At 38.0% G+C, this 72,089-nt stretch overlaps 1 protein-coding gene across 2 annotated transcripts; it reads left to right on the top strand.

The window, feature by feature from the left end:
- The first annotated feature begins 15,052 nt into the window (after window positions 1–15,052).
- On the top strand, window positions 15,053–47,311 carry LOC101823642 (E3 ubiquitin-protein ligase RING2). 2 transcript variants are annotated; one of them, XM_040743860.1, is made up of 5 exons: window positions 15,053–15,204; window positions 39,386–39,446; window positions 41,375–42,241; window positions 46,552–46,616; window positions 47,198–47,311. In XM_040743860.1, exons 3-4 carry the CDS (start codon window positions 41,431–41,433, stop codon window positions 46,575–46,577), a joined length of 837 nt encoding a protein of 278 aa, XP_040599794.1. In that variant the 5' UTR covers window positions 15,053–15,204; window positions 39,386–39,446; window positions 41,375–41,430; the 3' UTR covers window positions 46,578–46,616; window positions 47,198–47,311. The 2 variants fall into 2 exon arrangements, with proteins under 2 accessions (XP_040599794.1, XP_021084280.1); XM_021228621.2 differs by having other exon boundaries at window positions 39,386–39,514.
- The last annotated feature ends 24,778 nt before the right edge of the window (window positions 47,312–72,089 follow it).

Below are 72,089 nucleotides of genomic sequence, written 5' to 3'. Positions count from 1 at the left end.
TATCAAGCAAATGAAATTAACAGAAGTGTGTGTAAGTGTGTATGTATACAACATACACACATGGCATACATATGTGTATATATATACATAATGAGACTTTGGGGTAGAGAAAGGCTTCTATCCCAAATAAATTTGGAAATATTCATCAAATTTAGATCAAAACTGTATCCACACAATCCTATTACAATAAAAACATTGCCTCTTATTTTGGTATGCTCGAAATAAATGAGGCACATGTGACAAACAGGATTCCTAGATACTCCCAAAAAGTAAAATGTTACATAATGCTATAGAGTAGTAACTAATGCCAACTTCTTTCTAGGTGTAACCTATTGCATTGTAAAATTAATGGCTTATTTATTTTCAAGTTTATCACCATTTTCAAAAACTCATTTGTCTTTAATCTCTATAGCTGAAAGGATAACTGAACATTTCTTTTTTTCAATAATTTCCTTACACATTAATAATGAAGTATATGTATATACAAGTTTCCTAAAACTATTGGCAGATATTTCAAAATCCTTCTATATAACAAGAAAAGGTTATATTAAAAAGTTAAATATCAATTGGGGGTTTATATTGACTTTACATAAATGTTGGTATATCCAAAGGTATATGGCCCATAAAATGAATCTGAAATTTCAAAAAAATGTATTGCTGTTTATAAAAACCAAAGACTCCACTTACTGTGGGAGTGTGTGTGTGTGTGTGTGTGTGTGTGTGTGTGTGTGTGTGAGTATGTGTGTGTGTGTTGGATATATGAATCTTTTCCATGAAAACGATTAATTGAATTATCTAGTAGGTTCAGGTCTTTTCTAAAGTACTTCCATAGTTCTTTCCTTGCAGTCTTCATATATACACATTAAATATTTACATGGCTATATCTTTACGTTTGTATTTGTATATTAATATAATGTAATTTATTTTTTAGCATTTTATAGTCATCTGTCTAGCTCTATTCTATCACCAACATTTTATAAGCCATCTTTGTCTTTTGGGCTTTTAATTACTATTTATTATTTAGCCAAAACAAATTCTTAATATTCTATTATTAATTGATTAGATTTCGTATTATCTGAATCATAGCTACTGCTCAAATTTTGGAAAAATTCCTCTAAACATACTTACATATGGGTTTCCAGGATAATTCATATTGAATTTCAATGAGCTTTGTGATATGATAAAAAAAATGTAAGCAGATGTTGACTATGCTCATGTGATATTACTTCATGCTAGATGTTAAATATAACCTATTCCAAATATATATGGAAACTGCACAAATGTATGTAAATATTAATACTTAAAATGCTTACATATAGAAAAAATTTGAATGATAATTTAAATTGTATGCTTATATAGTAAAAATAATGGGAATAATGATATTGCTATAACTATAACAATATTAGTATCATTAGGATAGAGGTAAAAATGTAAATATTGATCAAGTATACATTATAATTACCAGAACAAAAAATTAGAATATGAAGACTAGATAAGTGCATCTGGAACATGTATTAAAATTAAGAATGAACGAGCTCTTGGACCCCAGACTGACAGCGGGGAGGCTAACATGGCACTGATCTGGACACCCCCAAATGTGAGTGTCAGTGAGAAGGCCTGGGCAACCTATGGGGCCTTGAGCAGTGGATCAGTGTCTATCCCTGGAATACAAACAGTCATTGTGTGCCCATAGCACAAAGAGGGATACTCTCTCAGCCTGGACTCTTGGGGGAATGCCTGGACCCTACCCGGAGTGAAATGACAGACTCTATATATCCCCTATGTGGAAGGAATTGGCAATAGGGTGGGAGGCTGGGGGGGGAAGGGGAGTGCGGGAGGAGGGGGAGGGAGAGGGAACTGGGATTGACATGTAAAACAAGCTATTTAAAATTAAAATAAAAAATTATATTAAAAAATTAAGAATGAAAACAAATATTCTGTCTATTAGGAGTAAGTTCTGAGACAGATTTGATATGATTTTTTTCATTTTCTAACAAAGGGTTTCTATAACAATTTTGAATTTTGAAATAGTAGGTTCTCATCTTGAAAAAACTAACTAGACAAGTATTCTGAGTATTTGCAGAGTTCTAAGTACAGAAATATAAAAGTGCTACATACCAAGACATAGATTTAAAAAATAAATAGAAAAAAGGACAAACATTATTGGATGAAATACATACAGAATAAATCATCAAAATAATAGCATTTAATACATCTTAATAAACATTAAAAAGATAAGTAGAAATATATCATAGAAATTAGACTATTCAAACCAAAAAGGCAGACAAGTAAAAGAGAAATTCCCCAACTGATGATATAAATGAAGCAACATCATGTAATATACCATAATAATGAGAAATAAAGAAAGCATGTCACATATTCTAATAAGACAGTCAAAGCTTGTATTTGGCTCTTAGATGGAGCTTCACCATCCTGGATGAGAAAGGTTCATTTAAAACTATATATGTATCTTTATAAACAAAGTTATGTAATGGTTTTTTGACTAGTTAATAGTCTGATTCCTTGTGGCTTTTTCACATGTTCTTATTGCTACCTTACCTATCACCTTCTTCTGAATTTATCTCTTTTTGCCTTCCATAAAGGAGCTTTGCCTTTTCCAATTTCCACCAACAAAATCCCCAAAACCAGTCACAAGAATCCCCCTTTGAGTTGTTGAGAGGTAGTGTTCAAGAGACTCCTAAACATGCAATTTATTCATGTTTCCCATGCTTAGCCCACAGAGGTAGAAGGTTAAGTCACTATTGCTGTAGATACCAGGCACTTCAGTGACAAAGTTCAGAGGCTTCTGAGCTAAAACTGACCTGAAAGACCCCTCCCTGTGTACTAGGTTTCATGGTAACAAAAGGTGCATTGCAAAATTCCAAAGAAGAAAGGCAACCAATAGTTTGCTACCTATGAACAACATCAAAAAAATACCATGGAACAATAACCCTAAAAGTACAATAGTGGCACATATACCTCGGAGGTAACCAACAGCTCTATAATTGAACTTAAGAGTCACTTAACACCAGGGATACCATTCCTGATAATGGAAACCTAGACCACTACTCATTGATAATGAAGTCTTGTTTATTAGAGGCGCATCTATGTCTTCCAGTTTACTAACCCATTATAATTCCTCACTTTATAAACATTTGTAGTTATATTGCCAGATAAGCATAGTCTTCACCCATTATCAAGGAAACTTCTCTTTGTAACAGGGTACATTACATAACAGCACAAATAATTAGAGAGTTACACAGCCGAGTCCGAATAGATACATCTATAAAACACTCCTTAATGTAAGGCTCAGGGACGATTGCTAAGAGGGATTAGACAATTTTTTTAAGAGACAGAAGGTCAGAGAGTTTCCTGTGAGAAAGAATATACAGCTAATATCAGCAGTTACACTCATCAAATGTTACCAACATGAATTCCTAAAGTGAGACAAAAAAGGACAGCAATATTGGCCATGCCAACATAGATGGAGGAATTCTACAAGGCCTCAACCCTACATAAAAATCTATTGGCAACTGAGGAAAGCTGGGAATAAGAGAGTAGGCTTTCCCCAGGAAAGAGCACATCAATTGGTTTTCCAGTACCAAAGAATCATCTCTGAAAATGTACATACATATAGCATTATACAGACTAATAGGTTACATTTAGGAATATATATATATGCAAATACATATATACATGTAATAGCTATTAATGAAAAGAAGAGAGGCCATGAATTTCAAGGACAGTGGGAAGGAGTGTAAGAAAGGGTAGAAAAGGAAGGAAAGAGAAGGGAGAGATGGTATAACCTCAGAAAAAGGAATAGTCAATGTTCAAGGGAAATTGAGAAATACAAAGAATAATCTGGAAAAATGCAAATTATATTACCTGTTAAACAATGAAACATGTGCCTGACATTAAGTGTTATATATATGAATGCTGACAGGAAAACCCAAAATCATGAGGAATTTGATTATATAGTCAGAAACCTGCAAAATATGATATATACAGTATGTTTATCTTTTATTAAAATTGAAGCTATACCTGACTTATAAAATTGTAAGCAAAAGAACATGAAAGGTATGGTAGTAAATATCATGTTATATAATAAAAACTAATAATTTCAATGTTTTCTATATAGAATTATTAAATACATATGAAATATGTATAAAAATAAACCATTAGATACTAGACCATTAGAAACCAACACAATGATTTTCATAACTGAAAATATGGCAAATATAAAATATGAATACAACCAAGTCAATGTATAAACATAATCTAAGACCAAAGAAAACGTTTCTCCCATAAAATTTAAAAATAAAGGAAAAATTAAAGATCCATAATCTTAGTTGGCATTGAAATTCTCATCATAAGAAGGTATCTAATAAAAATTGGAAATTTAAGAGATTCTTAATTATAAAAGAAAATCAAGATGGACAAAGTTACCAGTGCCAGTATGTGCTTTGAGAAGACTATAAGCCTTAACATGAACAGAAAAAAAAGTTCAAATCTGGTTATGAAATATATTATGATGAAATTATAAGGAAAAAATAATTCAGAAAGAGCAAGACTACATGCATTGACAAGTAGACATGAAAGACTTGAAGTTTATTATATATTATATATATTAGAACATTTAAAGGGTAAAGGAAAGGTTACTTTTTACTAAAAATCTACTGAAGATTAATACACATCTTACCTGAAAGGGTGAACAACCAGACTGAACTAACCTTGAAGTTACTGAACATACAGGAAGGTTCCCATGACAACGGAATTGTGAGGAAGGCTTTCCTCACAATGAGTAAGCAAGCCAAAATTGGACACAGGCTTTCTCTGCCAAAATGGGCCTAGTCAAGGTTATCAAGATTTATATGAGCTGCTGGTGCAATACTAAAGAAAAAATTTACAAGGACATTCAGATATTAGCACACAAAAACTCTTGAGGAATAGTATTCCAAATAAATAATTTTTGCAATGACTTATGGTCATATATTTATTTATAATATCCAAAATAAAACAGTGGAAATGTCTGTTTTACATAAAACTTGTCATGCAGACATGATGGTTAATAATCATGTCTGAATTAAATAATTCAATAGGAGGTACAAAAATCTATAAAAAAAGAACACCAGGAAGAGTATGATCATGTATTGGAGTAATTTATTAAAATACATAAATTGCATTTATTTTGAACTCAACAGATACTAAGTATGCACTCTTCATAAGCCCACAATAAAATATATGAAATGCTACATCCACTAAATACATACAAAAGGAATTCCCAACCTACATAACTGACTTGTCCTCTTATGAGAGATAGTTTCCAGTAGAAATACAATCATAAAAATGGCTTGAGGAAAGAATAGATGATAAAACAAATGAAAACTTTTCATTGTTAAAATTAGCTCACCAGATAAAAGGAAAATAACAACGATCATGATATTTTATTGAACATCAAAGGAAAAATCCCTATCTATCAAAATGTGCAACTTAAGTGGCATAGTAGTACTTACATATAGATAGAGATAACAAAACTCTTAAAACATGAAATAGATACAGAGATTTCATAACAGTGTTTCATTCTCATTGGGGCAAAATATTAGAGTTAGAAAGTTTTAATTTAATTTTATTTATATTATTCAAAGGCAAGTTAAAGGAAAGATTTACTATATTTTTAAATGACTGATTTTTTCTTCCTTTTTTTATTTAAGTTAGAACCAAGTTTGTTTCACAAGTCAATCCCAGCTCCCTCTCCTTCACCTCCTCTCCCGCCCCCACCAGGACCCCCAGTCCCCCACCCAGTTTCCACTTCGATGCCCAGGGAGGGTGAGGCCCTCCATGTTGGATCTCCAGATTCTGTCATTTCATTCAGGGCAGGGCCTAGGCCTTTCCCCAATAGTCCAGGCTGAGAGAGTAACCCTCATTATGGGATGGGCAGCCAACGTCCATTTGTATGCCAGGGATAAATACTACCCAAGGCCCCATAGATTACCTTGGCCTCCTCACTGACACCCATATTCAGGGAGTCTGGATGAGTCCCATGCTTTCCATATAGCCATCAATCTGGGGTCCAAGAACTCCTACTTGTTCAGGTCAGCTGTTTCTGTGGGTTAAACCAGCCTAGTTTTCACTCCTTTGCTCATCAGTTCTCCCTTTCTGTCACTGGGTTCCAGGAGTTCAGCTCAGTGTTTAGCTGTGGGTATCTGCCTCTGCTTCCATCAGTAGCTGGATGAAGATTCTGTTTCCCCGACTTTCTGGCAGTGGGAATGCTATTTTTTCTCAATAAATGATTTTATTTAAATTAGAAACGTGAATGTTTCACATGTCAGTCCCAGCTCCCTGTCCTACCCCTCCTCCCTTTTCCCTCCACCAGCCCCCCAGCCCCCACTCAATCCCCACATCATTCCCCAGGGAGGGTGAGACCCTCCTTGGGGGGGGATCTCTAAAGTCTGTCATTTCATCCTGGCCAGTACTTAGGATCTTCCCCATGTGTCCAGGCTGAGAGAGCATCCCTCTATTTGGAATAGGCTCCCAAAGCTCATTCATGATCCATGGTGCACACTGATCTACTACCCAAGGCCCCAAAGATTTCTGTGGCCTCCTCCCTGGCACTACATTCATGGAGTCTGGATCAGTCTCCTGTTGGCCTCTCAGCCATCAGTCTGGATTCAAGAGCTCCCCCTTATCCGGTCAGCTGTCTTTGTGGGTTTCATCATCATGGTCTTGACCCCTTTGCTCATCACTCCTACATCTCTGTCACTAAGTTCCAGGAGTTCAGATTAGGGTTTAGCTGTGGGTATCTGCCTCTGCTTCCATCAATCCCTAGATGAAGGTTCTACGATGGCATAGGATAGTCATCAACCCTATCATCAAGGAGGGCCTATTAGTATAGTCTCTCCACTATTGTTTAGTTTGACAGGTGGTGTTATCATGGTAGATCTTTGAAGATCTCTCTAGAGTCAGCTCATTCCTCAGGCCTATAATGACTCGATCTCTTATGGTATCTCTCATCCTGCTTTCCTCTCTTCTTTCCTTGACTCAACCTTCCTGCTCCCCCATGCTTTCCTCTCCCCTCCTCTAATCCCACTCTGTTTTTCTTGGTTCCCTCTCCCCTCCCCCAATGTTCCCAATGTGCTCAGGAGATCTTGCCTCATTCCACTTCTCTGGAGTATCATGCATCTCTCTTGGGAACCTCCTTGCTTCCCAGACTCACTGGCACTGGGATTGTAGGCTGACACTCCCCTGATCCATATCAAAAATCGATATATGAGTGAGTACATACCATGTTTGTCTTTTTGTGTCTGGTTGTGTCTGGTCACTCAGGATGGTTTCCTCTAGTGCCATCCATTTGCCTGCAAATTTCAAGATTCCACTGTTTTTCTCTGCTGAGTAGTACTTCATTGTGTAAATGTACCACATTTTCTCTACCCATTTTGCATCTAGGTTGTTTCCAGGATCTGGCTATTACATATAACGCTGCTATGAACATAATGGAACAGACATGCTTGTTGTGTGGATGGGAATCTTTTGGGTATATGCCTAAGAGTGGAATTGCTGGGTCTTGTGGTAGACTCAGACCCATTTTCATGAGGAATCTCCACACTGATTTCCATAGTGGCTGTACGAGTTGGTACTCCCACCAGCAGTGGAGGAGTGTTCCCCTTTCTCCACATCCTTTCCAGCACAAACTGTCATTGGTGTTTTTGATTTTAGACATTCTGACAGGAGTAAGATGATATCTCAGAGTAGTTTTGATTTACATTTCCCTAGTGGCTAGTGATGTTGAGCCCTTTCTCAAGTGTCTCTCAGCCATTTTATACTCCTCAATTGAGAATTCTCTATTTAGTTAAGTCCGCCACATTTTAGTTGGATCCTTTGGTGTTTTGGAGACTTGCTCAGCCATGGTCATTGCTGTTCCCTTCAGGATAGTTAGGAATGGGAAACAAATTGAATGTATTTACCTTATGAATTGATAATTAAAATGTGGTACACATGTAAAATGGAATACTATTCAGCCGTAAAGAAAAAATTAAAATCATGAACTTTGCAGTAAATGAATGATGAGTTCCTTTAACCCACACTCACATAAAGTCTCCTTAATGCCCAGACCTAGCCAAAGTAGCACATTTGTGCACCAGCTCCTCCTAGTGAGTCACTGGAACCTGGCATACCTGTCAACCCTTAGATAGTATCAGTATACACTAATCTCACCTCATAAATTCCAAGGATGCCAGTTCACCTGCATCATTCTTTCTGTTACAGACATAGCTCATGTAGCACAGATTGTATACCAGCTCAACCAAGGAGATGCAAAAGTTTTCCGATTTCTTGTGTGTGGGGAGGTGTGGGGGAGTGGGTGCGTGCACACACACACACCATTCAATACCACAGCACCAATCAAAAACCTTCCAATCCTAGAGCAATATTCTCCAATAAGAATTACCAACATGAACCCTATGACGCAGAACATAAAAGAGTACCCATAAACTTTATCAATAACTCCAAGGAGTTTAAAGAACATACCAACAAACAGTTCAATGATATTAAAAATAGGAATTAATCCCTAATCGATCTTGAAGAAAACACATAGAGCTGACTAAAATAACTAAAACTATCCAGGATTTGAAAACTGAATGCAGGGAATTTCCACTATACTTGGTTTCCGAATTACCCCCAAGTACCCACAATTAGAGTCATCTATCCCAGTATACCCACCAACTCTCCCTTCCCTGCCTGATCCCTCCTGTTGTCATCTGCACTTGCCCCCAGTCCAACCACAAAATCTATTCTATTTCCCCTTCTCAGAGACAATCATGGGCTCTCCACATTGAGCCCTTCTTTTGCCTAGCCCCACTGAGTCCCTGGATTGTAGCATTATTATCCTTTACCTAACAGCAAATGTCTACTTATAAATAGATACCCATCCACAGAACCTTGAACTTATAATATGCCCTTCCTCCTGAAGCAATGGGGGCACAGAACTTGTGGTAGTGGCCAACATGACTGGTCCAACTTAAGGCCCATGCCATCCCACCAGATGGCCAGGAAACAGAGGCAGGGCAGTCCAGAGACCCCGGGTAGAACCAACCATGATAGGCAAAAAAGAAAATAATCAATGAAATGGTTCCTAATGGTATTCTGCTATAACAATGTCTCAGTATGAGTCATCAGACGGTGTCATCTGGCAAAAAATTGGGAATAGATGCAGAGACGCACACCCAAACACTAAACACTAGGCAGAACCAGGGAAACCCACAGAAGACGGGGAGAAAGGATTGTGGGAGTCAAAGGAATTGAGGGAACTAAAAGAACTCTCCCCACAGAATGAACCAAGCAGGGCTCGTAGGGGTTCACAGAAACTGAACTGACAAACATGGGCCCTGCATGGGTCTGTGCTAGGTCCTCTACATATGATTTATGTTTGTATATCTGGGTGTTTGTTCTTGTGGAAGTCCCAACAACGGGAATAGGGGTGTACCTCAGACTCTTTTGCCTGCACTTTGGTCCTGTTCAGCTTACTGGGTTGCCATGTTTAACATGATATGTGACTTTGTGCCCGGATGTATTGTATCTTGTTAGACTGTTCAGTGTATAGCTCTTAGAAGCCTAATCGTTTGCTGTTGTTATTGTTGTTTTTAAGGTTAACAGAAGATTGTTTCTAATTTAAATGAAAAAGTGGAAAAAATCCTTGTGAGAGTAGTACTTAAGGGTCTACACCTCAGCATAATAAAAGTAAATGAAAAAGTGAAGAAACAGGCCAAAGAATGAGAAAGGATATTTGCCAGCTGTATATCTGATAAAGGATTAATACAAAGGATAAACAAAGAACTCACAAACCAAAGTTAAAAACCTAAAAATCTAATTTAAAAGCGCAAATTAAAGCTAATTTGAGATTTAATCTTACTCCAGTCAAAATGGCTAAGATCCAAAACACTAATAATGATGAGTCCAGAAATGTATGTTCGAAAGGGGAAAGTTTATCCATTGCTGTGGGAGTGAAAATTTATATAACCACTATGAAAATCAGTGTAGAGGTTGCTCAAGAAGCTCTAAATAGCTAGTCATCTTAGCACATGCCCTTAGTCCCAGAAATCAGGAAGTAGATGTATACATAGACTACTTCACAGAAGTGTAAGTCAAATATCCCTGTTGCCCTCTTAAGCTGCTGTCAGTCAGAGTTCTTTACCACAGCAACAGAAATGAAACTAGAACAGATAATATCCTGGGAGAGGTAAATATCATTAGTGAAGAGACAGGTTGACTACAAAGTGATCTAAGCACACTTGCAAAGGTAGTGGTAAAACTTCTAAATATATTGATTGCAGTGATTGTTGTGTATCTCTACATTTGTCAGAAGTCACAATAATCAAGGAAAACGGTGAATTATATTATTTGGCAATTAGGAGTTAAAAGAAAAATTCATAATATAAAATTAAAATAAAAAGAAGAATTGCTGTGGCCATGGTGTTTCTTTCACAGCAATAAAGTCCTAGGGTAGAAGTTGGTACCAAGAACTGGAGTATAAGCCTGACCGAATTTCTTTATGATGGAATACGAACTTTAGGACTTTTGGATCAGAAAAGCCATTCAATGCTTTAAACAGTGTTTAATGGACCATACTTGTAGGAGCATGGAATACAGTTGTGTTGAGAGTAATCTGAACTGAAGGGCCCTGACTCAAGATGCTTCAGAAAAGAAGAATTTTCATATGTGACCTAGAGTCTGTTCTTGGGATATTTTGGCAAAAGTGTGTGGCTGCTTTCTGTCCTCATCCAAAAAATCTGCCAGATGCTAAATTGAAGTGCTATGTATTAATGACTTTGCCACAGAAAATTTCCAGAAAACCCAGATTTTATTGAATGCATGAATGGGTTGCTTGGTTATTAGTGACCACTGTTAATCAGATCTATAAAGACAAGGAGCAAGCTGAGCAAAGAAAAATGCAGAATGTACTGTTGGAGGAGAAAGGATACACCAAGAAAAAGGGTTAAAGAAAAGTTTGATCCTACATGGAATAAAAGGGTTGGTGACCTCATGGCTAGATCCCACATCCAGCTAAGTTTCCAATTAAAAAAACCTATCTAACATTTAGTGCCTCCTGTGCCTGATTTTTATATAAACATGTTCTCATTTAATCCTAATAGTTCAATAAAGTCAAAGTGAGTACAGATGTATATTCTGGCAAAACAATATGCATACAGAACGGAGAGAAGCCTTCATTAAAATGCATACCAATTCAAATGCAAAGCATTCCCCCATTCTACACTTTAAACATTCCTTCTACTGGACATTATAGTAAAAATTGATAAAGCTACATATTTCTACAAGCTTCAGGTAGACTGATGTAATGGTGACTATAACAAACTGGGAAAGAAGTAAGTGAGCAATATATATCACAATATTCTACTAAATATTTATCATATTGGTTATAGTGAAGAATCTTATAGGTATAGTGCATTGTCTCTTGTTACTAAGGATACTCTGGCATAATAGAGTGTATAATTCTTAACAAAAGTGTGCCATAAAGACTACCTCAGAATTGATCAAAATCAAGAATAAAACTTGTCTCCTGAATAACGCATTTAGTTAAGCATTACATGTGTATATTCATGAATACACACACACACATACACACACACAAAGAGAGAGAGAGAGAGAGAGAGAGAGAGAGAGAGAGAGAGAGAGAGAGAGAGAGAGAGAGAGAGAGAGAGAGAGAGAGAAACCACATTAAAACAAAGAAGAAACTAACTCAGCTCACACCTTGAGTTTTCTTCTAGATTTCAATTCCTACATCCTGGAAAACTACCCCAGTTTTATAAGCATGTGACTCTTTAAAGGCAAGTGGGTCCCATGTCAATTTCTGAACAACAGCCTTGAACCCAGACTTGATGTTGAAGGAGCTACTCTCCGTTCTCTGAGCACACAAAGGCAAACCTAGTTTCTTGAGAACTGTATTCTTCTTCAATGACTGACAATCTTTTGGGGCTGACTGTGAGCACCCACTGCACCTCATTACTTGAAGCATCACTTCCTTTTGCATTTTGTCAAAAGAGGTCATGAGGACTATAGATCAACATTTTGGTGAGAATATAACTTCTTATAGGAAAAAATAAGTTGTTTTTGGTTATATTTCTGGAATTAAAAATTAATCTTAACCAGCCCAATACCACGTGAGAGATTTGACTTCCTTAGCTAGAAAGAGATGCAAAGTTTTAGGATTTTTTCCCATACATTTTTAACTGGATTGAGCATCTGTGTGTGTGTGTGTGTGTGTTTGTATGTGTGTGTGTGTGTGCATGTCTGTACTTGCATGTGTGCTTGTGAGTGTTTAACAAAATTAAATTCTTCTACCATGTGTGTCCTTGTTCTTCAAGGTTGGTAACCAGCACCTTTAATGAGCCCAATTTTCCAAATATTTTAAATGAAGATGTGTAAAAATTTCTAAAATTGTCTCTTGTATATCGTATGTATGAACAGAAGGTCTAGAAGCAGTGGTCTATGTTCCTACCTGTGGATATTTATTTAGAACTGAGAAGCTGCTCTGCCCTTTCAGGGTCAGGGAGCTCTCAATTTTATCATATTCCTCACAAAACACTCTCACTCACTTGTCAAAGGCCTTTCAACATTTGAGTTTGCAACTTGTGGTTCACATCAGTGCTATTCAAAGGACCATTCATCTCACTGTGTATATCTTGGACACCATGCACTTGAAAATAGGACAAAAAGTGACTTAAAATAAGTGGGGTTCATATATCAAAACATAATGCCTGTGGTATGTTTTGTGCTCTTATATTAAATGTATTATAATGTAAAATATATTCCTGTGAGGTAAAAGTTAAAATAAAATTGAAAGCCAAAACAAAGAATGAGGCCGGGCGTTGGTGGCGCACGCCTTTAATCCCAGCACTCGGGAGGCAGAGGCAGGCGGATCTCTGTGAGTTCAAGGCCAGCCTGGACTACCAAGCGAGTTCCAGGACAGCCTCCAAAACAATACAGAGAAACCCTGTCTCAAAAAACCAAAAAAAAAAAAAAAAAACCAAAACAAAGAATGATTGCAAATCCTATCTTCATAATCTTTTTGTTTGGTTGTCTATTTGTGTGAGTACATTCATGAATCACTTTTGGTGTAAAATGTCATTGCTATATATATATGATTTAATAGTTGGAAATTTAATGAGCAATGTTTCTCAAAATTCAGCTAATGTAGGTATAATCTAGTGGTCTTGGGCTAAGGATACAGACTAGTGGAACAATAGTCTCCTAGCATGCTTGGGGTTAAACTCATTTCCCAGGGCTAGGGGGTAATACTTCCTGAACATTCAGTCATTTTTTCCCAAGTCACCACACTGTCAACACTTAACATAGTAATCCAGAGACAAGTCCAGTTCTTTGTGCTTTTAACTAGCTTTCAGTCTTTGATTCTCAAACACAAGGAAAGATGGGCTTGGTAGTTAACTCCAGAGGCGAGTATGAGCCTGGGCTAAATGCAGTGAGTCCCATGGAAGATTGAGTTAGTGTCAAACTCTTTCTCAAACAATGACTAAAAAACAACACCAGTAGCAGGAATAAATAACTAAGACAAAATATTCGTTTTTCTCTTTCTCAAACAATTAAAAACCAATACCAGAAGCAGGAAAAAATAACCTAAGAAGAAGGTAAAATAAATGTTCATTTTACAGTAACTTTAGAGAGAATTCTGGAATCGAGAAAACAAATGATTGTGAAAAGTCTAAAAAATGTATACACAATAGCAAAATAAATCACAATTAACTTCTAAACAAAAATATTGACCTGGATATTTTTGTTTCAGTTGAGAAAGGATTTTATGCGTCCCAGGTCAGCCCAGAACTTACCAAGAATGACAAAAGAGCTTAAGATCTTATCTCTAATTCCCAAGTGCTAAGATAAAGGGCTTGTAACAAAGAGTTGGGTTTATGTAGAACCAGAGCCTAAATGAAAGACTGCCCAAATGCTAATCAAGCATTACAAAAGAAACAAACAAACACACCCACCCACACCCACACCCACACACACACACAAAAAAACAGGACATTTTCTCTCTACTTTATCTAGGAGTCCAGATAAAGCTCACACAACATGAAAGCCTTTATTATAAGTGTTTGCTCATAAATCTCAAAAACAAAACAAAAGAAGAGATAAAATCCATGAAGAAAAATGACTTACAGAGTAGATGAAGTTAAACTCCTTGGAGCTGCTCAACTGATTTGAAATGCTGGTATATTCTTTGATGACCTTCTTTACCTCTGGAAGAAATCCAGTCTGGATTTTCCCTACCAACCCATTGTGTTCTGTTCCAACCCTCCAACCTGACCTGCATCTACAGACCACACACACACACACACACACACACACACACACACACACACACACACACACACACTTCTCCATGGGTAATTCTCCCTTACCTTGTGACTGTCAGATCTCATCCTTAGATGCACTCAACACACTGCCAGGAAGTCACTGGCACCTTGACGTTCGTGGATGGGTGTGTTTGCAAAAAGCTGTAAGCCTGACCCACCCTGAAACTCCTGTTAGCATACAGGGTGGGTATACAAGCAGTTCGCAGTCAGAGAAATGGCTGATATGGTGTTCATTACTTTCTCTTGCAAATAGGGCAAATAGTGCTCTCTCCTCTAGAAAGAGATATTCAAGATTGCAAGATCCCCAAGAAGTGTTGGGAATTTGGTCTTAGGCTATTTAGAGGTTTTGTTCACATACTGTTTTGCCCCAGGTTGTTGTTCTGATTCCCACCATCACTCCTCTACTTGATCCGATCCTGGAACCTGTGGACTCCTGCTGTGCTCCAAAGATAAACAGTGTCCCTATTGGCTCACCAGTTTCCCACCATACACACTACAATGATTTGTTTTTTGTAGGTGAGTGGTCCGGATGCCAGCCAATCAGACACGAGCTTGGAATATTTTTCCTTACAGCCAACCAGAGCCAACCTTGGGCCATAAACTGACGCGCTGTTCAGAGCAGCCAATCAGAACAGAGCATGGGGCAGAGCTACTTCCTGGAAGAAGCTCCAGAAAGAGCCCCTGGCTTAACTGAAAGTCATAGCAAGCCAGCATGATTAACGCCTGGCATTTTGCTGCTAGCACTTTATCAAGCTCACCCCTAGCACTTTATGAAACTCACCGCCATTGACCCCTTGTTCAACCCTTGTTCGGAACTTCAAAGGTAAGTCCTGGTGGGCAGGGAAACAGGAGGAACCCGCTTGGAAATGTAGTTGGGCAGGAGCCAGTAAGGGGGTGATCCAAACTGGAAGTCAGTCTCTCAGCCAGTGAAGGCCTTGAACAGTTGTCAACTGCAGTACACTTTTGGGATTGAGCTGTTAGCTCCTATTGCCTTCAACTATGTGGACCTGGAACATCGGTTTCTCTCCAATTCATTATATTCCCGGGTAAACATGGTAAATTCCTCCTAGATCTATATAATTTAATTATTTTCCTTCTGTTAAAAATATTGTAAGGCAAAAGAAGGAAACCTAAGTACTCAACCTTTAAAATATAAAAGAAAATCTATATCAAAATGTTGTAGCGTTGGGCTTGGCAATAATATCTTGACTATGAACCAAAATCCAAGTTTCAGAGGGAACTTTTTTCTAGATGGATAACGGTAGATACAAGGTCAATGTATTTGATGGCCCAGGCACATATACCTTAAAATGGTTATAGTACTAAATTTTATGTTACTTTATTTTATTACAAAAATATTGCAATTATCCTAACATATATACTATATAGATAAGAATATATATCCGTATAACCCCTATTAGATTGTCAACAAATCATATTTACCTGATTTATTGAACATTTATTATAATCCATTCATTATTCCAAGTATTGAATTTCTATTAATAGAGTCAATATTTTAAATGACCATATGTGGTTAGTGTCTATTAACTCTCAGACTTCTCCTGAATAACAGTCTCATTCATCCAATAAATTCTATTTTGATTTTGTTTTTCATTCAAATTCATTTCCTTTCTGACAATACCCCTAAGTAAATTATAATTATTTAATGTTTAAAATTTTTCTACAATTTGATTTTTGCAGTTATTCTAAAAGTGATATTTCTTCTTCTTCAAACCTATAACTTCTAGAAGAATTCCTATCATGGTTGTATCTGCTTTTAGTTATGGTTCGTTCACTTTAGTTTTCCTTTCAGTGTATTAATTATACCATATTTTCTCTTTGTATTGTGCTGTTCATGGATGGATCGGTTATTTATTATCAAAAATAATTTACTGCTAATTGTGGTACATGTCTTTCAGAGCACACACCTGTGAGTTTCTATAGGGATATTTAATAGTATTGTCACATCTGTGTGAGATATGGATATTATCTGCTTTACATGATGATGGCAAGTATTACACATTGTCTTATACAAGGTGTGTGATCTCCTCAATTGATGCACACATCAGCAGTTTTGTAAAATTTCCATTAGCACAACAATCTGTTGATACTCACATTTTCACAATTTTTGCATTTTTATTCATTTAATGAATTGAGAACTTATCTTTATGATTTGTACTACCCATAATAATATAATCATCAACAGTTTAGGTAACTCTTATTTCTATCTGTTCACAGTCTGCCAAGAATTCACTTGGTTAACTTTTATTCAAGGGTAATTACCTTTAAGAATTTTCCTAATGTTCATAGAGAAATTTTCACAAAAAACGATAACTATATGCACTGGAAGTGGTCACCCTTATAAAAATACGTAGATTAACCATGTTTTCCAAGAAAAAATGGAAATGGTCATAGATATTTTGTGTGGGAATCAGACAAATGAAATAGCTGATCTCTTACAACAGAGAGGAATTCAGCACTCTGTGTGTAAATAACAAGCCATCAATAGCAGTATGTTTAAGTAGTGAAAAAAATTCAAGAGTGTGAGTCACTGAAAAGTCCAGATGTCAGTAGGTGTCATTGTCTTCTTAGTATGACACAGCGTTTTGAGAAACAATCAAGGATCTTAATCTGTTTTCTTGTCTTCCTTGTATGTCAGCATGGTCAGGCTGAGTGTCTTCCTCTTCATCAGCATCATTGTTTGGTTTACTGAGCATGTAGTCTGAGCCATACACTTTTCTGAGAGTGGAGTTTATTTTATTAACTCATTTCGTGCTCTAAATGACCCTATGTAGTTAACACTCTATTCCACTGCTTATCTAAAGCTATTAAGGAGTATCTCCATCATTAGCACCTAATGGTACCTCCCGAGTGGTACCTCCTGTGCATCCCTGGGTTCTTGACAAGAACCTGCACCTGGATACAATGGAAACTCTCAAGTATGATTTCCATTATTCAATGAGAAAGCCTAACTTTTTGCCAGTATCTCCCTATTGTTGTAAAAATTAAATAAAAACAGAATTTGCATATGTGGTGAGAGTTTAGAAGAAAAATATCTTTGCTTTAAGGAATTTTTTCTCAAACTATATTGTGGCCTGTTCAAAATATAACTGTAAGCCAGACACACCCAACATGTTAGAACTTTAAGAAATGTTTCTGTATGGCAGGCTTGACCACATTGTTTCCTCAGTACACTTTAGTCTTTACAATTATGCCTTCAATTAATTAAATGAGGCTCTCTAACATTACAAAACGTATACCTGTTTTAGTTAGTGCATGCATTAAAACAATTACAGCTGAAGAATACCTGTATCCCAATTCGTTTACTGTTGTTTGTGCAAATGGCTGAAGACAGTTTCCTATTCTAGTTCACACAAAACATTTCATCACACTGCTTCAAATCAATCCCTGAGGCAAAGGACATGGAACATAGGCCTTAGCTTATGGAAAGCACATAGATTACCACTGGAACTGTGGTGATGCGTTAGTAGGGTGGGAATTAGGGAAGGGGAAAACCTAACCATTTTATCCCCAGATCTAGGACTTTTCTTTAGAAGAGATAGGACAAAGTTCCATGAAAATGGTGAACATTTCTGGGACTAATTTTCTGGGGTGACTGTATTTTGTTTGTTGGAAAGGGCTTGTACAATCCTTAAATTGGCTCAAGACAGCCCAAGGGAAAGTCTTCCGTAGTTTCTGAGTCCTTGAATTAATTACGATTTGATACACATGGCCCAATCTTCTTGTTGATTTCCCCCAGAGTGACATGATTCCGGTTAGCTCTGGGAAAACAAAAGTTAAGTGTTCTTATCTTTTGGATGACTGCTTTCAACTGTGAGGGTGGTGGAATCCCTCTCTCTCTCTCTTTGAGATCATGCAACTCTCACTCAAGCTAATCGAGTAAATAGAGCAAGACTTCTGAGACTGGTTTATACATTGTTTTGAAGCAATGGAGTTTTGTGGATTCTGAGTAGTGAGAAACAAATTGTATAATGAAGTTTAATAGTCAAGGGTATCAGTGTATGGCCAAAAAGAGTAAAAAGGGCCCTGCTAAGGGAAGTACAAAGAAATCCAGTACCAATATTTGGAATATGATCAATATGATTCAGATAATTTTTGGTAAATTTGGGGGACACAACCTGTACATTTTGGTGTAGAATCTCTGTTCCATACACATTTTATTAGCAACAACAAAAGAAAAGCTAACAAACAACCCCCCCAAAAGAAAAACTTCTAAGGAAGAGGCCTTTTTCAGTTTTTTTTCTGAAATCTTCTTTTTCTTTGGGAAATATATATATATATATATATATATATACATATATATATATATTTCTGTAGCCCAGTTTCTTATCAATTGCAGACATAGTTCCTAACAACCAACCAGTTTCTATCTGCTCCTTTGTTAGTAACTGTCAAGGCTATAAATGAATCCTTCAAATCATTCCCCTTCTCAGGGGAACAAAATTCACAATTACAGTACATATGGGTATAGATGCAGCCTCCCATTACTAGACTATACACCTAAATCTATCTGATTCACAGTGAAAGACACTGGTCATAGTACAATTACATTTCAAATCCAAATAGATTCACTAGTGACAGATGTATGATGTAGAAGGTTTATTGTAAGTAAAAGGGATAAAGTCAGAGTCCAAAACATGACCAAACTGAGCTGTGCCATATGAAGAATTGAGTGAGGGAAAGGGAGAGGCCAGAGAACGGAACCAGATGCAGCCAGGATGAGAAAGGTACAAATAGAGTGGGTAAACAAAATGGCTAGATTATATAAGAAGTCACATGGGGGAAGGGAAGCCCTGCCCCCTGAGCTATACAGGATCAGAATAGGGGTGGGGTGTGCCAGCTAAGAAGGGCCTATAAAAGGCAGGCACTGAGGGATACAGCAAGAACCTGGATGCCAGTATCCAACTTTGATATGTGAAATAGTTACCTCAGCTATTTGTCCCAACAATATCATTGAAAGGTACTGTAAAGACTATTCTTGGTTTTCTACTTGACTACATATTGAATTAACCAAAACCCAAAAATGGAGTGCACACTTCTATTCCAGAAGGACCTTTTGCTCTCTGCCTGCTTGCTTTTACATTGCTAGGAAGTCCATTCGTTCACTGTCATTAGTCTACTTCTTTGGAACCCCAGAGATACTCAAGGCCAACTAGGACATCCAACATTGTGGACTGACTGAGAAACTACTGGATTCTTGTATTTTCCTTCCATAGCCAGCCATTGTTGGATTAGCTAGACTGCAACCTCTAAATCATTCTAATAAGTCCCTTTTATCTATAATAAGTTCTTTTACTCTAGAGAATCTAGAGTACTCTGGCTAATACATGTATCCTCTCACATTAAGAAATATTCTTACTAAAGTCTGCCTGATTAGAAAATCTATAGAAAAATGACCATATATCATGATTTATATTATTTACCAAAATTGCATCTAATGTATTTGAGAGTACTTGAAGTGTGTGTGTGTGTGTGTGTGTGTGTGTGTGTGTGTGTGTGTGTGTGTGTGTTGGAATAATAAAAGAATAATCCCCAAATTAAATCTGTGAAGTAGATGCATAGACACCTCATTTTTTATACAATGTTTAAAAAACATTAAAAGAAATGGTGCTTGCAGATCTCTCTAGTTCATCCTTTTCCTTCATCGCCTTTAGCATCCCTTTCAGTTTTACTTTGGAGTATGGATAAACTAAAGTCGTTGTATGTTGGGATGTGGCTTTGATTTATCTGGTGGTCACCCTTAGTCTTCACACTGCTCTGGTGCGTACCTCTTTAAATTTTCATGATGTTTGCCATCTGCCTTCTCTTAAACAAGTTGTCTGAAACTTCAACTTGTTCACGTAGCTTTCCCCAGTAAACTTTACCTTTTTCACATCCCTCTACTCCTTTTTTTCTCCTTTTCTATAGACCTGGGTGGCAGTGATAAGTAAGTAGTAGCTATGACATGTATCTGAACATGGGATTTCTTTCATTGAAAAAAAAATAGTCTATTACCCATGTATTCAGACTCACTGAAATTCCCAGTAAATGTTCCCAAGGAATCCAGAAGCTTGAACAACATAACACATGAATATCTCCTAACTCAGTCACTGATAAGAGTCCTTTTAACCCTGTGAAACCTGAGCTCATTATGCACTAATCAGCATTTCTCCAGATCCCACCAGAATGGCCTGTTAAGCTTTGCTTACTATATTCAAGGACTTTTCTTTTCCAGACTACCACAGTATTCAACATTCCTCTCTCAAGCCAGTGTCAGAGACCATAAAAAAATCACATGTTCTGCTTTATCAAAGGAACAAACACATGTCTTTGTACCAATTTTCTGTTTTAGTTACACTTCTTATTATTGTGATAAAATACCCAGACTAAAGCAAACTTAAACGAGGAAGGGCATGTTTTAGCTGATTGCATACGTTAAGTATTGACGTTCATCATGGAAAGGGAGATAGCAGGAGCTTGAAGCAGTTGGTCACTATCATGTCCACAATCAGGAAAAAGAAAAAAGTGAGGATCATCTAGCTTCCTCCATTACATGAAGTATAGAAAATAAGCCTAGGGGAGAGTGCTTCCTTCTTTTATAGTGGGTCATCCCACCTAAATTAACCTAACTGTGTTAGTTCTTTTCAGGATTTCCCAGAGGCTAACATAATCTACATACTGTCTCAAAGAGGCTTCTTCCCTACAGGATGCCATAGAACACTGACAACATAAACTTCTTTTTCAATCTTATTTCTATTTTCAAAGAAAAAATCCTTTATTTCTTTGACTCCTTATTTTTTATAATTCTTTTATTTTGTGTTCCACAATAAGCACTCAAATCTAAACCAGCCAATACTAAGATTCACATAAGAGTAACAAGATGGGACATTTTTCTTTCTGGATCTCAGTTACACCACACTATAATGTTTTCTAGCTCTTCCCATTTCAATGAAAATTTCAGTTTGCATTTCTCCTTATTGCTGAACAAAATTCCATTTTATATAGATACCACCTTTTTATAATCCAGTCATCCATTCATGAAGGTCTACACTGTTTAGATCAGGCTATAGTAAATAAAATAGGTATGAATATGAATATTGTATGTGTAGCACTTCCTGCTTATACAGCACTGGTAATTGAGAGTCCTTGTGAAATTCTGAGTGTCTGATGTGGGCTACCTCCCTATGTCCTCCTATGGTCACACAATTAATATAAATAATTTATTTACCAGTTGTTTACTCTTCAGAATTCACTGGTAAGACCCTGTTGCTGAAGATATTGCTTAGTCACAGCACCCAGAGAAGTCAATCCGGAACTGATCTAGAACCTTCCTTCATGTTCTGTAACCCCCATGTTCTGTAACAGAAGGCACCATTCATACTGAGGAAGAGCTGGCATCAGTGATGGTACTGTGTTGTGGTTATTGACCAACAATATTGACTGTCCAGATAAAACAAGCCCCCTGACTAATTAATGGAGAGTCTCTTACAAGTCTCATCAACACTTTTCTGATTGCACTTGACTGTTTACACAATGAAAAATGCTGTATATTTTGTACTAGAAATGTGTCCCAAAGTTTGTGACTGGGTAGATCACAAGCCATAGAAAGAAAGGTATTGCTAATGTTTTGCTACATAGACATGATGTACCTGTCAAGATGCCATTCCAATAACTATGTTTGTGCACATCGAAGAGTGCTACTGGCAGCTTTGGTTAGGGAAGATTGGTTATGCAGTAGTTAGTGGTGAGTGTAGAGATTTCTAACTGGCTAAAGTACAGAGAATATATGACATTTGGATGTCCATTCACAAATGAAACATACTGTATTACCAAATCCAGGGTTCTAGGAACATTATGGAAAAGATGACAGAAAGAATATTAGACCCAATAGAAAGGTGAAGAACAGTGAATTACAGGCATAACATGGCTGTTAAACCCTTGAACTCAGAGCCGCTGTGACTTCCTGCATGAATTATCTTCAATATTGGTTCAGTCAACATTCTGTCATATTATGGGTAAAGCTCATGGGGCCCTATCTCTCCCTCTCCCTGAGTATTTATACACAGATTATTGGTTAGTGTGAGAGAAGAGACATTTTCTACAGTGGTGTTTTACTAATAAGGTATACATGCTTCCATAAGGAAATGGCACCCACACTTCTCTGAACAGCTGTAATGAAATTGAGCCAAATATACAGGAAAATATAAGCTGAGGACAGGCAGAGGAAGGAATTTAACAGTAATTCCACAGGTAGAAGAAAGTGTGAGTGGATATATATATATATATATAATTGAAAAGCATCATTTCTTTTTTTCTTTTTTTATTATTTATTTTTAAATTTAAATTTAAATTAGAAACAAGGTTGCTTCACAAGTCAGTTCCAGGTCCCGCTCCATTTCCCTCACCTCCTCCCATGCCCTCCACCCAACCCCTCCTAATATCCCCTCATTTCCCCAGGGAGGGTGAGGCCCTCCATGGGGGTGTCCATAGTCTGTCATTTCATCCAGGGCAGGGCTTAGACCCTCCCCCAAGAGTTCAGGGTGAGAGTGCATCTCACATTGTTGGATGGGAGTCCAAAGTCCATTTGTATACCCAGGATAAATACTGATCTACTACCCAAGGCTCAATAGATTACCTAGGCCTCCTCACTGACACCCAAATTCAGGGGGTCTTGATCAGTCCCATGCTGGATTCCCAGGCATCAGCCTGGGATTCAACCCTTGTCAGGTCAGCTGTTTCTGGGGGTTAAACCAGTCCAGTCTTAATCCCCTTGATCATCAGTCCTCCCTCTCTGTTACTGGCTTTCTTGAGTTCAGCTCAGTGCTTAGCCTTGGGAGTCTGCCTCTTCTTTCATCAGCCACTGAATGAAGGTTCTGTTTCCCAGACTCTGGCCATGGCATTGTAGGCTGGCACTCCCCAGATCTATGTCTAAATTCCATATATGAGAGAGTCCATGCCATGTTTCTCTTTTTGTGACTAGGTTACCTCACTCAGGATGGTTTCTTCTAGTGCCATCCATTTGCCTGCAAATATCAGGATTCCATTATTTTTTACTGCTGAATAGTACTCCATTGTGTAAATGTACCACATTTTCTCTATCCACTCTTTGGTTGAGGGGCACATAGGTTGCTTCCAAGTTCTGGCTATTACAAATAATGCTCCTATGAACATAGTGGAACATACGTCCTTGTTGTATGCTGGGTCTTGTGGTAGGTTTATTCCCATTTTTCTGAGGAATCTCCATACTGATTTCCAAAGTGGCTGAACCAGTTGGCACTCCCACCAGCAATGGAGGAGTGTCCCCCTTTCACCACATCCTCTCCAGCATAAATTGTCCTTGGTGTTTTTGATTTTAGCCATTCTGGCCGGTGTAAGATGACATCTCAGAGTTGTTTTGATTTGCATTTCCCAGATGGCTGAGGATGTTGAGAACTTTCTCAAGTGCCTCTCAGCCATTTTAGACTCCTCTATTGAAAACTCTCTATTTAGTTCTGCAGCCCATTTTTTAATTGGATCCTTTGGTGTTTTGGAGACTTGCTTCTTGAGTTCTTTGTAAATTTTGGAGATCAGCCCTCTGTCAGATGAGGGGTTAGTGAATATTTTTCCCATTCTGTGGGCTGCCTTTTTGTCTTGCTGACTATGACCTTTGCCTTACAGAAGCTTCTCAGTTTCAGGAGGTCACATTTATCAATTGTTGATCTCACTGTCCGTGCTAGTGGTGTTATGTTCAGGAAGCTGTCTCCTGTACCAATTCGTTCAAGGGTACCACTTACTTTCTCTTCTAAGAGGTTCAGTGTGGCTGGATATATGTTGAGGTCTTTGATCCATTTGGACTTAAGTTTTGTGCATGGCAATAAACATGGATTGATCCACATTATTCTACATGCCAGCATCCAGTTATGCCAGCACCATTTGTTCAAGATGGAAAAGCATCATTTATATGTAGGAAAATATGATATTACAACCCATTACTATGTAAAATTAGTATATGCCAACAAAAATTTGCAGAATTAGTCATACACATTGAATTGTATGCATTAGGCAAAATAAAGACACAGCATGCAACTGGGAGGAATGGAGATGACAATTACTAAATTTAAGAGATAGTGTGTAGCAAAATCTTAGTAAAACAAAGTTGATTCTAAATTTTATGTGCAGGGTAATAATTTTTATATGTGAGGAAACTTTGAGATGAGTATTTTGGGGTCTGAAGTGGACAGATCAAATACCATTTCTAGAGCTAGTTTTTTTTCTTTTAATAGCATGTAACTACTTATCACCTCTGTGTCCAAAATGTATTATTTCTTAAATATTGTAAGAGACAGAGCACTAGATTTTCAAGGGTAACCCCCTGGTATCTGTAAATTAAGAAGATCATGGGTACGTAGCATTCTGCATACATGATCAAGCAAGAAGATTTTGACAGATACTAATGTCTGTACCCTTTCTGCTTGTATTTGGGGTGACCAAAATTTTGAAATCCTGTATCTGTAATTAATTTGTTTATGCCCAAAGATATTGAAATGAATTAGGAATGTGGAAAGGCCCATTACCTCTAAGCATAACAATGACTAATATACAGAAAAACAGGTTCCCAAGAGCAGGTAGCATTTAGATAAGGACAGTTAAGATGATCTTTTGAGTTAAAGTTTAGTTCTTTGAGATTCAGTGTGGCTAATCATAGAGAAAGCTGGGGCGGGGAGAGGATGTGAACGGTAGTGAAGCATAGATGATGCTCAATGACATGGTTGGGGGCTTGTTATCCCAGAGACTCCCTGGGAGATGATTGCAATGTTCACAGGGGGAGCAAGCCCTTAACAAAGGTTGATAGGGAGGGCACTGAGTCTGCTGGACTGGGACCTGAGAGAGACTGTGGGATTAGATTAGGAGGTTACCTTGGGATGTAAAGACAAGGTAACAAAGGCATAGAAGTCCTGCAAGATGGCAGGTTAGAACATGTCAAAGTTAGGTCAGCCGGTTTGGTTGTTGAGGGCATAGTGGGACCAGATCAAGATTTAACTTGAAGCCCCACTTGTTTGAAGTCTTCTACTAGACTAGATAAAAGAGTGCCTTTGAGACTGGTGGGACTATTGTCCATATAGTAGGTCTTAAAATGTGTTGAGGGTAAGTTTCTGCTCTGCAGGATCCTACAGAGATAGAAGCTTCACTGGAATGAAGTTCCTGAGAGTTCCTCAGGCATCTCTGAGGGAATGGTCAGGAAGAGTAAAAGATCCCAGAGGCTGAAACCAAATGGAATTGAAGTTCCAGGGTTCCATGGGCAATTAATGGAGCCCCATTTACTACTTGAGCACAAAGTGGGAGGATGACTGGTATTGACTCAAGCTTCAGAAACGCCCAAATAGCCCTCTCCACTGCTGAATGTTAGGTTAGTGGATAAGACAAAGAGACAGTTTGTCATTTCTGCCAATAAGGAGTTAAGATAAAACCCTGCACTGCTTCATGGCAAAAAGACTGACACCACCATGTGGAGTGTTACCTCTGGGTTGCATGCAGAATGCTATGTTGCTTAGATTTACTGAGCACAGCGAGTATAGTGCTCTTGGAAGGTGAAATGTTTAAGGACATTTTCCCACACCCAAAGATCAGTGTTTTGTTCATGCAGTATCAGAAAAGCTTCCTCTCATAGTAGATGGAAAGAGACAATGTGGACAGTGTGAAGTGAGTGAGAGACCTTGGAACACTCAGTCCTAAATGGGATGTGTTCATCAAATCCCTTCCCCCAGGCCTCGGGAACTTATACAGAAGAAGAAGCAGAAAGATTTTAAGAGCCAGTGCAGACAGGTGGCCCCAAGGAAACAATGTCTTCTAGACCCAATAGGATTGATGCACATAAGAGTTTTCAAAGATGGTGGCACTATGTACAAGACCTGTACAGGTTTAAGTCTGATAGATTCCTGGTGCTGAGAGAGAAAAGTGAACATGATTTCATATCTCTATCAAAGTTGTTATCTCCAATTGACTGCAAAAGAAAAAAATCAGTTTTATCCAATGTACTCTCCCTGGATATACAGTTACACTTAAGGGTAAGCCCCATGCCCAGCAGTAGATGTCCAACACAAAGCAAACTCAGTGAAGGTTTTGTTAATTTTTTTGTCTCATATTGCTTTGTGTAGGCATTCTTTTTCTTTTTCTGGTCTTTGGCTTATATATTATGGTTTCTGATTTTATGTTTTTATGGTTTTTGTTTGTGTTTCTTGTTTTTGCTGTTTTTACAATTTTTAAATTCTTATTTGTTTTAATTGCTCATTTATTTTTTTAAAGAAAGAAAGGAAGAAATACAAAAAGAGAGCAAGAAAGACAGAGAGGAGGCCTGAACATGGAAGGGTAGGAAGGAGGAGAAGATCTTGGAGGAGATGTGGGAAGGGAAGCTGTGATCAGATTATACTGTATGAATTTTAGTTAAAAATACAGAGAACAAAACAAAACAAAACCAGACAAACCCTTCAGGTCAGGAGACATGGCTTGGTAGTTAAGAGAGCACTGGTTCTTTTTCCATGACCCAGTTTCAGTTCTTGGCACCCACACGATGGTTCACAGCTGTCTGTAACTCCAGTTCCAGGGCAACTGACAATCATTTGTGGTCTTCCTTAGCACCAGGCATGCACACGGATTACAGACATAAATGCAGGTAAATCTCTCATACACACACATTCTCTCGAGCGTGACACCACACATGCAGGCATGCATGCGTGCACGCACACACACTAAAAACGATTTAACAACAACAGCAGAACCAAACAAACAAACAAAAATCAAGAACTAAACAAACATGAACAAAATAAAAACTGTGGAAAATAAAGGAAGAAAAACATATTCCTTTTTGGAGGCTCATGATAAAGTTGCGGATTTCTCTGTTAAAAATGTGTCTTCCCCGTGAAGTGGTTTCTGTACATCGGAGTTAGTAGTTGATGTTCAGGTGAGAATATTATTATTTATCCTAAAAGATTATCAGGAAGATAAATGATGAGTCATATGGAGTTCTCTAATACATAGAAGATAATCCATTTTCAGTTTGGGCCTGGGCTTTTTCTAGGGAGCTTTTGCGGAATTTTCCATTCAACACTGTGTCCACCAGAGGGCAGAAAGAGACATGTACTAGATTACTGTGACTGTAGCTGAAGAGCTACAGTCTCAGGACACTTAAAATACCAGTTCATACTCAATTGAAGATTGAAAATGACTAGATGCTTTGATTGACTTTTCTTTAGCTTGATATTCTAATTTCTATTACTTCATATTTTACTACCCTTACTCCTATTAATTCCTCTTTTTTAGCAAATAGCTTGATTTTCTGTGATAGGGAAACTTAACTCATTTTCATATTTTATTAATTTGTTACTTACCAGGTATTTTATCTTCCATTTTGTCGCTGCAATAAAATACTTATCAGAAACAACTTGGAAGAGGGACAGGTTTATTTGGCTTACAGTTTATAGTCCATCATTCAGGGAACTCAAGGGAGGAAGCTACAGGCAGGGGAAATGGAGGAATGCTGATTAGTTCGCTTCCTTAGGTATTATTATACTTTACAGACCCACTTGCCTAAGGACAGCAACATACACAGTAGACTGAGTCCTCCTTCATCATCCGGCAATGAAGAAAAATCCCCAAAGGAATCTCCATAGGCCAACTTGATGAAGGCAATTCCTAATTAACATTCCCTCTTCCCAGATGTGCCTGGGTGTGGGCATCCATAGTAACTCCGTCTTGTACCTTGATTTTGTCTTGACTTAAGGTTACAGAGTTCAAGCTTGTTTTGGCCTAAAGTGTAGTTGCTGTTTGTTTTCCTTAAATAACAGGATGGTTTGATCAGGGTGTGACTGCTGGATGCTTTGCTCCTTAAAACCTAATAACAGGATGTGTGAGCTATTAGATGTTTTGAGTGTTTTTTTTGTATCATGGAAAACAACTCTTTTACCCTCCCTTTTGACTTGGGATATGAAAGGGCTTTGAAAAATAAACTTGGGGCAGATACAATAGTCAGTGGAATACCTTCCTGACTCTATCTCTGTAATTTCTTTTGTGTCTTTAATTCTCTACCAGACGTTTCTCAATAGTCACTCCTCTTTTCAAGCATGGGCTGAAGTAGTTGGCTAGAACTGACACCTGGGTATGTGTCAAGTTGACAGTTAAAGCTAACTAAACATCAGTAGCTAACTTAAAATTAGTGAAGATTTTTGTCCGTTTTAAAAAGATCAACTGCCTTATGTCTATAACTAAGACACAAGAAATGGATATACTTCAGGAGGGAAGGTGATGGGTAGGGGGAGACTACTTCTTTTATAGTGTTCTCTTTAAGAGGAAGGACCCAGAAAGTGAGTACAATTAACGTTACTTTTGTTGGGAGAGCAGCAAGTTTTCCCAATTGTCACAGATAGTATATTAAATATATTAAAATATATTAAAAGTATTTATATATGTCAATGCTTTTTGATCAGTTCCATGTCTCTCTAAGATGATTACTGAACTAACTTGCCCTATAATTAATGTCCCACTAAATCCAGACCTAGTTAGTGGAGGGTCATGTGACTAACAGTCTGTGAAATACATCCAGAGTGGGCAAATAACATGTTTCAGATTGCATGTCTAGGTCCTTGAGGGAACAAGAAGGATGGAGCTGAGGCCTTTCAGAGTTATTCTGTCATAATCCAGATTAACTTCTGCCATGGAATAGCAGAATTGTAACCTGCTTGGGAAATTGTTCTATTATGTTACATGTATACTAAGAAAGAAAATAAAGTAAAAGGATACCCCAAAGTGGAAAAGAATCTTCCTTAGAAAAATAAGGAATGAGAAGTAATGAGGTAGTAGAGGGAGGGAAGGAAAAATAAGGAATGAAGGATAAAAGGAAGGAAGGAATTTTTTTTGGTTCACACATCAAGCTGAAGATCAGATAAGCAAATCAGCCAGCCACTAGCTCTTACCTCTACCTCAGATCAGACCAAAGGAGTGATCCTCAAACTGCTCCCAACTTCACTGCTACTCAGATTCACTCAGACTGCTGTGCTCTCCTCAACATGGCTAGAGACTAACTCTCAGACTGAATGCCTATACCTGTTATACATTTCAAATCCTGGGATTAAAGGCATGATCTCTGATTCACTCTCCGGTAACCCAGTATGGTCTTAGACTCAGAAATCTCTCTACCTCTTAGCCCCTAATTCTGGGATTAAATGTGTGTATCACCACTGCATGATCTCTATAGCTTGAGGCTGGCTTTGCTTGCTGAATCCTCAGATAAGCTTTAATAAATCATGAATAATATATTGCCACAATTTATTTGATTAAAATGCATACACAAACTACATAGATATTGATTAGAAAAATTTTATAAAGAAAATTGACATGATATAGGAATAAAGGGATATTACCTATGCTGGATCTATTCTGTACCATGAGCACATATGTATGCTATGACACTCAGAGGTATACATGCCCTATATATGTGGAACAGATAAACAAAGTACAAAAAGTACCAATGTTTTAAATTATTTTTAGTCAATACCTCATTAATGCTTTTATCGATAGCATAAAGTATAAACAATGAGTTTTTCAATATATATTTTAGCATTTTCAGTAATAATTACATAAATTTTGTTATAATATGCAGTTTAGTGATAGTTTACTAAGTAAAATTATTGATTGATTTATTTATGCTGAAATGCCATTGAATCTACACATCAAAGAAAAAAAATTGAAATAAAGATAAATTACTAATAAACTTCTTAAAAATTGCAATTTCTCTTTTTCAGAAAGAATAGATTACTATAAATTTGGAATAAAAGAAGCATGTATACATAAGGAACATTTAATCTTGAACACTGAATCAAGATTTTTCCACACTAATACCATGCAACACTGAAAGACATCTGGAAAACTTACTTCTGATGTCTCTGGTTTTGACCTTGTCTTAACACAAAGGTCTACAGATATTGATGTGGAAACAGGGCTTATTATTCAGCCAAATGCACACAGAGGAATCATTTAGATAACAGAAGAGTTTCACTCGAATTTTCCTTGACATTATTTTTTTAAGTTTAATTTTCTTCATTAAAAATGGTGGTTGAGGTTAATAAATGCATTCATTGGCTATGAAGACTTAATTCCCCATTTACCATATTGATAATCATATTTTTTAATTTATTTTTAAATTTAAATTTAAATTAGAAACAAGGTTGCTTCACAAGTCAGTTCCAGGTCCCTCTCCATTTCCCTCCTCTCCTCCTGTGCCCTTCCCCTAACCCCCCCCCCAATATCCTCTCCTTTCACCAGGGAGGGTGAGGCCCTCCATGGGGGTATCCATAGTCTGTCATTTCATCCAGGGCAGGGCCTAGATCCTCCCCCAAGAGTCCAGGGTGAGAGTTCATCTCACATTGTTGGATGGGAGTCCAAAGTCCATTTGTATACCTGGGATAAATACTGATCTACTAGTCAAGGCTCAATAGATTGCCTAGGCCTCCTCATTGACACCCACATTCAGGGGGTCTTGATCAGTCCCATGCTGGAATCCCAGCCATCAGTCTGGGATTCAAGAGCTAACCCTTGTCAGGTCAGCTGAAAATTTCTACAGTAGAAAATGGTTTCTGAACTTTCCCGCATGTCATCATCAGACAGAAATCATCCAGCCTAGGGTTTTAATTCATTATTGGAAAGAACATTTGTCTGGAATGGGTAATGTTCCAGGTTTCATTTGAAATGGAAGAAAGGAGGAAAGGGAGTGAATGAGAGAAAAATGATCAAGTAAGTAAAGAACTTTCTGAAGAAATAATTTCATCTTTTTAAATACATATATATTTATTTTAATCTACTTGTATATGTGTACCACATGTGTGGATCTGATTATGGGGACAAGAGAATGTTTTGGAGTCTCTGGAATTGTAGTTACAATTGATTGTGTATTGCCATGTGGGTCCTGGGAACTGAACCAAGGTCTTCTGTAAGAACAGTATGTTCTCTTATCCACTGAACCGTCTCTTTCCACTGTGTTTCACCATTCTAATAACGTTAATCCTGACCTGATGTCTGCTTTGCTTTATAATCCATTGCATTGCAAAGCTGGTTATGCCCAATGGTCTCCTTACAACCAGTGTCCTTATCCTGAAAACTCAACTCAGCCAAAGGGGGAATAAGTGGAGTCTCAAAAGACACAATAAAAATCCTTTCATAGATCTTTGTCTAGGAACATACAGCTTCCTCTGCCCTCTGCCGGGTTTCCTGTATTTCGTAGCCAGTTACTCTAATTTCACCTTGTCACTCAGCACACATTTTTACCTCAGTGATATCCATCAAGACCACAGTCATAATACAGACTATGTATGAAGGAAGGGAGTAGGTAGGTAGAAATCATCCATTTCATCACAGGGGGGCAGCCCTGGGTGAAGATAATGGTATGACTATAAGCTGTATGGTGAACAATAAGATGGTGCATTTGGGAAGTTTGAATAGGTTCAGTGTGGCTGGTACAGAGGTAGCTGCAGATGAAGTTATAGAAGCAAGGAAGTTTCTGTATTACCCCTTACTCTCAAAGCACAATGCACAAACCATCAGCATGGTACCACGCCAAGCTTGTTAGAAATGAAGAATGACGAGCCACTTCACATATGCTTAAGATTATTCTTGCTGCCTCCCTGATAATCTTCCATAGGAACTTTGGATTTCACAGAAACTTATTTGGACTAAGTAACAACCTACATGTAAACAGAAAGCCAGCTGGTGTTCTTGGAGAAATCGAGAAGCCTTCCTGCTGTTGAACAGAAACATTTTAGGAAAGTTTGGCTGTCAGACCACTGCAGGTTCCCTGCTGACAATCTCAGAGGAAAAGCATGCACTAAGAATGGCACCGCAGCCTATGCTAAAGTCTTAGAAAGGGTTATTCCCATGAGTTTGAGGACAACCTAAGCTACACCACAAGACCTTGTCCCCAAACCTCACCCAAAAAGTATATGTGTTAAATATGTTTGTGGGTAAAACAAATTTTACAGGCCAAATGCAACACAGCCACATCTGAAGAACTCAATTTAGAAATAAAAGTCATCTATAAAGACTTCTGCTGCTCTTCTGAGTGAATGGTGCAAAGAATCTAAGAATCCAAAGGAGTAAACTTCTAGATTCTTTCTTAGTTAGGTGTGTGTTTGATAATGTCAGCAGGCCAGTTTGCCTTCTGTTTCTGTGAGTGAAGAAATGATTTTGCTATGAGTCAATATATATGTATACATCAAACCTTGGATGTGGTGGTGAAAGATGTGAGCGGGCTGGGGACAGGTGGGGACTTTGCAGGACCTCACATCCTTCAGGTGGTCAGCCTAGAATTTAGATACCATTCATAGATACATTGGATACCATCCATGTTTTGATGACAAGAATTTGGTATGTTGCCTCTGAGATGGGGCCTTAGACCAGTAACCTTGAGTCAGTCTCACAGTGGAAGCCATTTTCCCCAAGGGGTTGCTCTGGGCCTGACCACCATAATTTCTGTGTGGCCATCACTTAACAAGGTAATGGGGGAATTCTTCATTCCTTTCCACGTGCTCTATTCTAGCAACCAGGGACAGGCTGGTGGGCTTGTCCTATGCTATTTCTCTTTTGAAAGGAACAATCAGATGGAAATGTGAATGGAAAGATAAAAGAAATTCCAGAGTCTGTGGCACTTTTCTTCTCTCATTCTTGAGCATGAAAACTGAAAACAGAGTCCTGTTTCTCTCTCCTAGCTACCCATCATCCGCAGATTTACTCAGGTTATTGACAGCTCTAACTAACTGCCTGCTTTAGAGAAAGGCTTCCAAGTTATCTCCAGATTAGTCTGGCTTCTAAGCTGTGGGCTTTTCTACAAGGTCACTTGCTTGACTAACAGAATCCTTGGATGGAAATTTCCTAGATCTGAGTTTTGCATTCCCTCCCTGCAATGTCCATATATACCTCCAAATTTTACTCAACTCAGTAAGCACAGTGCAACCTTTACACAAATGCATTCATAACAGATACTCTCTTCTGATATACATAGGCAGTCTCTTAAACTTCAAATTGTTTTTACATCTCCCCTCTTCTTGGCCATGCCATCAGCCTTGCTCGAGGTATGTTCCTGTATTATATAGTCCTTTTCTGCTCTTTAGGCTTCTGGTTTTATTCCTCTGCAGCTCTTTCCAGGGAATCCATCTGCTGTATTACAAAATGATAGTAGTGCAGGGGATGTCATTCCACCTCAAACCCTCCAGGGTTTTCTTACTGAATTTAGATGCCCTAGTCAAGTTGCTATTGCTGTGATGATACTATGACCAAAAGTATCTTATGAAAGGAAAGTGTTTAGCTCCCCTTACATCTTACAGTTTATAGTGAAGAGAAGTGAGTGCTGGAACTCAAGGCAGGGAACTGGATTCAGACACTCAAGCGGAAACCATAGAAGAATACAACTTACTGCTTCACTACCCATGGCTTGCTCCGTTTGCATTCACAATGTAGGACCATTTCCCTAGTGAGGACTTATGATTTGAAGCATGATTTCTGAGTTTACTTGCAATGATTTCATGATACTAGGTCTTATGTTGAGGTCTTTGGTCCATCTGGAGTTGAATTTTGTGCACACAGTGGAAGATGGGACCCAGTTTCAATTTTCTACATGCTGAAATCCAGTTTTCCCAGCATCATTTGTTGAAGATGCTGTCTTTGTTTCCAAAGAATATTTTTGGAATATTTGGCAAAAATAAGTAAGTAATTGCCATTGTTTGGCCTTGTATCTTTGTCCTTTGATCTACTGATCTGCAAATATCTTGTTGTGTAGTAAGTAGCATGCTGGTTTTGTTTCTGTGGCTCTGTAGTTATAATTTGAAGTCAGGTATAGTGTTACTACCCTTGGCATTTGTGCTTCCATATAACTTTTTAGTTGTTTGTTTTGATGTTTTTGAAGAATGGCCTGGGAGATTTTATTGGAATATATTGAATCTGCAGATTGCTTTAGGAACTATAGACATTTTCAAACTAATTCCTTCATAATTTTTAAAGAAGATAAATAACTATCAAAACATAACCTTTCATAGGATTATTAATATCTTGAACACAGAAAAATATTTCTGGAGCAGGGATGAGGTTTGAAAATGAGAAACCATGTCCCTTAACCAAGAGCTCAATTGTGAAGAAGTCAATGCTCTCTACGTACAAACCTAGTAGCAACCTCTGTTATAAGGACCAGGACATAATTTGAAACTATCTCCTCATAATAAAGGTGATAAAAGTGTCACAAAATACTGAACAAGTTTCTATTTTGTCTGTTTGAGTTTTTTTACTTTAATTTTTTTGTCACTTTTTTCTCTTTGTAGTCCTGGAACTTGCTCTGTAGATCAGTCTGGCCTCAAACTTAGAGATCTTTCCATCTCTTCCTCCTGAGTGCTGGGAATAACACCATGTGCTACCACTTCCTGGCATAAACAAACTTCTTTTTCTATATAAATTTTTATTTAAATTAGAAACAATCTTATTTTACATATCAATCCCAGTTCCCTCTCCCTCCCATGCTCCCATGCCCCCTACCGACTCCTGTATCCCACTCCACCCACAATTTACTTCCCATGGAGAGTGAGGCCTTCCATGAGGGATCATCAAAGTCTGTCACATCATTTAGAGCAGGACATAGGCCCTCCCCCATGTATCTAGGCTGAGAGATTATTCTTCCTAGGGAGAATGGGCTCCCAAAGTCCTTTCCTGCACTAGCGATAAATACTCGTTCCACTGCTAGAGAGACCCCATAGACTGCCCAAGCTTCCTAACTTCCTGGTTTGCTAGGGAACTTAACATGCTGTGGGAACATTGTTACCATTGAACTGTACCTCAGACAGTAAAGATTTTTATGCCTAACACAGAAAGCTAATGTTCACTTTATACTCCTGGGGACTGTGAAAGAATCTACAATGTTTCTACTTCTTCTTGAAAGTTTTTCTTCATTTTCTAACCTTAGTCTTTCATCTTACACCAATTTTAAAATCCTAATAGCCGAGTATAGGCCAGCAGAAATGGGTAGCCTATGTATTATGAGGTCATAAACCGCATCACCCTTCTGTTGTTATAGGAAACTTGTTACTTCAGTAATCACAGCCAGTCTGCTTGCTCAGTACCACCAGGTAACATGTCTTCTTAACTTCTCTTGAATTTTACAGGAGAATAACTTTCCTTTGAATTTTGAAAGTTCTAGTAAGGGTTATCTGAGTTGGTATTTTACTTTACTTTCATACAGTAATAAGCTGGTGTCCATTTAGTTGGTAGCTGGCTGCTGAAATAATCTCCTTTATAAGGTTATGGGGATTACAGAGGTCTTATGTTCAGAAGTTTTGTATCTACTTAAGAGTAGGTTATGGTTCATAGAAATTATTTCGCTATCTTATTGTTATATGAACTTCATGGTCAATTTCAGTGGCCATACTACTGTGCATCCTAGCCCCAGTAATAAGCATTGTATTGATGTCCATTTGAATTCAGAATCTCCCTCAAAATAGTGCAGATATCCTTCACGGAAACAGAGTTTTAGTGCTGTAATAGACAACTAACATGGTATTTCATCTTGTTTTGAGGGTTCACTTATTCTGTAATTTATGAAACTCCAAAAGATGTTGTGTAAATATTGATGTATTTTCTTTTTATGTCATATTTAGTTGTTAAAATATTTTAAAGATTAATCTAGATCCTAGGACCCGTGTTATTTCTTTGTTTTTCAGTGCTTTTTAATTTATTTACTTTTAAAATTTCATTTTACATTCCAACCACTATTTTCCCTTCCACTCCTCCTCCCTCCCACCTGTCCTCCTGCCCACACACGCCTCCCCCTGAGCCCACCCCCATCCAATCCTCCCAAAGGGTAAGGGCTTCCATGGGTCATAAACAAAGCCTGGTACATTAAGCTGAGGCATGGCCAAGCCCTTCCTCATGCATTAAGGCTGGGCATGTCATGCCATCATAGGGAACAGGCTCAAAAAAGCTGCCTCACGCACCAGGGATAGAACCTGGTCCTACTTCAACTGACCCCTCTGTTGTAATTTTAAAAAGCAATGTGAGAGAGAAAGACACCATATGATAGAGTCCAAGCAGGGGTTTTTATTAGGGGAAAAGAAAGGGGAAAGTGGCTGGGCGTTGGTGGCGCACCGGAGGCAGAGGCAGGTGGATCTCTGTGAGTTCGAGGCCAGCCTGGTCTACAGAGACGATTCCAGGACAGCCTCCAAAACAATACAGAGAAACCCTGTCTCGAAAAACCAAAAAAAAAGGGGTGGAGTGGACAGGGGTGGGGGAAGGAGGAGACCTGCCTCCTGGCACAGGAATAGCAGGGAAGAGGAAAGAGAGGCAATGAGAGTGAGAGAGAGACAGAAACAGAGAGAAGGGAGTTGGGCAGAGCCCTTTTTAAAAGGGAACACAGTGAATAGGCACAAGTGGTGCTCATAGTGGCAGCAGCTGAGGGTGTATCTTGTCAGAACTCCAAAGGCAGGCCAGTACAAGTGCCTAAATACTACCATTCTTCCATTTTTATTTATTATAAAAAGATGAAGCATTAGAAAGGGGTAGCAGGTGAGGCAGGGATGAGGACTCCAAGTTCTTGAAACTACTTACTGTTGACCTGGGGGTGTCATTCGTCTTTGGGGGAACTTGGGAAAACTGGCTGTTTCAGTTCACTCGCCAGGCTCTGTGGAACCATCAGGTGCCACCTGAACCTGGCATGATAGTGTTCAAGGTAGATTCAAGTCAACTCCCTAGGATTTAAAGAACCTGATCCTTTCCCGTCACCACAGCACATGGGCATGTCTGATAGCATTGTGCCTCCAGCTCTATCGCCAACAGCTGGTAGTCCTGCAACAATAGCTGATTAGGAATGGGCCGTGGGTCTCCAAAAGAACATCCCAATGGGAGCAAGGAGGTGTAGACGATGGCCCAGCTCCCATAAGTGAGGCAGCGGAGTACTACCTAGGGGTCTGCAATGCCTAGCATCCTAGGAATTCAGAGAGGGCCGGTTTTTGTGACAGGTTCAGACAACTCAGTGAGTAGTCACTCAAGGGGAGGGTGCCAAGGGCTCTGAGCGCTGGAGAGACACAGTCACTTGGTGCCAGGAATTTGAGAAAAGCCAGAGGGAAAGGAAAGGACTGTGCTCAAGAAAAGAAGCCTCACATCCACAGGAATGATCAAAAGTGGATAACTCCATCAGGGACCCAATAGTTGGTGTTGAATGGAAGGCAAAGCCATCAGCAACAAAATAGAAGATTTGTTGCAGGTGGAAGAGAGCAGACCTACTGAGGGTGAAGCAGGTGGGTAGGGCTCAGTGTGAAGTGATTACAAAGTGCTTGGAAAAAATGCCAGACAATATAGGAGGAAGACACTAGGAGTACCATTCGTTGCTATAGAGAACAAACAAAAAAATCATAATAGATGAACACTTCTACATCCTAATATAAACAAGATATGAATAAACCCCAAAGCCCATTGAGATGGCTCCTGTTTTGGTCACCATAAAGAGGAATTAGAGGTAATGGGACAGTGGTACTGCATTCTGTTTCTCTGGCAGCAGGACAATCATTCTTCTGATTAAGTTCAATAGTGTCTTGTCTCTCAAGATTTTTCAGATGGAAACAGAAGGATACACTGAGAAATCCCAGCAGTTTTTAGTCATTTCCCAGTGTTTTCCTTTGCTGTTCCTTCCTGTGCGTCTTGGGTAAAATGTCCATTAATAGGCATGACTGATAGAACATGACAGTGTGCCAGAGTTAAGACTATGGATGGAAGATAATTCTGACTGTTGTCAGTACTGAACATTGTATAGGAAAGGCTTTATTCCACCTACTGATATATTCAGTGCACAGCAAAAAAAAACAAAAAAAACATTCAGTTTAAAATAGCTGTTTCCATAATGCTTGAGCATATAGCAGTGCTCACATGTGCACCAAAAAAGAAGCAAAATAGACAAGCTGGGTGGCAGCAGAAATTAAAAATGGGTTAAAGATAGTATCATGGAAAGGGAGGCAAGAGAGACTGAAGAGGAGTTGCCTCCAGATATTACAAGGTATTAACTTGGCAAGAAAGTGGACATTGTAATGTATGTGAGAACTAAAGACATAATGATTAATGAGATTAACTCCTCTGACATGACTCCAGACTTAATTTAGCCATACATTGTCTGTGGTGCCTTTTCTGACTATATCAGTGGCAAGAGACTGCCTTGGGGCATCTGGTGATCAGTACTATATGGTATGGTCTTTTGGGAAAGCCATAGTAGCTCCATCAAACCCGGGAAAATAGTATGGATGTCTTTGATGGATTCTCTATCTTAAGTACCGGAAGTACTTATTAATAGTATAGCCCTTTAAATTGGCCTGTCATTACACTGTCCTCTCCAGTGTATGGCTCAAAGCAGACTTTCAACATGCAGAACACAGCATAGCTTTGATTCAGATTTCACCCTCTTAAGGAAAACATATTCCGCAGGTCAGGGCTCAGAAGATACAGTTTCTCTGAGTTTTTAGAGAGAACCAACAAGGAAGGAATATTTGCCTTTAGGGTCAACTAATAGCAATGTTAATGTTGTTTTTAAATAATGTGACTATGAAAGAATGTATATTACCCTTTATATTTAGCTCTATAAGTTGCTTTTACCTAGAACTTTCCATGATGGTATACAATACTTTTGTCTTAGAAGTTTATATCTTTTAAATTTTCATCTTAGGGGAATATCTATGAATTATAAATATTAAGTCATCTCAAATTGTTTTGAGAAGAATAAAGGTATACTCCTTTAATTTTTTTCTAGCTGTATCACTGTGGAACTGTCTTAGTATACAATTTGGAAGTCATGTAGAAGATCATGAGTCTTTAATTGACTGTAAACTCCCATACACACAAGCCGTGTTCTTGCACTTGTGGTTTTAAGGTTTGACAATTGTCTGATGAGAACACTGCATTTAAATTGAAAAACATTCTCATGTGGAAATAATGACAGATTCTCATTTTCATTTTCAACTTTGCAGTTCATTTCATGGCAAATCATCTGATTCCATCAAGTTGTCATCTCAGATATTCTGATGCCCTGTAAGTTAAGCTTGTTCTTTAAGAAATTTATCATTCAACATATAGCACAAACCACACTAACAAAGAAGGTAAGGTTGAATACATAGCAACCATCTGTTTGTACTAGTTTGCTCAAAATAATTTGTTATATGTTGATCAACTTTTGTAGACTGGTTCAATCATGAAATCATTTCACAATATTCAATAATCTTTTTTATAATAGGAAGGTCTTTGATACCAATAATGCACCTAGAGGCAGTCCTTTTAGAATAGGAAATATGCATTGTGTGTCACATTTTTTAAGCTAGTAAATCACTTCTGGTAACCCCTTTCCCTCCTCTCACACATACTTTTTATTTGTGAGTGATTGTTCATTAACAGATGTTTCTCAAATATTTTCATTGAATATACTCTTTTATGACTTTACATGGCCTATAATATAATGGTGTTTCTGTGTATGACACTGGGGATAAAATCCATGGACTTATGCCTGCTAGGCCAACCATGTTCCTCCAAGTCACAGCCTAGCTTATGGATGAATTTGGTATCTACTAGATGAAGGAAAACTAATGGGATAGTCTTCACAATATCCTGTTGTTTATGGTCTAAAACAACTTCAAAGATGTCTCCACTCAATTTAGATAGAGTTTGATTATTTCTCATGTACAGCTAGCAACATCATGTAGAGCTAGCCTTTTCCAGGTATTCTTGAGGCTTTCTTTTTTATTGCCCTAAATTTTGTGTACATACTGATGGGGTTCATAAAAACTTTCAAGTATATCATGTACTCTGACCATATTCACAGCTCATAAATTCGCCCTCTACACCTCCTCATCTTACTAATTTCATTCAGTCTCCCTGAGCACACTTAGGCTCTTGTCATGCCAGTGTATGAATAATTTTGTGTATGCACTATATGTATTAGACCCAGAGATGAGAGAAACAACTAGGATATTTTTACAATTAAAATACGTGATTATTTGTCCTTATAGTTGTGATGGTTTGAGTGTAATTGGCTCATAGAGAGGGATACTAGTAGGATGTGCGCTTTGTTGGAGAAGGTATGGCCTTGTTGGAGGAAGTGTGTCACTGTGGAGGTGGGCTTTGTGGTTTCATATATACTCAAGCCACACCCTGTTTCTCATACCATTTCCTGTTGCGCGTGGATGAAGATGTAAGACTCTCAGTTTCTTCTCCAGCACATGATTGCCTGAATATCACTATGTTGAACCATGATGATAATGGACTAAATCTCATGCCAATTGTTTTTTCTCTGTAAGAATTGGCTTGGTCATGGTGTTTCTTCATAAAATTATTTTATTTTAGCTTGATTAATTTTTCTTTCTTAAAATTTAAACTAAAGTATAGTTGCATCATTTTTCCCCTTCCCTTTTCCTCCAACCATTCCTATGGCACCCCACTCCCTCTCCAATTGATGGCCTCTTTTTTATTACTGTTTTACACATACACCCTATATATGTATATGTATATATCCATAAATATATTCACATACCTGTAAAATCTTTTTATGTTCTTGTTTGAATATGGCTTCAGTCCTGACTACTTCAAATTGGATAACCAATCAGGGGACTCATACCTGGGAGAGGCTAACTCTTTCTCAACATTCATTAATTGATTATAGTTCTTTGTGTAGGAATAGGATTTCACCCTTCTGACTTAGCATGTCTTAATTTCTGTGCTTTTATAGTTAGTGTTGTAAACTCTTCTTAAAATTTGTCAAGTTGCCATTTCCTTTTTATTTTTTTGTTGTTTCCTGATGAAAATGTTTCTTCAAACATATATTTGGGGGTAAATTAGTTTTTCAGTCTATTCTTTTTGATATGTATTTCCTATGATATTGCACCTATTAACTGTTGAAGTGTCAGACTATAAAACTCTGATTTTTTGCCTTATCATGCTAACATTCTCTTTCTTTTAAATCTTTGTAGGTTTTTACATGCATAAAGTCTCCCAGTACAGTTGGGTAAGCAGGTACTCAGTGTAGATGGAAGAATCCGAGATCAACACCAAATTTCTAGCCCAGCCCAATTTGAGAGGAGAGGAGCCTCAGGCTTTGTCAGAATCCATAATGTCACAGGCAGTTCAAGCCTATGAAGTACACCGAGTAAGTGAAACAGCAGATCCAACTGTACAATTACCTGCAACATCTCAGGAGGCAACATCAAGTGACATGGTGGCTTCAAGCTGTCCTGACTGGAATATCTTCATGTGTCCAATATGCTTGGATACATTGAAGAACACCAGGATCACCAAGGACTGTTTCCATCGATTCTGTAAAGATTGTATCATCACAGCCCTTAGACGTGGCAACAAAGAATGTCCTGTGTGTAGAAGAAAACTAATTTCAAAAAGGTCATTAGATCCAGACCCTCAATTTGATGAACTCATCAAGAAAATGTATTCAAGTTCTAATGAAAATGATGCTTCTGAAGAGAAATCATTAGGCAGCAATGAGTATAAAACTCAGCAAGCACCCAGTGTCATCCCTGAAAAGGAAAAGGAGATAGATGCCATAAACAGTGTCCATCCAGGAAAGAAGCAACAAGTTGAAACTGGTACTGGGTGGGAATATAATCATGACAGCTCACCCTGCAATAGTGCATCTACACACAGCAGTGGCATAGCAGGTCCCAGCAACAAACGGGCCAGAACATCTGGGCCTGACGATGATACTAAATACGTAGTAGTGACCATTGATCCTGTGGCTGATGTGGCTAGTGAATATGAATCCAATCTTCATCCTACACTTAGAGGAAAAAATGGCCCTGGAAAGACAGGGACAAAAAAGACTTCAGGTAATTACAGTATTTGTCAAGTTTCTCTGTATTTGGCTTTGGGATTAGCTTAAGAAATATATTAAAGAAATAGAGAACCATCCTGATGAATATTGATGCAGCCAGTTAAAAGTAGTATATCATTTATATGACACCAGGCAGAGCCCAGTTCACTGTTTAAGTGACTCCCTCTCTTTGAAAGTGGTCAGGGAGATACACTGGAAACTTAGTCTCATAGATCTTTATTCTGCTAACACCTAGGAACACAAATATGTTTCTAGAAGCCAATTCCAAGACTGCGTGTTTTATAACCTGTATCACTAATATTGAAGATATGTCAACATTTATTTTATGGCTAGATATTAGATATGTTAAATTTTCTTTCTGATCCAGGATTCTTTCCTACAGTATGCACCTCAGGGATTAAATTTAAGTCTTCAGGCTGAAGAGCTAGACCTCATCCCCATTGAACCATCTGCTTGGCCTCACAGTTTTGTATTCTTCAGTAAAGCTGCTGTTGACTACTTGTGTCCTTCCACTCTAAAAAGGATTTTAGGCCTAGATATTTTTTACTGTGAAATCTTGTACATTTCTAGATTTTTTTGTATATACTATAATATCTGTCTGTATTATATCTCAAATGTATTTAAAAAACAGTCCTCAAGGGATTATTTATTTTTGGGAAACTCATATAATTTCCCCTTTAAAATGAGTTTTCTTTTTAATTTTACCTGGTGGATCACACCTTCAATATACCAGGAAGTCTCATGCAAAAATGATTACACTTGTTCAAGGGCAGCCTGGGGTATAAAGAAATACCCTGTCTCAAAAAAAAGCAAAGGTAAAAAAGTAATGTGCAATTTTCATGCAATGTTATGTTTTTTCCAAGAACAATAGATATTATGGTCATAGGAAAAAGAATAAAGCAAAATATCAGTTTCTATAGACATAAGATTCTTAATGGATTTCATTGAAGAAAATTAAAATTTTAATAATGTATTTATCTCTTTGGACTACTTAAGAATTATTTTGTTTTGTGTTAGTCTTATAGTAGCTTTAAATTCCTTCCAAATTTGTGTATTATGTTTTTCAACACCAATGATACACTACTGCTGTCATAGTGTCTCCTTATTTTGGGTACATTGTACATTCATTTACATTGAATTCTAGGATCTTTAATTTCTTTATTTCTTCCTTGACCCAGGGTGATTCAGTTAGGCATTGTTCAGTTTCCATGAGCTTTTTGGCTTTCTGATATTTGTGTTGTTGTTGAATTCTTACTTTAAGCCATGATGATGTGATAAGATACAGGGGCTTTTTCCAATTTTTTTTGTATCTGTTGATACTTGTTTTGTGACTGAGTATATGGTCAGTTTTAGAGTAGGTTCCATGAGATGCTGAGAAGAAGGTATATTCTCTTTTGTTAGAGTGGAATGTTTATAGATGCCTGTTAAGTCCATTTGGGTCATAATATCTGTTAGTTCTCTCATTTCTCTGTTAATTCTCTGGCAGACCTGCGCACTAGTGACAGTGGGGTGTTGAAGTCTCCCACTATTATTATGTGGGGTTTGATATGTAATTTAAGCTTTAGTAATGTTTCTTTTACAAATATGTGCACAATTTTATTTGGGGCATAAATGTTCAGGATTGTGACTTCAACCTGATGGATTTTTCCTGTGATGAATATGAAATGTCCTTCTTTATTTCTTTTGATTACTTTTAATTTGAAATCTATTTTGGTAGATATTAGGATAGCTACGTTCATTTGTTTGGAAAGTCTTTTCCCAACCCTTTACACTGAGAAAATGTCTGTCTTTGAGGTTGAGGTGTGTTTCTTGTATGTGACAGAAGGATGGATCCTCTTTTTATGTCCATTCTGTTATACTGTGTCTTTTTGTAGGAAAGTTGGGTCTGTTGATATTAAGAGATATGAATGATCAGTGATTGCTAATTCCTGTTATTTTTAGTGGTAGAATGTGTGTTTCACTTCTTTAGGATTTGGTTGTGTGGGATTATCTATTGCCTGCACTTTCATGGGTACAGGTAATTTTCTTGGGTTTGGGTTTTCCTTCTAGTGCTTTCTGTAGGGCTGGATTTGTGGATAGGTGTTGTTTAGGTCTGTTTTTGTCATTAAATATCTTGGTTTCTCCATCTATAGTGATTGAAAGCCTTTTTGAGTATAGCAGTCTAGGTTGCCATTTGTTGTCTCCTAGTCACTGCATAACATCTGCCCAGGGCCTTCTTCCTTTCAGGGTTTCCATTGAGAAGTCAGGTGTTATTCTGATGGGTCTGCCTTTGTATGCTATTTGGGCTTTTTCATTTGTAGCTCTTAATATTCTTTCTTTATTCTGTATATTTTGTGGTTTAATTATTATTTGTCAAGGGGACTTTTTGTGGGGTCCAATCTGTTCCTTGTTCTGTAGGCCCCCATAGAACACTGTTTCCAATTTGTCTTAACTTTTCTATTGCTGTGACAAAATACCACAATCAAAAAGCAAGTTTGGTAGAAAAGAATTCATCTGACTTATACATTACCATCGCTGTTCGTCACTGAAGGAAGTCAGGAAAGGAACTCAAACAGGGCAGGATCCTGGAGGCAGGAGTAGTTTCAGAGGCCATGGAGGAGAGATGCTTACTGGCTTGTTATGTCTACCTTCATGTAGATCTTAGGACCAGCAGCCCAGGGTTGGCACCAACCACCATGAGCTAACCCTCCCCGATTGATCACTAAATATGACTGTGTCTTACATCTGAATCTCATTGAGACATTTATTCAACTGAGACTCCTTCCTCTGATAACACTACCTTGTGTCAATTTGACGCACAAAACCAGCCAGTAAAGTTAGGTACCATTGTAAAAAAGCTACAGATCCCTCTGGGGACAAACTGGGAAAAGGCTAACAGTAAAACTTTTAGCTATTTTATAAGGTTCTTCCTCGGGGAAACCTGGCCATCCCTTTTTTTAAGCACTTCTGTGTCTATAAAATCACTAAGTCTGGAAGTGCCTGTGCCCTTCTCACCATTTTGTATCTTATATGATTAGTGAATGGTATATCTTCTGGGCCTTGTCACTGTGGAGAATTTGGTTTTACACAGAATACCTACTCTAGCATTGCAATTTCCCTGAGCCTTAACATCCCTTCATCAACACTAAGCCACAGGATATCAAGCATCAACAATGACTTTTCAGTAGGCCATGTTTCAACAAATACTTTATTCCACTACTCAAACAAACTTTTTGTACCTTTTTTAACTGCAAAATTCCATATTAAATGTAGAAATCTCCACTCAATAGCCCCACATCAGGAAACTCAGCCTGATCCACCATTATCCATACCCTTAAAATCCATTCCCAAAAATATTCCCTAGATTTCTGCTTAAATGAATTAATAAATTCACTAAGCTCTTTAGTTGATTATATTTTCATCTTGTGGACTAAATTTTTAGCTCCCAGTTAGGAGCCTAGTTGTCTTTGAGTCTGATTATAGGTATAGAGGCAACAGTTGGTGGTCCCTGAAGATCATCATTATTGTCTGGCCTGGCATTTCCTTCATGAAAAGTCATTTTTAGTTTAGCAGACAATAAAGATTAATTTCCATAGTCAAAGGTATAAATGGCAATATTTTAGGGTTTACGGGTGGAGTATGCCTTCTAATGATGGTGGAGAAACTACTTCTTCAGGTGAGAAAACTCCTTGAGAATTTGAGGGATCAAAGTTCTCAGCTTCATGGAAGTTTAGGTGACCAATCTTTTTGTATTGTAATACTGAAAATATTACTGTGTGTGTCCCTGTTTTGGATTCAAAATATGACCCTAAGAATTGAATACCTGAATCACATTGTAATTCTATGTTTAATTTTTTTCCAGCAACCCCAAAGTATTTTTTCGCTAGTTATGATACCAATTCAAACATCCACAAGCAATTAATGAATAAGGCTTCTATTCGTACAAACTCAGAAACACATGTTAATGTTTATTACAGCAGTGCTGCTTGATCTTCATCAATAGTTGATGGAATAGATATAAGACTTACAGCATATTTTTCATTTTTGCATTATTCATGGATATGGAATATAGAAATATATACACCTATTTCATGCATTATGGTTAATTGTTTCTTATTCTAATATGTTTCTCTTTTTATGATTAATTTGTTCTTTATAATCAGAATGGCATTTCATTTCTTTTTTGCTTGAATTTATGTCTATTATACATGGAAGGTTTTTTCATACCCTAAAGTATGCATACCCTAGCACAAGTCCTCAGTACCCACATTGTGTGAGTTGATACTTGTGAGGATGCAGTTTCTATCACCATCTTTTGTTTTTCAGGTAAACATAAGAAACGAAGAATTTAAAGCCAGTGAAGACCATGTGTGGCAATTTACCATTCTTAGGTGAGAAAATGTAACTGCTTTCTAAAGTTTAATATTGCTTTATTTGATATGACAGACCTTGAAGATCCCCTATGGAAGGCCTCACCCTCCCTGCAGAAAGGGGTTGGGATTGGGTGTTGGTGGGGGTCAGGAGAGGAGGGGAGGGAGAGGCAACTGGAATTCGCATATAAAACAAGCTTGTTTCTAATTTAAATTAAAAATAAAGCAAAAACAACACATACACACAAAATTGCTTTATGACGATTTTCCAAGTTTGTTTTATAAAAATGAGATATATTGCCATCAATTTTATTTCAACACACAGTAGTATAACATTTCATTTTATTTCTTTTTAAGTTTTTCATGGTGATTGTAATTATCATCTACTCTCCAGCAGTCTCTCCTTTATTGCTATGTTATACTTCATTCTAAAATGGTGCTTGAAATATCACGAATTTAAACATTTTTCTCAGCTAGAAGTTGTTTTGGGAGACTGTGAAACCTTGAAAAGGTGGAGTAGGTTGGTAGATGTGGGATTTAGAGTTCCAAGGGGAAATATATATATACCTGCCTAACTTGTGGCCTCCCTCTTTCCTTCATAGGTGGCACCATGTAAGCAGAAGCCATTGCCTCTACCCATCACTGTGAACAAGTCTCTATTCATTATGTTTTCCTCTAACGATGGGGCACACAAGTTAGAAACGAAATAAATCCACTTCTGTCAGATTGTGTCTTTGTATTTTGTTAGAAAGATAAGTAGTTGTTATACTAAGTAACAATGTGTTTTATTCTAAAGTTAATGATTTTAAAATATTTTTCTCATAATATGCATAACACCATATACCTGAGTATGTTTTTCTTGCTTGGTTTGCTTTTAGAATTAAGTGTATATCAATAATCTATTTCAGTCTTCCTAGTGTAGTCTAAGATTAGCCTGGCAGTGGGAAGAGTGAACCATCGTGTTCATATTTTACAACAAGTTGTCAGAAACTCCTTTACAAACTTGAAGCCATAGATACAACTTGAGAGTTTTGTAAAAAAAAAAAATAGCCTAGTCCATGGGTTAAATATTGAGATGGTTTTAGTCTGTGGGTTACATGATGAGATCAATTGATTTGTGTCTTCTCAAAATATATCCTTTTATTTTTGCCAGAAACTTTAATCCTCTTTTTTATTGAAAGTAAATTCTTCTTCTCATATAATACATCATAACTACAGATTTTCCTCACTCCACTCCTCCTCGTTACCCACCAACACCTTCCCTCTTTCCCAGATCCACTTCCCCTCTGTCTCCCTACCAGAAAAGAGCAGATCTCCAACAGATGACAGGCAGAAAGGGCAAAATGAGACACTGTAAGAAATGGCAAAAGTCATATTGAGGCTGGGCAAAGCAGCTTAGGAGGAAAAGTCTTAAGAGCAGGAAAAAGAATCAGCGATAAACCTAGTCCCACTGATTTTTGGTTTTTTTTTTTGTTTGTTTGTTTTGGTTTTTCGAGACAGGGTTTCTCTGTGGCTTTGGAGGCTGTCCTGGAACTCGCTCTGTAGACCAGGCTGGTCTCGAACTCACAGAGATCCGCCTGCCTCTGCCTCCCGAGTGCTGGGATTAAAGGCGTGCACCACCAACGCCGGGCCCCACTCCCACTGTTAACTCTCTCAAGAGTACCAAGCTAACTCCACAACATATATACAGAAGACCTGGTTCAGACCCTGTGCTTGCCAATTCAGTTTCTATGAGCATATATGAGCCCTGTTTAGTTGATTCAGTGGGCCATGTTTTCCTGGTGTATTCCATTCCCTCTGACACCTATAATCTTTCCTCTCTATCTTCTACAGGGTACCCTATTCTCCAAGGGGATGAACCCAGTAGAGCCCTCCAGTTTAGACTCTCTTCTCTCATAAAGTCTGTCTATGTGCCTCTGCACCTGCTTCCATCAGTTGCCAGAGGAAGTCTCTCTGATGATGACTGGACAAGGCACTGATCTGAGTAAAGCATAATATCACTGAGAATCATTTCTTTAATATATAGTGGGAATTGGTTTCGGCCAATAGTTTCAGAGTCTTAGGGCATGGCTTAAGTATGCAGATTTGACGCCTTATATGGAAGAAGAAAGCTCTCTTCTTGGGGTTATGGCCTGGGACCTGACCATCATCATGCATCATAGCATCCTGTACCTCCAAGCACAGAAGACCATGGTGGTGCTTTATCTTTCAGTGTTTATGTTCCCTAAATGGGATCATGTTCATGTGTGCACATGTGCATGCGTGCGTGAGTGCCTGTGTGTGTGTGTGTTAAATATATCTTTGCCAGTCATGTTTGGTTCTACACTAAATCTTTGGGTATCCACTCTTATTTCTGGCCATGCAGGCTGTGTAAGGCATGGGCTCCCTCTTCTGTTGTTGGCCCCAAGTTAAGGAAAAGATCAATTGGCCACTCACAAAAGTTCTATGCCAGCAATGCCCCAGCACATCTTGCAGGCAGGACAGACTAGTTGGATGGTTTTGTGGCTGTGTTAGTACACAGTTGGACTTTCTCATAACAGATACTAGAATGTAGCTACGAAGGTTTCCAGCCTGTACCAGCTCAACATCTATTTAGCAGTGAATTGAGTGGAAGTGATCCTCAGTAATAGGCCTTGCTGTAAGTTTTCAAAGGCCAACCTTATTTACTAGAATCAGCCTGCATTATTTAGAGATTTCAATGAGAATTCCTTGATCAACAACGCAGCCAAATATAACCCAGTCCCACCACTGGAAGCCATGCCTAGGTACAACAGATGACCAGTTCACATTCTATCCTCCATTACTAGAAGTCCTCACTAGGATCACCCTCCCAGATTCCAGAAAGTTTCCACTGTACTAAATTTCCACACCGTGTACCAAATCCTCCCCAATTCCAGCTGTCTCTCCCTGCACTCTCTCCCTCCATACCCCTTACCTGATTCCTCCTCCCATCATATGTCCCAGTCCACCATCAGAATGTATTTGTTTCCATTTCCCAGGGAGAACTATGCTTCCACCCTATAGTCCAATTCTTTAACTAACCTTTCTGGGTCTGTGGATTGTAGCTTAATTATCATTTAAATAACAGCTAATGTCCACTTACAAATAAAATCATACCATATTTGGTTTTCTCTCTCTGGGTTATCTCACGGAGAATGATTTTTTTCTAGTTCTATCCATTTGCCTGCAAATTTATCCTTGAGAGTCTGTCTTGGTATCTTGTGAAATTCCTTTATTAATGAGACTGAGAATCCAAAAGAAAGGAAGCACATTCTTCCTAACATCACTACAAGAATGCTTTTTGCTTAAGGCTTAAACAACTTTGTTTCTATATACTATACGGTTCCACAAATCACTAAAAGAATACATGCATGTGTATAATTAGTTTATCATCTTTAAGCTTCAGTAAACTAATCTGACATACAATTATACTGAGTCTACCCATCATATTATGCAGTTAAAAATACAATAAATATTAGAAACTACCTACACAAGTATGAAATAATAATCAAAGTACATATTCATACTTATATAGAATACTAACTACCTGAATTTTTGATGAATTTGAATAAAATAATACTGACTAATGAAACCCTAAGCAAATAACTAACAATGGTGTGTGCTCTGAAATTTTATTACATGGCAATCACTTTATTTTAATATTAAAACACTGAATTAAGGACCTAAGGCACAATATTTGATCTTTCATTTGAAAATTTCAATAATTTTGTGTGTTTCTTAACGTGTCCATTTTTAGGTTTGATTTATGTATACACAATTACTTCCTTCAGTGATTGTTATCAGGACTTAATAGATAGACCATGCAGTATCATCTAGATCATAGACATTTAATACATGTTATTTGATCCCCTCAACCAAAGAATGGATAAAGAAAATGTGGTACATTTACACAATGGAGTACTATTCAGCAGGAAAAAAATGAAATCTTGAAATTCACAGGCAAATGGATAGAACTAGAAGAAACCATCTTGAATGAGGCAATTCAGTCACAGATAATTATGGTATGTACTCACTCCTATATGGATATTAGACATAGAGCAAAGGATTACCAGTCTACAATCCAAACCTCCAGAGAAGCTAGGAAACAGGGAGAAACCCAGGAGACAGGGAAAGGGATAATAGCTCCTGAGCAAATTGGAAGCATGGCATTGGGTAGGAGAAAGAGAATGAGGGGGAGAACATGAGGGATCAGGAAGATTGAGTCAGGAATAATAGAGGAGAGCAAGAAAAGAGATACCTTCATAGACAGGACCATTACAGGTTTATAAATCTGGCACTAGGAAAATGTCCAGTGATCCACAAGAATGATCTAAACTAAGAATCTAAGCAATAGTAGAGATGCTACCTTAAATGCCCTTCCCATATAATGAGATTGATGACTACCTTAAATGCCATCCTAGAGCTTTCATTAAGTAGCTGATAGAAGCAGAAGCAGAGATCTTCACCTAAGCATTGAACCAAACTCCTGAATTTCAGTTGTAGAGAGGGAGGAGTGATGAGCAAAGGGACCAAGACTATGGTGGAGAAACCCACAGAATCAGCTGACCTGAGCATGGGGGAGCTCATGGACCCCAGTCTCACAGCTGGGGAGCCTGCGAAAGACTGAACCAAGCCCTCTGAAAGTGGTTGTCAGTTAGGAGGCCTGGGCAGTCTATGGGGCCTCTGGCAGAGGAACCAGTAGGTATCCCTAGTGTACAAATGGACTTCGGGAGCCCATTCCCCGTGGATGGATACTCTCTCAACCTAGATATATGGGGAGAGCCTAGGCCCTGCCCCAAATGTGACAGACTTTGATAATCCCCCATGGAAGGCCTCCCCCTCCCTGGGGAGTGGATGGGGGACAACATGAGGGGTAAGTGGGGGCATGGGAGGATGGGAGGGAGAGGGAACTGAGATTCATATATAAAATGGGATTGTAATTTAAATAAAAATTCATGTAAAAATTCAAGTCAGTCTTTCTTAATTGTTATATATAATATTTCTATACTTTTGTTGAGTCAATTAGTGACTTACGTTATCAGAAATATACTCCAGTATCTCAATGTACATTTCCCATTCAGTTTATAGTTTTAGGTGATAGAATTTCCATCACTTAATTAATGGAGTTGATTTTATTTTGTAGCATTTTCACTAATAAATATTTTCTTTGACAATTTCATATATATGGATTTCTTGTGAAATGTATCTCAAATTCAGTTGTTGTTCACATAGTTCACAACAGACAATCCTGTATGTAATATAGTATGGTTATTTTCTCCATATTATCTCTTATTTCATTCACTAATTGCAAGTTTGCTTGTTCCCTAGAAATCTCCTGTCCATGTTAATGACATTTTCTTGTCTCCTAATTTAAGTAGTGTTGTCTGGGTAATCATGGATTTGGAACTCACTATTATAGCCTGGTTTGCTCACCAGCTGATACACAATTGGATAAAAGGCCTCCCTCTTATCCAGAACATATTAGTTGTAAATAGGTTATTAGTAAGTGTTAGGTCTCTGTGAAATCCTTTGCCATCCATAGATTACTGGTGGTTGAGCACATCTAGTGAAGGCCTGATATCAGTTGTCATAAAAAAACACCAACAAGAAAGTTGATATAATCCCTGTATCTTCTCAGATCACCATGACTTAAAGTTAGAATTCAAAAACAACATTAATTGCAGAAAGCCTACAAACTCATGTAAATTGAAAAATGCTTAATTTTGAATCAATCACACCTATTTCAGGGAATAAATGAAGAAAGAAATTAAAGACTTACTAGAATTCAAAGAAAATGAAAGCACAACATACCCAAACTTAAGGGGCACCATGAATGCAGTGCTAAGAGGAAAGCTCTTAACACTAAGTGCCTACATAAAGAATGTGGAGAACTGTCCTTCCTCTTTAATCAGATTAATGACTACTTGTATTATTCTCATAGAATCTTTATCAAGCAACTGATGGAAGCACATGTAGACATCCACAAATAAACACTGGGTCTGTGTCCCAGAGTCCGGTTGAATAGAGGGAGGAGTGATAATGTGATCAGAGGTGTCAAGACCAGTTTGGGGATACCCACAGAAACAGCTGACCTGAGCTAGTGGGAGTTGACTCACCCATTACTGACAGTGGGGGAACCTGCCTAGGACCAAACTAGCCCCTCTGAATATGGATGACAGTAGTGAGGCTTGGACAGTCTGTGGGGCCACTGACAGTGAGACCAAGATTTATCCCTGGTTAATGAACTGGCTTTTTGGAGTTCATTCTCATTGGAGGGATACCTTATTCAGTCTAGATATAGAAGAAGTCCTTGGTCCTGCCTCAAAGTGAGATGCCACAGTTCATTTACTCTCCATGGGAAGTCTGACCCTCTCTGAGGAGTAGATGGGAATGTGTGGGGGGAAGGAGGAGGTAGCAGGAAGAGGTAAGGGAGTTTGAAATGGGATTGGTATTTAAAGGCCCCAAAGTATTTAATGGTCTCAACACCTTTTCAAATGTTTGAGTCCATTGATGGTAGATGTCCTTCTGTATGTGAATATATGTTTCTCTTACTGGTTAATGAATAAATCCTGATTGGCCAGTAGCCAGGCAGGAAGTATAGGTGGGGCTATGTCTTGCCTCCAAAATCAGTATGATATGGTCAACACTTAGATATTTGGTTGACAGCTTGGGAATGGAACTGGCCTCTTAGATAGCAATTGCATTAGATTCTGTATACTAATACTTGTTAAAAAAAGTTACCTAATTAATTTCTTTCCAAGAGCAGAAAACTTTTTTAGTTGTCTCTTTTAATAAGCTAGAGACTTTCATGTGTGGAGTCTTGACTTTAGAGTATCATTTCTATTTCCTTATAGAACCTAGAACCACCAATCTAGAGATAGTACCACTCATAATGAGCTGGGTCCTCTCACATCAATCACTAAATAAGAAAATGCTTTATAGCTGGACTTTATGAGGCATTTTCTTAATTAAGCTTACCTCCTCTCAAATAACTGTAACTTCTGCTAAACCAATATAAAATTAGCCAGGACAAAAGTTAATGGATTTTATTTCAAATAAATATTTTATTCTCAGATGCATAAACTTTGAGGCTTTTACTTCCTTTTGTATTTGAGTCACAAAATAGAATTCATAGTGTTCACTTTCAGAACTGTACTGTACGAACTGGTGACTCCCTGCGGCTTCCTGTCTGGTGAAACTAACTTACTTGGTAAATTCCATTTACAGTCAGAGAACCTGCTTCAAAATAGTGGAAAGTGCGAATAAATGTGATTTTGCTCTTTGACCTCTGTGGTAGTGTATATAAGAATGGACCCTACTGGCTCACAGATTTGTAGGATGGGTCATTAGGGAGTGATACTACTTGAGAACGATTTGAAGGTGTTCCCTTATTTATTGGGGAAGTTTGTCACTGACTGTTGGTTTTGAGGTATCAAAAATCTAAGCCAAGCCCAATGGTATTCTCTCTTCTTGCTGCCTGTGGACCAAGATGTAGAAATCTCAGTTCCTTCTCTAGCACTATATCTTTCACCATGCACCCCAGTTTGATAGTGGACTAAACTTCTGAAACTCCAAATAAGCCCTAATTATATGCTTTCTTTTATAAGAGTTGCCATGGTGATTGTGTTTCTTCACAGCACTAAAACACTGACTAGGTCAGCCTCTATAGGCATACATATACTACCCCACATCCCAATTCTCTTCCACATATACAAAAGTAACTCTATAGTACAGATTCATCTTGTATCATTTTATAGACTATATAATACCATGTTAACATTAGGATAAAACATAAAGATATACACCTAAAAATAGTATGATTTATTTTCTTGTGGCAATTTTTATCGGAAATTTCATCTGGGTATCAATTCTTATGTGATTACATATTTGTATTTAGTGTAGCAAACTTGTCGATTCTCATTGTCTAATGTTCAAAGAAATTCAAATATATTTCTATACCCAGGAGAAAGAAGATAAAGAAATGGTGCTATGTATTTAGTATCCCTCGAAGGTCCAATAGATTAGCTGTTATCTCTGAAGTAACCATTAATTTCTTGTATCAGTACACATTTATTGACATACTAGGCTCACTTTGACAAAATTCTAAATGTATGAAGAAGTAATAAATTTAAAAGTTTGTGTCAGGGCACTATTTTAAATCAAGATACCATAGTATAACTTCATGCTTCCGCTCTGTTATATTTTGCTTTTGGGAAGCATAATCACTATATAAACTTCAGTATACGTTTCCTATTTTCTTCTAATAGCAGATTCCTGTATTTTGATCATTATTTCAGTGTCTTATCTTTTCCAAAACTGCAATAGAAATCAGGGTTTCATTTCCTACTTCACTATACAAATATGTGTGATGAAAGGATATTTACTTGAATTCATGGGATTTTCATTTGCTGAAGGAATACTAATCGTATGCATTTTACTACAGGAGTCAATTAAATATTTTATTTTAAATCTGGGGTTAGTAACATAATTAAGAATTTGTTGAAATAATTTAGAGAACAAATGTTAAATATAAGGTAGTGTCATCATTTAAATTTTGTTGCTAGGACAAAATATCCTGACAGAAGCAATTTAATGCATAAATGGTTTATTTAAGCTTACAGCTACAGAGGATAGAGTCCCTCATATCAGGGAAGATGTGTTGAAAGAGCACTGGGCCAGTTCTTGATATTGCATCAGCAGTCAGGAAACAAGAGAGAAGTAAGACTGGACCATAAAACCTAAAAACCCAATAGCAGTAACATGCTTATTCCATCAAGACTCCAGCTTTACAGTGCCATCAGATAATCTCAAGTATCACCTGATAAATTACAGAAATTGGACTATGAAATTCTAAGCTAGATAATAGGTTTCTCCTTTTTATTTAGCAAAGTCTGGTGCACTTTTAGTGTTCTTGGTATAAAATGATTCAATGAGCCCTTCAATGAAGGCCAGCTATAGGGACAGAGAATTGAAAGTGACATTATTTTGCTATACAGATGTTAAAATTACCCATCTCTCATGATTGCTGACAGACTTCAAACACTAAAATGACTGAAATGAAATCCCCCTTCTCGACTGTGATGTCTAATATATAACAAAAAGCGGGTGAAATGCCTGAGATTTTCTGTCTGACTCCATTACGCTCACTGCAGTTAGCAGGACAGCATATGCATGCTTGGGTGCAAGCTCCTAGAAAGCCTACATGCTGTGTAAACTTCATGGCTGTATTGGGTCATAGGCTACAAGTCCAGGCACTGAATGCACTAAATAGTCTGGCATAGTGGGAATTGGAATTGTGTTGTGAATGAAATTACAAGATCTGTATGAAGAAGCTCAAAATCAGAGTCATTTTCTATTTTGTGATTTTTCTACAGTTCATGTGAATTCAATGATGTGGAAATGGAACTGCCAAATGATTACTGTTAAAAGTCAATGGCAGCTGTAAATACAATGTGGTTTTCTTAAAGAGCACAGTTTGATGAAATCCTCCTCAAATGTCCCTCACATTTGATTGTCTATTTATAGTTGCTCTTTGAGCAGTGATTAAACTTTATAATTCTTTATTGTTACCTTTTTATTTTAACCAGTTTCAATGTCTTAAAAGTAAGATTCTCATTTTTTTCTGTGTTAATGAGAGACTATGTATATGTATCTAAAAGTCAGAAATACACAGTTTCAGCAATGAAGTAGAATAAAACTACATGGCTATCATCACAGCTAAGGTTTATATATGCTGCCTGTCACTAACATGGTCACCCATGGAAGTAGTTTAGCATCACTGCTTTTAGAATTTCAATAGTGTCCTCTCTGTTATAAGGTATTTCACTTTTCACTGGTTTTTTGTATCTAAAATATCCTTCTGTGGCCGGGCATTGGTGGTGCATGCCTTTAATCCCAGCACTTGGGAGGCAGGTGCAGGCAGATCTCTGTGAGTTCGAAGCCAGCCTAGTCTACAGAGTGACAGCCTCCAAAACAATACAGAGAAACCCTGTCTCGAAAAAGCAAAAAAATTACAAAAAAATCCTTCTGTGGTGATTTTCTTCTTTCTGAAATCCATACATTCCTACATGATTACCCATGTGTCTTCACAATTAGTGCAATCTGCTTTATTTATATGGCTTTATGATATCTAAACATTAATATTTGAATCAGCAGTTAAGAGAAAGTATATGAAGGCTTATTCCCTTCTTTCTACTCCTGAATGAAGTTTAATAACTCCTTTGTTGAAGCTGGGTGGTGCTAGTGCATGGCTTTAATCCCAGCACTAAGGAGACAGAGGCAGGCTGTGAGTTCAAGGCCAGGCTGGCTGGTCTACAGAACAAATTCCAGAACAGGCTGCAAAACTACACAGAGAAACCCTGTCCTGAAATAACATACTTTTTTTCTGTAGTTGCTAATCCATCATATCCAATCTCTCTACTATTTACTGCCCTTAAAATATATTTAACTGTTTCTTTTTTTTGAGATTATAATATGTTTTTATCAATCCGTCTTCCCTTTAATCTCTCCAAATATTTCCATATACCCTTCATTATTTATCTTCAAATTCATGGCCTCTTCTTTCATAAATTTTTATCACAAATGTATATATGTTTATAACTATGTGAATGTGTATGTATTATATGAGTATATATTAATAAATATATACATATATTTATTCTAAAACACATAATTAAATATATGCTCCAAACACACACCTGCTCAGTCCATATAGTGCTACTTATATGTATACATTCAGGGATGATTATTGGTTGCTATTTGATAACCAGCTGGTACACTCTTTCTTAGAGAACAGTATTTCCCCAAATACCAGTATTCTTTATTTAGCCATATTTCTCTCTATAGGGTTAAGGCTTCCTTGGCTTTCCCTTGATCATGGGGAGGTACTTCCAATCAGCAATAGAAGAGGGAGTTCAATGCAAAAGGAGATGGAGAAGAGACAATGACACCCAAGTTTTTGATAAAGCCTAAGTGAACCAAATGATTTACATTTACGTAAGATGATATTCTGTTTTTGTCTCTATCTCCATCTCTTCTCTCTCTCTCTCTCTCTTTCTCTCTGTCTGTCTGTCTGTCTGTCTCTCCCTGTGTGTGTGAGTGTGTATGAGTTTGTGTGTGTGTGCGTGTGAAATTATGCCACTTGGGCAGACAAGTGCTCAACAAGAACCATATGGTACCAAAAAAATAACAGTACCAATGATGAAAAACATGATTTTAGTGGTTGATTAGGGTAGTCAAAATGACTCCTCAAAAATATATACTGTTATTTTTGCCCTTGGTTCCTACTCAGAAGGTGAAAGTGCATCTCTATACTTACGATGAAGTATACATAATGCCCCAAACCATGGGACATTCAACGTGGGGCTAGAGTGTACACAGGGGAAAGATGAGGGCAGGACGGATGAAAGAATGAATGCCAAGACAGGAGTCTGTTCAAGGCGACAACTTTATTTCATCCCAAAGGGATTTATATAGGGGAAGGGAGGAGGGGAAGGAATGGGGGTGTGCTGCTGCTGCTGCAATGAGCCTGGTGGAGGAAAGGTGGGAGAGGTAACCCTCTGTCCTTCCTGGAAATCTGAATCACAGGGCAAAAGGTTGGGGCTAGACCCTCCTGTGTTGCTAGGTAACCTGGCCTTAGGTCCTTACTTTATCTGTCTTAATATTTCCTATGTCCTCCCCTAACTCCTGGCAGAATTGGGGGCTTTCTGTTGAGCTAATCTTTCACTGCTTATTAAGCTGCAGTCCTGTTTCTGGAATTTAGCATAGGTAGCAGGGTAGTCCAGAGTCACGTATTCACTATGAAGGTTGAGTCACATATTTTCTTATGAGTTCTGAGGCAACCATATCTGGTTGATGGCCAGAGAACCCTGACAACATAGGTCATAGGACTCAGATACCTTGAATTGGGTCTAACCTTAAAGACTCATCCTGTGATCTCTCTTCCGTAATACCAGAAAATACTATGTAAAGTGTCAATGAAGGAAGTAATTAATTGTTCTACTCAGCTGTGATATCTATGAACCACAGCAATAACCAACACAGCAAAACATTTGTAAAGGCTCAATTATTGTTACACACTTGTTGGTGTTAACTAACAGCTATCTAAGTGGACATGAGGTTCACTTAAAGATGTGAAATCATATCTAGTACTACAAACCTAGCCAACTACCAGCAACTATTGAGGTTATGGATCTTAGAAGATAATTTACTACCATAACTTTCTGTAGGAGGAAACAGTGCTCCGCCATTAACCATGTGACTTACTAGAGATGCATACAGATGAGGTAATAAAAGGGCGGTTTACCAAACCGCTAACCACACCCCCCACTTTAGGCATTACTAAAGACATAAACGGACATAGGCGGTGAACTACCTCACTAGCCAGGCCCAATTTTGGGCATAGCTAGGGGGCGTTATGGAGGAAGGTATAAAAGACTGAATAGCGGAAGTCTAGCTCTCTTTTCCGGCTTTCCAGCTTCCAGTTCGGCAGTGGAAAACTACTCGGCTCATCTGGGTTACTTGTTTGTCTCTTGTGAGTAATTTCTACAATAAATACTTATTTTTACCTTCAGTAAGTGTGTCGTTTATCGTAGCAGCATCAACTTTCTCTTTGCTATACCAAAATACCAGCATAATTACCTAACTACATTGTAAGTCTTATCCTTATACCCACAGATATGTGCAGCCATCCCCTTTCATCAAAGAAGCTTCTTTCTGTGCCATATAAAGAATATTTCAGAAAATGACAACTAGACACAACGAAAAGTTCAATGAATTGTGGGAGCCTAGCACCAGTGAATGACTGCATCTGTATCATAGCTTTTGCATGCATGGCTTAGGGAACATTTCCAAACAAGAGGTAGAAATAATGGAAGAGCAATAAGAATGTAAGGGAATCTGTTGTGTGGTTGCCTCTCTTGAAAATTACTTCAAAAGCAAGAACTAAATAATGACGACAATTAAAAGACCTGCTAACATGGAAGAGGGGAATTTCATGGGGTCTCAAACCTAGACAATGAACTACAGGACATGAATGGTTCCAGAGAAAGGAAAAATGGGCCTCTGATTGGCTGTCCAACACAAAGTGGTCATCCCTGAAAGCTTATATACAAAAACAATAAAATGAATTCATTATGTTTTATTTTATTTTGTCTGGTGTATATATGTGAGTATGTGAGTATGTCTGCGTGTGCTTTAACACTCAATTTTAGAAAAAGAGACTCAGTTTTGAGGGAGAGAAGCAGAGGCCTTGGACTGAGTGGATATGTGAAGGAATGGAGGAAGGAAAGGCAGGAGAGAACTGTTGTAGTTATATTGACTTAAAATTGTAGAATAAATAAAGTGTATCCTGTTTTGTAAATCTAATATTATTGATTGACAAGTATCAAAGCAAAAATTATTTATTTTAATTCCAGAGCTTCTATTGTATCCTACACTTTAGTGTTTAGCTGTGAATCCAAGTTGGTTGCTTGACTCTCCGAAAATCTAAAAATGGCGAATAAATTTTCAAGGCAAGAAAAATCATTTCAACCCAAATATTGATCACATCAATAACACAAAGAAATTTCTACAATAAAGATAACCTTAAAATTAAAAGGGTGCATCAATAGAACTACAAAGCTAGAAACATAATTGTAAATTTTTAAATGTGACTAAGTAGGGGAATTGGGAGATAGAAATAAGAAGAAAACCAGGGAAATTTCATAGATATTTTCTATTTTCTAACATGTCTGCAACACTGGATACTGTAAGAAAGTATGATAGTTCTGATAAAGACCAAATGAAAATCTGTACTCAATAAAAATAAGTATAGAATGATAAAATTACAGAATTCTGACAAATTACCTCTTATAGATTCCTTTTTCTGAGCTATCTTACAAAGAGTTCAGCAGTAGCCAGAAACAAGTTAAGAAAGGAGAAAATATTATATCCATAAAACAGGTGATTTATAATTAGAAACTATTGCTGACTTATAAACAAAATGGTTCAGTATGGAAAAGAAAGACACAAATATTCTTAATTTGTCTTTTAAAAATAATGAGATTCCACACAATAGAAAACATTCCTTGGAAATGAGAAGTTTTATTAGTTATTTTTCTGTTGCTGTGATAAAAACGTATAAACAAGTTGGAAGGTGAGGGAGAAATTTTGACCTAAAGTTCTAGAAGGGATATAATCCATCATGGTAGAAAAGGCATAGCAACTGTTTCATTAGGCTGGCTAATAAGTAAAGAAGCAGACTAATAACATTTCATGCACACAACAACAAGACAAAAGAATGAACAGGAAGGATGAACAGCTTATAAAAGTTTAAATCACATCCAAATGATATATTTTCTCCACCAATTCTTGACCTTCTAACGTTTTCCTAACCTTTTCAAAGACAGTCACCAACTGGGGACTAAAGTCTTCAAATGCATGCAAAATATTCCCATTACTACTTTCAAGAAATGACTTGGCTACTGAGATAAAATCTTATGAGAAAAACAAGTAGTACCAGGGTATATTTGTGGAAGTTTCAAAGAGATGATCCCTTATGCCTTGGACACTTGAATAATGTTTTCTCAAATTGGAAAGTGTTTGGGGAGGATTAGGAGGTGTGCCATATGCCATTGTGGTGGGATTTGCGTTTTCAAAACATTAATGCCTTTTTGAGTTGAGCTGAGAACTCTGAACTCTGGTTCCAGGTACCTATTACCTGGTCCCTTAATTCCACAATAACAGACTCTAACCATCTGGAACCTAAGCCCTAAAGAAACTGTTTCTTCAATAAATGGCATTTGTAATGTTATTTTATCACAGCAATAGAAAAGCAACTAACACAAAAGATGAAAGACTTGAGGAAATTTCAAGCTAGCAAAATGTGGACTCTCGTGCATGGTTTTTAGTAATCACTTATGCAGTTCTACAATAAAAAAGAGCTGGTAAGACTGAAAGAAACAAAAATGTGCACTCTGGATAAGAAAAACACAGTGGCAAGGTTGACGTAACAGCTAATGCTTATGATGAAAGAAAGGATGTAACTGTTAAGGAGAATTGTACTATTAAGGAGGCACTAAATCTGTGTTGGGATAGAGAAAATGCCCTCAATATATGACCTTACCAAGCTAAGCTGCCAGTTTGGGAAACAATAAAGCCTAAGGAACTAGAAAGCAACAATGTACAAAAACTGCTTCAAGTAGGACAGGCTTCATTCCCAGTTGGTAGACGGCATCAGCAGTGTTGTGCACTAGAGCCTTTAAAGATACAGAATTTTCCCTAATAGTTTAAGAGATATGCTAACATAAGTTGTGTGGTAGGACAGTCTGTGAATGAAGGCCAAGAAAGGGCAAGAGGTGGTGGATATGAAGTCTCAGTTGCATAGGGCATCCCATGGTATTCATATGACAGAGCCGTTTGTCAAAGAATATTGCATACAAGAAAGGGAAATGGAACCAGTTCAAGAAAGAGAAGTATGTTGCAGGCAGTCAAACTGGAAGGGCAAAACCTTCTCAACCCTTTGATATTGACATGGAGCCACAGAATTTGTAGGGTTCTCTTTTGCGTTTCAGTCTTGTTTTTATCCAGTACTTCCACACTATTCTTCTATTCCTTTAAAATGATAATGTACATTCTGTTATTATATGATGGAAGTGTCATTTGTTTTATTTTCTAGGGGATGGATTACAGTTAAATAATTATGAACTGTAAAATATGTTTAAACTTGTGAAACACTATGGGGATGTGTTGAAGCTCAACTACCCAAATTTTGAATTCTGATATGGCCACAAAAATATGAGGTTTATTGAGTAGAATGTGGCAGTTTTAGTGAGATAACCCCATAAGTCTCTCAGGCATTTGACTACTTGTTTCATAGTATGATACTGTTTGAGGGAAAATTAAGAGGTGTGGCCTTGCTGGAGGAAGTACTCCAATTGGGATGTGCTTTTAGATTTCAAATTTGGAATTACCTCTCTCTCTGACTTTTGTATTTATATTTGGTTCAAGATGTAAACTCTCAAATGTCATTTTAGCCACCTGCTACCTCTTACTGTTATATTGTGGGCTCTAATCCTCTTTAAATATTGGACCAAAGAAATCCCTTCTATACATTGCTGAGGCCAAGGTGTTTTGTCACAGCAATAGAAAAATAGTTAATCAGCCTTCTTAGGACAATAGCAGTATACAAGAGAAAAAGTGAAATAAATCATATTAAATTAGCACTAAACAGACTCTCAGGGCTATATCAACTTTTGAGTTGTTAATAGAGTATTTACGTATTGATGAAGCACAGATATCTTTGTGTGTTTACAGATAATCTTTCTATAGATCATAATATATGTATAAACAAGACTCTGTAGATTTGGCGGGCCTCCTGAGGCCTGGGGATTATGCACAGGGCAACCTATCCTGGCAAACCAGGTTATCCAGATTCTGCCAACATCCTAGTCCTGCCTCCAATGCCTGGAGGAGACAAGCATGGACCTGTTTCTGGTCTGCCTTCTGGTGCCCTTCTTGGAGCCTCCTGAGGTCTGGGGACTCTACACAGGAGAACCGATCCTGGTGGAACAAGTCATCCAGAGTCTGTCAATTTCCCAGTACTATTCCCATCTACACCCATGGGAAGAGGAGAGCCAACTGAGTATTGGAAAGGTTTGCACCCACCAGAAGAGAACCTTGGTACTGTACCTACCAGGAGAGGAAGAGATTCCATCACTACCACTGGAAGGAGGTATGGGAAGACAATAATACAAAAACACAGTCAACAATAGAAAGATCAATAGGATGCCACGAGATTTAGAGGGACTCCACACCAGCAAGACCTGAATATCCCAACATAGATAAAGCAGAAGAGGACGACACTAAAAACAACTTCATGAAGATGATAGAGACCCTCAAAGAGGTAATGAGAAAATAGCTTAAAGAAATGGAAGAAAAAAACAAAAATTCAAGAAATAGAGGAAAAGATAAACTAAAAATTGCAAGAAATAATTCAAACAGTGCAAAGGTTGAAATCTCAAATAGAGACATTATAAAAAAAACCATAGTCTGAGGGAATGGTAGAATTTGAAAAGCTGGGTAAAGGATCAGGAATAGCAGACACAATCATAACCAACAGAATACAAGAGATGGAAGAGAGAATCTCAGGCAATGAAGATACACTAGGATAAATAGATTCATCTTAAGTCCAACAAATCCCTAATACAAACTATTCAGGAAATATGGGAAACCGTGAAAAGGCCAATCCTAAGAATAATAGGTATAGAAAAAGGTGAAGTTGTGATCCTCCTGACTCTGCCTCCATCAGCAAATCCTGCCGGCATGCACCACCACAATCGCCTGTGCTTGGGGACTGCCATGGCGGCTTCCATCCCTACAGCAGGGGCCAAGGCACCCCAGCAGCCTAGTCTCCTGCTCCACCCTCATGAATAAGACTATCAGGGCCTGTCTCCAGGTCACACTCCTGTGCTTGGAGTGTACCACTCTGGCTCCCATCCATCTCAGTGGGATCTAAAGTGCCCCAGCATCCTCGTCTGTATCTCCACCCATTAATCCAGGAAGTGGAGAGCTACCAGAGCATTGGACTTGCCTACAGCCACCCACCAGGAGAGGAAGATGCACCTTCTGGAACCCACTGCAAGAACATATGGGAAGGAGACAATATAAAAACACAAGGAACAACAGAAAAACCAATATGATACCGCCAGAGTACAGAGACCCTACAATAGCAGGACTGGAACACCCCAACACCAATGAAGCAGAAGAGAGTGACATTAAAAACAGCTTCATGAAAATGATAGAAGCCCTCAAAGAGGATATGAGAAAATCCCTTAAAGTGATGGAAGAAAAAACAAACCAAAAAAGGCAAGAAATAGAAGAAAAAACAAACCAAAAAAGGCAAGAACTGGAAGAAAAAACAAACCAAAAAAAATACAAGAAATGGAGGAAAAACAAACCAAAAAATGCAAGAACTGGAACAAAAAAACCCAAAAAAAGTCAGGAAATGGAAGAAGAATCAAAGCAAAAAATGCAACAAATGGAAGAAGAAACAAAACAAAAAAGGCAGGAAATGGAAGAAGAAACAAACAAAAAAATAAAAAAAACTGGAAGAAAAAGCAAACCAAAAAATGCAAGAAATAGAAGAAAAAGCAAACCAAAAAATGCAACAAATGGAAGAAAGAACAAACCAAAAAGTTCATAAAAGGCAACAAATGTATGAAAAATAAACCAAAAATTGCAAGAAAAAATGCAAAGAGTGCAAGGGTTGAAAACTGAAATAGAGACAATAACAAAAAAAAAACACAATCTGAAGAAAGGCTGGAAATAGAAAAGCTGGGCAAACAGTCAGGTACTACTGATACAAGAATTAACAACAGAATACAAGAGATGGAAGACAGAATCGCAGGTGATGAATCCACTAGGAGAAGTGGATTCATCAACCAAAGAAAATCGTAAGTCCAACATATCCTAAACACAAAACATCCAGCAAATATGGGACACCATGAAAAGACCAAACCTAGGAATAATAGGTATAGAAGAAGGAGAAGAAAACCAACTCAAATGGGCAGAAAACATATTCAACAAAATCAGATCCCATCCTTCTGCTACATACAGGAAACCCACCTCACCCTCAAAGACAGACATTAACTAAGAGTTAAAGGTGGGGAAAATTTTTCCAATAAAATGGACCCAAGAAACAATTGGGAGTAGCAATCCTAATATCTAACAAATTAGACTTAAAAATAAAATTAATCAAAAGACATGAACAAGGTCATTACATACTCACCACAGGCAGATCCACCAAGATGAAGTGTCTGTCCTGAACATCTATGCCCCAAATACAAAGGCATCCACATTCATAAAAGAAACATTACTAAAACTTAAATCACATATAAAGAACCACACTCTTATAGTGGGAGATTTCAACACCCCAACTCTCACCACTGGACAGTAATACCAGACAGAATCTCAAAAAAGAAGCAAATGGTCTAATAGTAGTAATGAACAAACTGGGATTAACAGACATCTATAGAACATTTCATCCACAAGAGTGGAATTGCTGGGTCTAGTGGTATATTAATTCCCATTTTCCTGAGGAATCTCCATACTGATTTCCAAAGAGGCTGTATGAGGAACATCACCCATTACAATTGCCACAAACAACATAAAATACCTTGGGGTAATGCTAAGCAAACAAGTGAAAGACCTGTATTGCAAGAACTTTGAATCTTTAAAGAAAGAAATTAAAGAAGCCCTCAGAAAATGGAAAGATCTCCCATGCTCTTGGATAGGTAGGATCAATGTAGTAAAAATGGCAATCCTGCCAAAAGCAATCTACAGATTCAATGCAATCCCCATTAAAATACCAGCACAATTCTTCCCAAACCTTGAAAAAACAATAACCAATTTTGTATGGAAAAACAAAAGACCTAGGATAGCCAAAACAACCCTGTTCAACAAGGCAACATCCGGAGGCATCACCATCCCTGACCTCAAGCTCTATTTAGAGCTGTAGTCCTGAAAACAGCTTGGTATTGGCACAAAAATAGACAGGTAGACCAATGGAATCGAATTGAAAACCCAGATTTCAACCCACACACGTATGAACATCTGATCTTTGACAAAGAAGCTAAAAATATACAATGGAATAAAGAAAGCATCTTCAACAAATGGTGCTGGCATAACTGGAGGCTGGAATGTAGACGAATGCGGATCGATCCATTTTTATCAACATACACAAAACTTAAGTCCAAATGGATCAAAGACCTAAACATAAATCCAGCCACACTGAACCTCTTAGAACAGAAAGTGGGTGGTACCCTTGAACAAATTGGTACAGCAGACAGCTTCCTGAACATAACACCAGTAGCACAGACAGTGAGATAAACAATTAATAAATGGGACCTACTGAAACTGAGAAGCTTCTGTAAGGCAAAGGACACAGTCAGCAAGACAAAAAGGCAGCCCACAGAATGGGAAAAAATATTCACTAATCCAACATCTGACAGAGGGTTGATCTACAAAATTTACAAAGAACTCAAGAAACAAGTCTCCAAAACATCAAAGGACCCAATTAAAAAGTGGGCTGCAGAACTAAATAGAGAATTCTTAATTGAGGAGTATAAAATGGCTGAGAGGCACTTGAGAAAGTGCTCAACATCCTTAGCCATCCGGGAAATGCAAATCAAAACAACTCTCAGATACCATTTCACTCCTGTCAAAATGGCTAAAATCAAAAACACCAACAACAATTTATGCTGGAGAGGATGTGGTGAAAGGGGGACACTCCTCCATTGCTGGTGGGAGTGCCAACTGGTTCAGCCACTTTGGAAATCAGTATGGAGATTCCTCAGAAAAATGGGAATAAACCTACTACAAGACCCAGCAACTCCACTCTTAGGCATATATCCAAAAGATGCCCATTCATACAACAAAGATGTCTGTTCCACTATGTTCATAGCAGCATTATTTGTAATAGCCAGAACTTGGAAGCAACCTACATGTCCCTCAACGGAAGAGTGGATAGAGAAAATGTGGTACATTTCCACAATGGAGTACTATTCAGCAGAAAAAAACAATGGAATCCTGAGATTCGCAGGCAAATGGATGACACTAGAAGAAACCATCCTGAGTGAGGTAACCCAGTAACAAAAAGAGAATCATGGCATGTACTCTCTCATATATGGATTTTAGACATAGATCTGGGGAGTGCCAGCCTACAGTCCCATGGCTAAAGAGTCTGGGAAACAGAAACTTCATTTAGTGGCTGATCTAAGAAGAGGCAGACTCCCTCGGTTAAGTACTGAGCTGAACTCAAGAAAGCCAGTAACAGAGAGGGAGGACTGATGACCAAAGTGATTAAGACTGGGCTGGTTTAACCCCCAGAAACAGCTGACCTTACAAAGGTTAACTCTTGAATCCCAGGCATCAGCCGGGGAATCCAGCATGGGACTGATCAAGACCCCCTGAATGTGAGTGTCAGTGAGGAGGCCTAGGTAATCTATTGAGCCTTGGGCAGCAGATCAGTACCAATCCCATGTATACACACGGAGTTTGGACTCCCATCCAACAATGTGAGTTGCCCTCTCACCCTGAACTCTTGGGGAAGGGTCTAGGCCCTGCCCTATATGAAACGACAGACTATGGACACCCCCATGGAGGGCATCACCCTCCCTGGGGAAATGAGGGGATAATGGGGGGGTTGGGAGGAGGGCACGTGAGGAGGGGAGGGAAAGGGAGAGGGACCTGGAACTGACTTGTGAAGCAACCTTGTTTCCTATCTAAATTTAAACTGAAAAATAATTTAAAAAATAAGAATTAAAAAAAAGAAAAAAGAAAAAAAATGTGAAGAAACCTACCTCGTAGGGGCAGAAAGCATATTGAACAAAATCATAGAAGAAAAATTAACCAATCTAAAGAAAGACATGCTTACAAAAGTTCAAGAACCTTACATAACACCAAATAGAGCGAACCACAAAACAGCAAATGTACAAAATAAAGAAGGAATATTAATAGTAACAAAGGAAAAATGTCAAATAACATATAAAAGCAAAACTATCAGAATTACACCTGACATCTCTATGAAAACTCTGAAAGGTATAAAGTCCAGGATAGATTGTCTATCAATATGAAGAGATCACAGATGCCAGACCCGACTACTATACCCAGCAAAGCTTTCAATCACTATAGATGGAGAAAAAAATATTCCATGATGAAAGCAGGTTTAAACACTACACATTCACTAATCCAGCCTTACAGAGATGCACCTCAAATTCAAAGACAAATGGTACCTCAGAGTTAATGGTTAGGAAAAGATTTTCCAATCAAATGGACCCAAGGAATATCTAAAAAATAAGACTTAACCTAAAATCAATAAAAAGAGATGAAGAAGTTCTTTTTATATTCATCACAGAAAATGTCCATCAAGATGAAGTCTCAATTCTGAACATCTATGCCCCAAATATGAGGGCAACCACATTTGTAAAAGAAACATTGCTAAAGCTAAAATCACACATAAGATCTCACACACTTACACTGGGAGACTTCACCACTGCACAGGATCACCAGACAGAATCTTAACAAAAAACAAAGGAACTAATAGAAGTTATGACCCTATTGGGTTTAACAGACATCTATAGAACATGAAATCCAAACACAAAAGAATATACCTTCATGTCATCACCACATGGAACCTTCTCTAAAATCTACCACATACTCAGCAATATAGCAAACCTCAATGGGAACAAAACCATTTGAATAATGTACCTGTATCTCTTCAGATCACCATGCTTTAATGTTAGAATTCAATAACAACACAAATTGCAGAAAACCTATAAATTCATGGAAATTGAACAATGCACAATTGCACCATTACTGGGTCAAGGAAGTAATAAAAATAGTAATTAAAGACTTCCTAGAATTAAATGATAATCAACACAAAACATACCCAAACTTATGGGACATTTTGTAAGCAGTGCTAAGATGAAAGTTCATAGCACTAATACCACTTTAAGAAAGTGGAAAATTCACAGGAGAGAAATAACAACAAAACTGAAAGCTCTAAAACAAACAAAGCAAATGCACCCCAGAGGAGTACATGCCAGGAAATAATAAAATTCAGGGCTGAAATCCATAATGAAGAACCTAGGAAAACAATACACGGAATCAATGTAACAAAGAATTGCTTACCAGAAAGCAGAGGGAGAACATGCAAATTAACAAAATCAGAAATGAAAAGGGGAACATAACAACAGACACTCAGGAAATCCAAAGAATCATCAGGTCATAATTAGAAAACCTGTACTCCAGGAAATTCGAAAATATAAGGAAATGGACACTTTTATGATAGAAATTTCTTAAAATAAATGAAAGACAGATAAACATTTTAAACAGACCTATAACCCCTAATTGAAGAGAAGGAGTCATCAAAAGTCTCCCAACCAAAAAAAAAATTCCAGGGCCAGATGATTTCAGTGTAGAATTCTAACAGAAATTCAAAGAACAGCTAATACCAATTCTCTTCAGAGTATTGAACACAGTAAAAGCAAACGTGTCATTGCCAAACTTGTTTTATGAGGTTTAATTACCTGGGTACACAAGCCACATAAAGACACAACTAAGACAGAGAACTACAGACCAATACCCCACATGAACACTGGTAAAAAAAATACTCAATAAAATACTGACAAATATAATCCAAGAACACATCAGAAAAATCATCCACCATGATCAAATAGGCTTCATTCCAGTGATGCAGTTCAACATAGCCCATAACTGAAGAATGGATAAGGAAAATGTGGTAATTTACACAATTGAGTACTACTCAGAAAAAAATGGAATACTTAAATTTTCAGGCAATTGGATGGAACCAGAAGAAACTATCTTTAGTGACATAACCCAATCCCAAAAAGAAAAACATAGTATGCACTCATTCATATATAGATTTTAGACTTAGAGCAAAGGATTGCCAATATACAATACACACTGCCAGAGAGGATGGGAAATAAGGAGTACTGTAAGAGTGACATACATTGTACCTCGGAGAAGGTTAAATGGACAAGATATCATGATATCATAATTGGTAGTATGGAGGGAGGGGATGGGGAATTATGAGAAAGATAAGGGGAGAAGAGGAAGGGAAAGGAGGACATGTGGGAGCAGGAAGATTGTGTCAGGGGAAGAACAGAAGAGAGTAAGAAAAGAGATACCACAGTAGAGGGAGACATTATAGTTTTAAAGAGAAATCTGGAACTAGGGAAAAGTCCAGAGATCTACTGGATGACCCCAACTAAGAATCCAAGCAATAGTAGAGAGGCTACCTTAAATGACCTTCCCTGATAATGAAATTCATGACTGCCATATATGCCATCCTAGTGCCTTCATACAGTCAGTAGCTGATGGAAGCAGATGCAGACACCCACAGCTAAACACTGAGCTGAACACCTAGAATCCGGTTGGAGAGAGGGAAGAGTGATGAACAAAGGGGTCAAGGCCATGCTGGAGAAATCCACAGAAACAGCAGACCTGAAAAAGCTGGAGCACATGGACACCAAACTGATAGCTGGGAAACAACATAGGATACCCAGACACCCTGAATGTGGGTGTCAGTTAGGAGGCTTTGGCAATTTATGGGGCCTCTAGTAGGGAATCAGTATTCATACCTAGTGTATGAATGAACTTGTGAGCCCATTCCACATAGAGGGATAATCTCTTAACCTAGACACAAGTGGAAGTGCCTAGGCCCTGTTCCAAATGATATGACAGACTTTGAAGATCCCTCATGGAAGGCCTTACCCTCCCTGGGGAGCAGAAAGGGGATGAGATAGGGGGCCAGTGGGGAACAGGGGAGGAGTAGAGGGAGAGGGAACTGGGAATGACATGTATAAAGAGATTGTTTCTAATTTAAATAAAAGGAAAAAAACTCTGTAGATTCAAATAGCCTAACTTCACTATTAAATAGACAATATATTTTTCCATGAAATAATAGTCTATGAATGTTGCTGCAGCTATATTTAACCTATGTCTCTCTGGGGATCAGATATGCTAATAACATTTAAGGGAGTATCTTATTTACTTTTCAAATATTTTGAGAAAGCCCATGAACAAAGCAACTAATAGAAGAAGGTGTATATTGTGGACTTTCAGTTGAGGAGGGTGAATTCTTATCCTCATGTCATGGATCGTGTGAGAAGGCAATCATGACACTGAAGAAATTCCTGAGAGTTTACTTCTTTTTTATTATTATTTTAATTTTAAACAGATTGTTTTACATGTCAATCCCAGTTACCTCTCCCTCTCCTCCTCCTGCACCGCCCATCATCCCACCCAGCCTCCCACCCTATCCACATTTCCTTCCACATAGGGGATATCTAGAGTCTGTCATTTCACTCAAGTAAGGGTCCAGGCACTCCCCTAAGAGTCCAGGCTGAGACAGCATCGGTCTTTGTGTTATGGACACAGGATGTCTTTTTGTATGCCAGGGATAAACACTGATCTACTGCTCAGACCCACATAGGTTGCCCAGGCCTACTCACTGACTCTCACATTCGGGGGGTCTAGATCAGTCCCATGCTGGCCTAGCAGCTGTCGGTCTGGGGTCCAAGAGCTATCCCCTGTTCAGATCAGCTGTCTCTGCTGGTTTTGCCAGACCAATCTTTGCCAATTTGCTCACCGCTCCTCTCTCTCTCTCTCTGTCACTGGATTCCTTGGGTTCAGTTCAGTGTTTAACTGTGGGTGTTTGCCTCTACTTCCAGTAGTCACTGGAAGAAGGCTCCAGGAAGGTTATAGACATCAAGTTCATTATCAAGAATGGGCATTCAAGGTGGTCTCTCCACTATTACTTAGCTTGCCAATTGATGTCATCCATTTAGATCACTAGAGGTCATAATGGTGCCTGATCCGTCTTCTAACCTATGAGTCCCTCTTCCCAATATTCTACCCCCTACTCAACCTTCCTGTTCCCACATGACCTACTCTCTCTTCGTCTTCTTCCCCTCTCTTCTTCCAAGCTCCCAC

This window comes from Mesocricetus auratus, unplaced genomic scaffold, assembly GCF_017639785.1.
Source record: "Mesocricetus auratus isolate SY011 unplaced genomic scaffold, BCM_Maur_2.0 Super-Scaffold_100003, whole genome shotgun sequence".
Taxonomy (NCBI): domain Eukaryota; kingdom Metazoa; phylum Chordata; class Mammalia; order Rodentia; family Cricetidae; genus Mesocricetus; species Mesocricetus auratus.
The sequence above is the reverse complement of the archived record's forward strand: the minus strand, read 5'-3'. Positions and strand labels throughout refer to the sequence as shown.

What these genes read in the sequence shown, in the direction of transcription:
- LOC101823642 (XM_040743860.1), top strand. Translation starts at nt 41,431, where the DNA reads ATGGAAGAATCCGAGATCAACACCAAATTTCTAGCCCAGCCCAATTTG. An exon ending in AGGGACAAAAAAGACTTCAG is followed by an intron (nt 42,242 to 46,551) that starts GTAATTACAGTA and finishes TTTGTTTTTCAG; the next exon opens with GTAAACATAAGAAACGAAGA.